The sequence below is a fragment of the Pan troglodytes genome, chromosome 2 (genome assembly GCF_028858775.2).
Source record: "Pan troglodytes isolate AG18354 chromosome 2, NHGRI_mPanTro3-v2.0_pri, whole genome shotgun sequence".
In the NCBI taxonomy this organism is placed as follows: Eukaryota; Metazoa; Chordata; class Mammalia; order Primates; family Hominidae; genus Pan; species Pan troglodytes.
This window is the reverse complement of record NC_086015.1, coordinates 34,121,831-34,193,919: the sequence shown is the minus strand read 5'-3', so window position 1 is coordinate 34,193,919 and position 72,089 is coordinate 34,121,831. Positions and strand designations below refer to the sequence as shown.

At 37.7% G+C, this 72,089-nt stretch overlaps 1 long non-coding RNA gene across 2 annotated transcripts; it reads right to left on the bottom strand.

Annotated features, from left to right (window-relative positions):
* Window positions 1–16,826: 16,826 nt before the first annotated feature.
* LOC107970465 (uncharacterized) lies at window positions 16,827–70,882 on the bottom strand. 2 transcript variants are annotated; one of them, XR_001713052.3, is made up of 5 exons: window positions 70,799–70,882; window positions 22,836–22,918; window positions 19,350–19,583; window positions 18,994–19,065; window positions 16,827–17,691 (listed from the first exon to the last, which is right to left on the bottom strand). It is a non-coding gene; the product is annotated as an uncharacterized LOC107970465 (long non-coding RNA). The 2 variants fall into 2 exon arrangements; XR_001713053.3 differs by lacking the exon at window positions 18,994–19,065.
* Between the last annotated feature and the right edge of the window lie 1,207 nt (window positions 70,883–72,089).

Sequence of the window (72,089 nt, the reverse complement as noted above, 5' to 3'; positions counted from 1 at the left end):
TCAAGCTAAAGTTATTCTAACTGGTAGAAAGATAATATTTTAAATTTACTCTCTTTTAAATACTTTGATATTCTGTTAAAATGCTCTGTAATGATTATGAATTACTATAGACTGAGTTGTGCCTCCCGTCCTCCAAAATTCACATACTGGAGCACTAATCTCCAATGTCTCTTAAAATAAGGCTTTTAAAGAAGTAATTAAGGTAAATGAGGTCATAAAAAAAGAGGCCTAACCCAATAAGACTGATGTCCTTATAAGAAGAGAAAAAGACACCAGGAGTGCACGCTAACAAAAGAAAGGCCATGTGAGGACACAGAGAGAAGATGACCCTCTGCAAACCAAGGAGAGAGGCCTCAGGAGAAATCAAACCTGCTGACATCTTTTTCTTGGACTTCCAGACTCCAGAACTGTGAGAAACTAAATTCCTCTTGGTTAAGCTACCTAGTCTATGGAACTTTGGTATGGCAGCCTGGGCAAGCTAATGCATTAATTATTTCTCTCTCTCTCTCTCTCTCTCTCTCTGCCTCTCTCTCTCCCCCCAACCCTCCCCACCCCACCACCCCCCGTCACCACCCTCCCATAGTTGACAGAATGCCAGATGGCCTTTTGAGAAAAGATGCTCTGTAAGTGTAAAGATATAATCATGATAAAGTCCCTAAAGAGTCTGAAAAAGACTTGACTTTATCCACATTTACCAAGACTGAAAAATTGGTCTCAAGGTTTCTTAAGAAGAGGCCCTCTCCTGAGAACATTCTCAACTGTCAATTTCCAATCACATCAGAAAACACTAGAAGAGCTCCTTTTACAATAGTTGGCACTTTAGCTTTTGATCCCCTCAAGACTCTGAAAGTGCAGTGATCTATTTCTTATTTCTTAAACTTAAAAATGTTTTGAGCTGTGTGAAGGTGATGGTTCAACTTGATATTTTTCCCCAGTACCTTGAGAAAACAAACCTAGGTTGTTTTCTCCCATTGGCTGGTCTATTACAGAATTTGTCTCTTCCATTGATCCTATATTTCCCAAATTTTCTTTCCACTGCATTCTTTACAAATATACTGTGTTAAAGTCAAATACATTTGAAAAAAAATTGTCCATCTTTTCAAAGAGATTCCTCAGAATCCTTAGACATAAGGATTATAGAGAACTCTAATTTTAGAGCTTGGAGAGTTCTCCATAAGAACTTTCTAACTTTATGTTTTTATTTAATAATTATCAAAAATTCACAAACATTTTCCAGATTATGTATATGACTTCTTATAATGAAACTTTTTCACAAAATATCAGTGTCAGTTTTCCCATTTGTGTTTATTAATTCAGGCCTATGCCAGGACCACATGATACTCTGGCATCAAAACAAACTAAATTTTGGCATCATTTCCAAAAGAGAAAACCAGAGAGCTGAGATATCGTAAGACATATAGCAGTAGATGATGCTGACCTCAGAAGAACCTGCCTTGTAGCAAAGTGTACAATGATCACTGTAAGAGAAGATTTGGTAGGACCTTTTCACTTTAGTGTACCACCTCTTACTAGTTCTTTAGCAGTAGAAACACTGCTATGCTAATATTAAATATTCCATGTATTTGTGAATCTTTGATAAGTATTAAATATACCATGAAGAATGTTCTGTTCCTGATTCCAGGAGTAATTTTACTGTATACCCAGAGAAGAAGTAAGTAACTAACAACTTGCATTTTGAGTATATTGTCAACTTTTGCTCATAATATCATTTATCTTTTAAGACATCTATTATTTCTACAGCTCACACGTGCCCTGATTTACCCTTACAATCTTCTTTTATTTATCTACTTCTTTTCTGAACACTATAAACACCTAAAAAGAACTGGGAACATCGAAATAGTCTTGAAGCTATCCTTGAAACCTAAGGTCTTTGTGCTGCAGAAGAGAGAAGGTGACTTTTTAGATGGGAATTTATCTGACAATTGTTCCATGCTGCTGTTTCTAGCAGTTGCCCAGTTATTTGAATGCTATAAAACTCAAAAGCCGATATAATGAAATTATAGGCACATAGACCATTTATACCTATCCAGGGCTGGCTTGGTTCCTCTTCAATGTCTCTTTCCATTAATAATTTCTTCTTAATCAGCAGCAAGGGGGAGTACAATGAATATCTTCTGCCAGGCTAGATGGTCTTTTACATTACCCGAAATTTCAGGATCCATGCATAGACCAACCCAAGGTGTTTTACTTACACAGTTATTCTAAAGTGTTCTAAGATATTCTCTCTCTAAACATTTACTTATCTTTGTGAAAGTCTTGTTTTCTATAACTACAAATATGGACCATTCTTTCATTTATTTATTCCTCTCTGTCTGTCTTTTTAGGCTAGAGCTTGATGAACTTTTTCTGTACACAGCAGTATAGTCAATAACTATATTTTCAGCTTTATTGACCTTATGTCCTCAGTCATAACTACTTAATACTGACACTGTAATTCAAAAGCAGGCATTGATATAACTGAATTGGCATGATTGTATTCCAATGAAACTTTATTTACAAAAATGGGAAGAAGTACAGATTTGGTCAAAGGATCATAGTTTTGAACCTCTGTTCAGACTTAAGAAAATGTTAATAATACAGACTAAACTTAAAAGTATGTCATGTTTGTAGCTGTTAGATTGTTCATAACACAAAGACTGACTAAATATTCTTCCAGTGTTTGAAAACTGTTATGTAATTCAACAAAAAGTCTCTCACATTATTGATAAATAACTGAAGTTCCTATCATCCTTGTTGCTTCACTCCCGTCCCATTGGTTAACATAAATGAAGATGTCAACCAGCATTCAGGTCAGAACTGTAACTGTTTGTCAGTTACAAATGTAGGTTGGCTGTTAATATAAGAGTTTGGCAAAATATCAAATAAAGCATCCTATAAGAATAAATTAAACATGTAGAATGGACAACATTGTATAGTTATTATTTGAAAATTGTGCTCTATACTTCCTTTTATCAGGAAAAAAAGAATAATATGTTGTGTGTATGTAGATTTGATATAGAGATGCACATATTTGCTGAGGAGCCATTAGAGTCACATGAGATTTAACTGTTCCAGAAATCTATAGCAACCCTATGGTTGACTTCATGTGATTATTATGTTTAGGATTTTGGTCCATGGGCAGGAAAAAGCTTACTAAAAATCATCCCTTACAAAATGCTGTAACGGAATCATATAGAAGTGATTAACTTCATGAACATAATGAAGCAGCTCAATCTGAGTTCAAATCCTAGCTCCATCTCATAACTGTGCAATATATTATAATTAATTTTATTCATTTGGGCCTCTAATTTTCTCATCTATCAAAAACAGAATAATGATAATACCTAACTCACATATTTTCTGAAGGAATAACTGTGAAAAAAATACATGGAAGATTTGGTGGAATCCCTGATAAGTAAAGGCATTCAATACTATTAACTGTGGAACTGTAACAATTATAGGTGGGCAAAGCTACTTGTGAGGCTGAGACAGAATGATTGCTTGAGCCCAGGAGTTCATGCTGCAGTGAGCTATCATCACTCATGCCACTGCTCTGAAGCCTGAGCAACAGAGTGAGACTCTGTCTCTAAATATAAATAATACAATTATAATTGTCTAAGTGTGTCAAATAGCACTGGTTTTCTTCCAATATCCATTCCTTACTTCTTCATTAGTAATCAAGCCCCTTTCATTTAGCAGGATACATGACTTCTAGAAATCAACCCCTGATGGAAAGTATTACACCTCTGGGAAAAGAAAGATGTGTTATTGAAAAAGAGGTTTCCATACCCTGATAGCCAATAAAGGGCACACAGATATAGAAGTTTGCAATGTCCACCCAATCATTGTCCAAGAGAGAAGATTCCCTGGCACAGCACTCTGAGTCCCAGTGGCAAGCCTTAAACTATTAACAAATCAAGTCCTTAAATCTCAGAACCAATGTCCCTTCTGTTCTGATTACGTGCTAACCAGCCATTCTGATTGTTACTTCGCAGCTGGGGTGGGGCGGGGGGGGAGCAGGAAGAAGTATTGAAGTTAATTATACTGTCCCCTCCTCAGTTAAAATTAAAATTTAATTGAATCAATCAGGATTTTTGTTCTACATCCTAAATTTGGTTTTATATTTTCACCTTGGTTAATGTGAGTGGTCCCTTAATAAACTAATCTGCATGAAAAACAATTCAACTTTCTAAAACTGCAAGGTTTGGAGATGAACTATGAACAATGGGAATCATTAACAAGTCTTGGTTCTCTGAGATTTTCTAGAATAATTTTCAGACTTGACTTTCTTGAGAAAGCTACCTGTAACCAAGCAAAGAAACAAATAAGAAAATAAGGAACAGACATTTGGTTACCCACTTTTATTTGTCTTGGTAAGAACATTAAGAATGAAACAAAACCTTGCTTCTGTTAGAAAATAGCAAAAAGTAATTAGAATAATAATAAAAAGAATTTTGAAAGAATGAAGAATGAAATAAAACCAACAAAAACATCTATCATCTTGATCACCATTGCACATGTGCACACACACACACACACACACACATGCACACACCAAGCGTTTTAACATAAAAAGGTAGGATATAATCTTGGAATAACATAGAGTCTCTTTCAAAAAGAAATATTGTTGGTTACACCTTGGCATATAAAAGATACGTTAATAAAAAGTGAAGACAAAAATTTTAACATAAAAATTTATTGTCTGATATGGCATTATATAGAATCCTTTTTGAATACAAAGTTGTCAGTCCCTGTGTGCATATTTGACAGTACAAAATAGTTTGACTATCCAATTTATTCAGGTAATTTATTTTTACTACAATCACTACCCAAAAATCCAATTTCACAAATTATAATTTGACAAAATGGAAACGACACACCTCACATGATTTCACTCCATCTGGCAAATTCTGAGTGAAGTGAGAGAAGTTGAAAAACAGTAAACCCCAATCCTCTAGCCCTCTTCTGAGCCATTTTCTCAGCCTTGGGATAAGGACCACCCTAGAGGTAGGACTACATTTCACTGACAAAGTGATCTGTCCAGAAGGCACATGGATGGAGTCAAGGGAAAGACATAGTTTCCAGAAAATTGTGACTGGTAGGCAGGCAAAATGAATGTCCCATGAAGAAAATTTCTAAAGTTTGGAAGTAAAACAGAAAGCTTATTTTGATCTTTGATGTAATGTTGTTGCCTCAAGATTGCCTAAGGATGATGTGATTCTCCAGAGGAGTGTTGATTACTATTATTGTTAATTAGAACATACATATATATATGATATATGATATATATATGAGACATATATATGATATATATGAGACACATATATGATATATATGAGACACATATGATATATATGAGACACATATATGATATATATATGCGACACATATGATATATATATGCGACACGTATATGATATATATGAGACACGTATATGATCTATATGAGACACATATATGATCTATATGAGACACATATATGATCTATATATGAGACACATATATGATCTATATATGAGACACATATGATATATATGAGACACATATATCATATATATGAGACACATATATATCATATATATGAGACACATATATGATATATATATGAGACATATATATATGATGGTAAAGTTACAATTCTGTAATATATTAATTTAAGAAAATGGATGTAAATTATTTCTATCTCATAGGTATGCAAAAAGTTTTTTCCTCAGAGTAATTCAAATTACTTTGGTCTATTAAAGAAGATAACCACAGAGGCTATGTTTTATTATACTGTGGAACATTAATTGGTTTTGCTTTAACTTATAAATATTACTTGATCATTTTGTGTTTTGTGATTCAATGACATACATTTTTTTTTTTGAAGTAATATATGAGCTCACATTCATTTCATCTTATCTACCTTTGAACTAGTTTTCCCATCCTGCTGGTTCTCATTAATGAGCTAAAATAAAAGTTTAGCATATGCTTACTATTAGTATAATTGTGTGAGATTTTTAGCAACATTTTGAAAATTAAACTTTTGAGAGTCTACAACAGAGACTGCTCAACACAGACCTGTGAAAATTGGGTCCTTGATCACTCAACACAGGATACATGTCTTTGTCTGAGCAGAATGACATAAATTAAAGAAAATGTCATCTTGGCATGGAATTTGGGAAACATTTCCCTGGAAGATAGTCAGCAGGCTGCTCCTGTGGGGCACTATCTCTATTTTTAATTTTTGCACTAACTCAGACATTCAACTTGCAGTATCTTTCTCTCCTCCCCCTCCCTATTTTCCCACATTTTACAAGTCACTGCACTCTGTTCTTTTAGGTTTGTTTTTCTCCAATCTATGCCTTTTGCAATCTCCTAGCCATTGGCTTTCTGTTGGGACTCCATTCTACCTCTTTTCGCTTCAAATTATTTCAATAATTATTTCAATAACTGTTCCTAGATCCATCAAAACATAGCAGGAATTAGGACATTATTCTACTAAAAAAAAAGTCCTTGATGCATCACCAACTACCTATAAAACAAAGCCTGTGGCTCTCAGATAAATTCCATCTATCTTCACATGATCTTCTATTTATCATTGTTATGGTCTACCATTGTATCATATCAAATTCATGTTTCTCAAATATACCAGGAATTTCCATACCTCTGTGCACATGGGAGATAAACCTATGCTGGGGGAAATGTATAAACTTCCCACCAGGTTAGATTGTAATTGGCAGCAGTCTGACTGAAGTCAGAACACCAGTTCTCTGTCTCTAAGTGAACAGGTCTTGAGAAATTTGCTTAGTCTCTCTAGGTGTCATCTTTCTAATCTATAAACTGGTGATATATCACACGGGGTTGAGAATTAAAAGGTGTCACTGTGATTCATTTGTTTACTCATGCAGTTTTTTATTAGTTAATTTAACAAATAGGAAAAGGGCCCTCACTAGGTGCCACTGTACAAAGTCCTGGGGCTACGAAGTCCAATTAATCAAGGTCTCTGTAGCCAGGTTCAAGGTATGTGTAACTTTCTTTAAAATATTTTTAGCATAGCAAGAGTGATATTCTCTGAATGCTGGTTGGATAAGCTACAACCCAGATGCAAATAACATGCTACTCAAAGATGCTTACTCCTGGTTTGCTTAGCTAGCAGTGTAGCCTGTTCTCCAGAAGCACTATTACAAAGTACACCTGCTATTCTTATCTCAACCAACACCAAAGGTTTGTAAATCAGCATGGTGAATATCAGCAATTAGATTTTTCTTGTGCAACTAATATCTTGATGGCATGATGAATGTTAGAAACAGTTTTGCGTTGGTGAACTCTAAATATTGGCTAAGAATTTAGAGCTATTGTCCAGTCTTGCATGAACAGGCCTTAGAAATACAGTGAAGTGTGTGGTCTTTTCCTGGAGGGATGATGCCAAGAGATAATCTCTAAATGGTTTTGTAAAATTGGAGGATTCCATCTGCTAAATGCCTGCTGAAAGAATGGCATTCTGCCTTTGTTCATTAACAGGGTGCCCTCAATTGAATCTTTCCCATGTAAAGTGAAGGTTAGAACACCTGAAAGACAAACAGATGGGATTTGATTGAGTTTTTAGATCAGTTTATATGAACTGTTTTTGTGACTGCTTATTTATCAATAGATGTATAATTAATAAGTATCTGCTCATTACAATTTTGTGGGTTAAGATGGAGAAAGCTGGTATAGCTAAATCTCACCCATTTCAGAAGTTTAGGTATCCACTTTTATTTATCAAAAAGCACCTAAAATATGTGCACATGGGAAATCAACTAGATCATTTTGCTAAAGCAGGAGACTCACTGCCAAGCAGAAGAGACAGATGAGTTAACCTACAATTACAGTGAAGTGTTAGAAGTGTTTGTACAGGGAGATATGAGAGCACAGAGAAAGCATATTTGAATCAAAGAAAGGTTTTATTATAAACTGACCCAAATCTGTCAAGTTATTCACAATTATTAAGTTCTTTTTGGTAAGTTTTTATAGCCTTCAATAGTCAGAGTAGGTGAAGGCTATAGGTTTTCTTGCCTACAATCTTATTATCAAGTGATGTGTTTAAAAGACAGCAAGCCTGAGACCTTATTCTATTAAACATTCGAACACTTATTAGAAAGCTGGCACAAAAAAATAGGTCATCCAGATATTCCACAAGCTCTATGAAGTCTCAGTGCTCCACCCTTTCAGGTTCTCTGACAAGCACCTTTATGTGAAAGAATCACTCAACAACATTCTAATGATAGGACTCAGTTAATCTAGGTCTGCTTGAGCAAAGAATTGCTTGAAAATGATGACATATATGACCATTAAGCAAATTTATAATCCCAACCCTGATATTCATCTGAGATAAATAGCTGGTAGTAGCAGCCTCTGGAAAGTGCATTTCTGAATAGAGTTTTAAATGCTAACCTCCCACACTTTGAATGTGCTTTCCTGAATAGAGTACTTCAAATGATAAATAACCACATCTAGTTAGATTAAGATAACAGATAAATATGAACCTACTTATAATTTAGTATTTAAAATGCAGATAATATGGCAAAAGTGAAGGGCAAAAATGATAGGAGGGAGCATTTTGAGAGGGGCATCACTTAAACTGAGTTTTAAATCCCAAAAGTCACTATGAAGTACTAATATATAAATGAAGTGCCTGAAACTTTGGGGGCAGGTGCTTAATAAATGTTTTCCTTCCATTTCTTCTTTGCACATGTCTGTTTTTTCAGTCCAAGACATTCTTCCCATCACTATTGCTCTAAATCTATCCATCTCTGAAAGCCCAGCATAAAGGCCATTCCTTCAGCTGAACTTCCCCTAATCATCAGCACCGCTACCCAAATCCCCTACTTCCCTATCCCCCTCCCCACAGCTAGAATCAGTCTCTTGTCTAGTCTACCGTGGGCTCCCACAGTATACTGTTCACTGAATATTAGAAATCCTTTCTAGGCTCCTTTCAGGCAAGTACCTTATCTTATAATTTCCAGGTGCCTTCCATATAGTGGGTGCTCCATAAATGTTTGCAGAATAAATAAATGGAGAATTGTTGTAACACTGACATTATCTTCTCCTTCAGAATCCTTGTTTGTGTCCTTCAGACTTTTCAACTAAATCCTTTTAAAGGCAGTGGAGGGTGCAAAAGAAATGAAGGTGCATACCTGGAAAGATAAGCAAAGATATTTCTTTGTGGGTTCTTGTTTTATCTGAAAAAATGTCATCCTACTTATACCTTTTTTTCAGTACTTTAAAATAAAAAATCTTAATTGTGCCAAGCTAAATTACTTTTAAAGTGAAGAAAAAAAATGAGATGATGCTCCATGTTTATTCTGTGGTTGGGTGCACCTGGGGAAGCAAGAACTCAGGCTTGGGAAGCATGACTTCAGGTAAACTCTCTTTAGTGTGTCTCTCATGATACTGTCTTTTAGCATCAGCTGAAAAACTTGTTTAAAAGTAAAATTTCATGCAGGGCCCCAGCTTCAGAATTTTAATTCAGGATGTCTGGAGTGGGCCTGGGGGTGGGGGTGGGGTGGCGGTTAGGGAGGAGCTTATTAGCACTTCTAATATGCAATTTAAGGGATTCAGCTACAAGGTTAGGTTTTGATAGACACTCTGCAAAGGGGGAATTCTAGTTGATTAATGGTCAAATTTCTAGCTATAGAATGATACTTCCCTTAGTGCAGTGCTCTTTGAGCTCCAAGGTGTAACTTTACACTAAGCTTTAAGTAATTTTGTGTGACACAAGCCTTCTTAAAAATATGGAGATCTTAAAATTTTGATTAAATCAAATCTGTCCTCTGATCTCATGTAGATTACAAATCTTATAGCTCAGATGGCCTACAGATTCTAAATAATTGCCCATTTAAGTCACTTTCTTCTTGCTTTTTATGATTTAAAAAAAGACTCAAAATAGTTGAGACATTTGCACAGTGTTACACTGTGGGTCAAAGGGAGAGTAGGAATAGGTCAGAGAACTAATTATGCTCACCTTGGTGTTCCCTCACTACCTTCTCACCAAAGGGTTGTCGTATACACCATTTCAATGCCTCACTGACCTGGAAGCTGCCCCTCTGTGGCCAGCCAATCTCCTTTATCCTTACACTTTTTTCAGTCTTGGCTTTGATACACTAAATCCCTCAGGATCTTGCTGGGACTGTGGCAAGCTTTATTCTTAAAATCAGCCTGAGACCACCAGCTCATTTCACAACTGTCAGAAACTGAAGAGCTGTCATCCTTCTGTACAGGTTTGAAAGCACAAGTGAGCTGAAGTTGAGCCTTCTCCTGCTTATTACAAATCTCCTGAATCACTCGGCAGGCAAAGCCACTGCAATAAATCAAGAGTAGGCTTTTGTTCCATTTATAGAACAATGGAGGCTTTCTCTGGAACCAAAGTCACACTTGTGTATTCATTTAATGAAAATGGCTTATAATCAGAGTCCATTGTGCCAAAAAAAATGCATTGTAATTTCACATGTTTTCTCAATTATGCTACAAAGTAAGTAGAGAGAGACATAATTAGCCTTATAAAATGATTAACAAATCAAGACATAAAGAGATCAAGAGATCTTAAAGTTCACATTTTCCAAGGAAATAGAGTGTAGATATTCTACCCTTCCCTATCCAATATGCTTTGCATTATTTATGATCCTCCCTCTTCAAAATGTCTGCTTATTTTCAAAATACATTTGAGAAACTTGCAATAAAAGCACATACTGAATAAGGCAAATACAAGTATATAAAAACATCCAAAAAGAGCTTATGAATCTCTCAGAGCAAGAAGAAACATTCAAGGAACATGGAATATTATGGAATAATATGGATAATATTCATAACATGGAATAATATGGATAATATCCATAATAACATGGAATATTATTGTCTCAACTGAGCAGTGGAATTGGCTTTGAGCTTCCTGGTAACCAATGTGAAAAGAAATCAAAATGAATCATAGGCTTTTAATTGCCTGGTAAAAGCAACTATATTATTTTTCACAAAATGGAGTATCAATTTCTACTCTAAATTCTAAAGAACAAATCTTTAGTAGTAATAATGCAGAAAAAGTAAAAATGATTTTATACTATTTCTTGCCATCCTTAAAGAAACATAAGGATATACTATTAAATTGTAATTCAGTAAAGAGCCTTTGGTAAGACAAGGTTATTATTCCAATACTTCATTTTCACATTGCCACACAGGTCTTTCCTATTAGCGGTGGGCATTACTTTCTTACCTCTTGAATTTGGGCCAAGTCACATGATTTCCTTTTGCAAAAGGATTTTAGCAGATGTAATGCAAGCAAACACTTGAAATATTCTGTGGATAGGCTTATTCTGTTGTGCCTTTACCACCAGCATGAGAAGAACATGTCCCACGTATCCTGAAGGCCGAAGGAGGATGAGACTTGTAGATCAGACCCAAATCTTCAGGCTTGTAGAAAGAAACAGAACTGCCACATCTGTATCCCGCCAAGTCCAAAACCCAAATGCCAACTCACACATCCTAGACAAGTGTTATATTAAGGCACTACCTTTCGGAGTGGTTTATTGGGCAGAACTTTATAAGTGAGGTTTTCAAAGATATCATTTATAGGCAAGACGATCCTTTCTTTTGGTATACTGTATTATACATTCTGAAAAATGTAAACAGGCATCTAACCACCACTACAAACAAGACATGAAACATTTTTATCACCTCAAAGGTTCCTTCATTTATGTTTAGCAGCCAGTCCCCTCTACTACTGCCAGTGACTATCAATCCCTGATCTTCTCTCTGTCTCTATAGTTTTGCCTTTACCAGATTATCATCTAGATAGGATCATACAGTATGTAGAATTTTGTGTCTGCCTTTACTTAGAATAATCCATTTGGGATAAATTCATATTGTTGCACTTATCAGTAATTGATGCTTACAATTGCTAAATGGTATCCCATTGTGTGGCTGCACGACAGTTTGTTTATATATTCTGCAGCTTATGGATGATGAGTTGTTTCCAGTTTGGGGCAGTATGAATAAAGGTGCTGTAAAGCTCATGTGCAACTTTTGATATGAACATATTTTCACTTAGCTTGGAGTAAATACCTAAGAGTACAATCACTGGATCATACAAAAGTATGTAAGAGACTGCTATTCCCCAAAGTGGCTATACCATTTTGCATTATCTCCAGGATTGTATGAGAGTTCCAGTTGCTCTACATCCTCACTAACACTTGATATTGTCAGATTGTACAATTTTAGCCATTTATAGAAATGTGCAATGGTATCTGATTGTAATTGAGCAGCATTTTTGTGGCAATGATTAACTGATAAAAAGAGTTAAGTCAATGTGATCCAAATACAATGTTTGCTGGTGTTCCAAACTTCACATGTAACTACTGCTGTTTAAATAAAAGATGGCAAAAGTTAACCTATATTTTAATTGTTCCAGATGCAGTCTTTCAGAAAAATTTGGAAATCTATTAAGACTTCCAGGGTGTCTAGTGGTAATTCCTATAGCCTCCAATATTACAGTGACAATGTATTAACTGCAATAACTGCTCTAGGCAATTGTTCTTTCCCTTTTTCTCTCATTTTATTTTAAAAGTTGTAACAGGCCTGTCTTTTCTATCGGCTGCAATATTCTTTTAAAGACCAGTCAGAGTTATTTTATTACTTCTGCTTTATAAACAGGAGTAAAATTCTAACTAGAATCTGGCCTCCAGGACTGAAACTTGAGATGGAGAGAGAAGTTTCCTATGTTTTAGTATTTAATTTCTCCTCTCAGTCCGGGAAATTAGATTTCAATAATGTGTTCTTTTCATTTAGAACTGTTTCAAAGGTAAAAGAGGTAGCATTTCAATAGATTCCCTGCAAAATAAAATCTAAATAAAAACTCAATTTTTCCAAATACAGAATGCCATTTAGCATAATGTCTGTCTCAATTAGTGTCAATTCAAAAGGAAATTGACCTAGAAAAAAGGAAATTGGATTCATGTCTTAGAAGTTAGTTCCTGGTTTCGTGGTCTGTGGTCATCAGTACCTGGAAGGGCAACTGTGCAATGCTCTGTTCTTTTTGCTGAATGGCTATTCCAGGCCTAAGATCTTTTGGGGTTTTTTCCAGGTAATAGGCTCCAATGAGCCTTGCCACATTTTAGTGTAATACTTCAGATTTCAAGCAAATGTTATTTTTACTAACCCTGTTAACTCTCAAGTGTCCTAAAGTTTATAACTCATTAATATTCAACAAAATGTTCTGGTAGGGATGTTTGTCCCAAGGAAGAAAAAATTGATGAGAAAATAAAAACTATGTTTAAATATTTTAATCCTGTCATATGAATGAGAAAAGAAACTTAATGTTTTCCATAGGGATGTGCCAGGAATCATAAGGAGATACTTTGTGAAGTCAGATTTGCTTCAATGTGAGGAATAAGTGTTTTCACCAATAGAGCTTCTGACAAGGTCAGAAGTGGTTTCCCTGTGCTCAGTTAACACCCAGAGAGTTTGAAATGCAATCACATAATCTGAATAAAACCTGTGAGGTAATTCCTAGCTCTGGGATTTTCTGATTCTGTTATTCTCATGCTTGGGCTATAGAAATACAAAGGATTTCTTATCTGTTAGACATACTTCTTAAAATGACCCTTCACCCTTCCCCTACCTCATGGTGCATATGGTGCTGGTGGTTCTCTCTCTCTCTCTCTCTCTCTCTCTCTGTTTTCTTCCTCTTCCTCCTTCTCCTGCTCCTCTCCCCATCTCTATATCTCTCGTACATGTGTTGTGGGGAGAGGGGAATGGCACAGGGAACTGGGAACTGTATTTTCCAGTAAATTTTTTTGTTTTGTTTCTGTTTCAGTACATTTTGGTCTTTTGTTGTGAGTGACAGAAACCTAATTTGAACCAATTATGTCCTTCCTCCTGTCCCAGAAAGGGGAATACTTTGATTCATGGAATCAAGCTGCAACAAGAACATGGATATAATTCCCTTAGAAACCAATGAAACCAGCCTCTGGAACACTGCTTAGGGCTCTCTTTCTTATCTCTTGTCTCTGCCTTCCTCTGTGTTGGATTCATCTCTTCTATTGCTAATCAGCTTTTTCCAGGTCACATGGTGCAAGGTGCATGGTTTCTGGAGGTGTCTAAATTTTTAACTAAATTTTAATAGAGGACGGAGCATCTTTCTCCTGTACCCATTTTTAAAATCCTAAGAAAGTACTTAGTTTGAATGAGGTATCCACTCCTGTGGCCTGAGGGGCAATAGATTCCTATAATTGTCAGCCCCATTGAAGCACATAAGAAAACAAAGCAATTAAAATCCACTGCTGGGTTGAATTCCTTTATGTAACAAACGCTATAGCACCTACTATATGGTAGGCACTATTGTCTGTGCTTTGCAAATATTAATTTATTTAATCCTTATACTATCATTCCTATTATTATTATTTTCCTTTAGAGATGAAGAAACTGAGGCACAGAGCACTTAAGGAATGGCCCAGGGCAGGACTGGACTGAATCAGAGTCTATTCACATGGCACAGCCTGCTTCACATTCACAAAGTCTGAGAGTATTACCCTCAGAGCTACTTTCTAGATCCTTAACCCATCTCTCTTTTCTTCACAGAGTTTTATCTTTTTACTGTGTACTTATGCTTAGCATAGCAGTCTTTTTGACTGGCCCCCAGTCTTCTCCCCCAACTGACAGAGGAATAATCTTTATCTGGTTGAGATGTCAAGTGGTGAGAAATATTGGCATTCCTTGAAAAAGCATTCTTTTTTTCTCAAATGTATCACGTGCAGTTAAGTGGCACTGACTTGTGCCCCCACTGACCAAATTTCACAGAGATGGCCTGTCAGGGGCTAGAGAATCTTTTGAGGAATGGATGTCTTCTCTATGGAAATATCCCAATTACTATTTCTTGTGGGAAATGCAGCATCACCCCAGAGATCTGTAGCCATCAGGAAGAGTAGCCAAGTTGAAGGGACATCCATCTTCATTCCCAGTAGGGACACCACCATCTTCTCTAACTTGTCATCTTGAGGAATAGAAAACTGTAACTAAATAAATGAAAAAGGATGGCAGAAAATAATCCACAGTGACTTATGTATCATTCTCCATCCATAAATAACTTTATATTTCACTTCTGGCAGCAGAGCCGAGCCAGGAGGTAATGAGCCATTGTGGAAAACCCATCTGTTGCTCATAAGGGGAAAGGCCAGATTTATGGAGTAAGAATCTGGAGTGTAAGTCCTGTTATTGTTAATGGAAGTAGCACATCTAATTGGTCATGATGAAAATATGCCCTATTATATTCTTTTCCTGGCCAGATGGATGTGCTGAGCTGCAATGCTGAGAAGAAAAATGTACCTAAAGAATTCAAGAGTAGGAGTGGGCATCCCAGCGGGTAGGGAACTGACAATTCTAATGAGGACAGATAGTACTTGTCCATGGGCCTGATTTAAAGATGTTTTCCAAAGAACCCAAAGGGCCCAATACAGGTATTTCTAAATGGAGTCCCATAGTCCAGTCCCCTGGAGTGGATAGTGCTGAATCATTTCAGCTAGCTCTCACCAGCCCCATCATTAGAAACACTTCTGCCTCTCATTCTTTTGTAACTGGCCCATTGGTACTTAATAATTGCTTTGAGACTTTCTCAGAATGGTGCTGGATATTGGCAATTGAAAGCCTTTTCTTCCAGCTTTCTCTTTACCACTGTCTTTTCTCCCAGCATCCTCTTTACCACCGTGGTAGGAAGAAAAACAGTAATCAAAGGCAAACTCATATACTAAAATTTTTCCAATCATCTTTGAATTAGAGTTGACAGAAGTGAGGGATTATAGCTTAAGACAATTCCTGGTACATTGTAGTTGCTTAATAAACATTGAATGAAGGAGAATAAAATCAAGTAACACTGATTCACAGAATCTTAGAGATTCAACTCTCTGAGCAGTCTTACATATTTTTATTAGTTAGGGTGTGTTAACTGCTATAACAATCCCTAATTCAAAGTAACTTAACAAAGGTTTAGTGCTCTCATGCCGCGGCCCAAAATAGTGGATGTGAAGGAGGGGCATGTGGTGGCAGGTGACACAATGGTCCACAGTCATTCCCCATCTTGCAGTACTTCCAACTTCCTACCTGCTCTCCAAGGTCACACGGAAGGAAAGAAGAGTGAGGAGGCCCTGGCAGGGTGCATTACTCTCAAGTCCTGGAGTGAGATATGCCACCTCCACCATTACACTGGTCAAAACTCAATTATCTGGCCCCAAATAATAAAGCAAAAGCTGGAAAATGTAGTTTTCCCACATGCCCAGAAGGAAAAGAGCTGCGTTTTGTGAACACATGGAATTGTCACTGTTACTGAGACTCTTTAGTCAGCGCCTTCATTTTACAGATGATCAAACAAGTGCTGAGACTGGATGACTTTCAGCAAGTCACATGATTGTTCCTTGGCCGACTCAGAACAAGAACTCTGATTTCCTATTTCCTAATACCACTGTGTACGTGGGGGAGAGAGAGCAAGAGCAAGAGCAAGAGAGAGAGAGAGATGGAGAGAAAGAGAGAATGGGAGAGAAAGAGAAAGTAGAGAAATCAGGTAAGGGGAAGGGGCGAGGAACGGGGAAGAGGAGGGGGAAGAAGGGGAGGGAAGGAAGGAAGGCAGATACTGGAGCACCCTATTAGGAGACCTGGAGAGGAGTCAGAACATCCAAACTCACATTCCTGACTCTTTCATCAGCCTGACTAATCAGTTACACTCCTCATTTTTCCCTTCTATAAAGTAAGAAGTGCGAGTGATTATTGAGATCCTTTCAAACTCTAACAATCTTCTATTAAGAGACATTGGGAAGCAAAAACCAAAATACAGTCATGCATCATTTAATGATGAGGATACATTCTGAGAAATGCATCATCAGGCAATTTTGTAATTGTGTGAACATCATAGAGTGTACTTACACAGGTCTAGATGGTAAAGCCCCTACACACCTGGGCTGTATGGTACAGCATATTGCTCCCGGGCTACAAACCTGTAGAGCATGTTATTGTACTGAGTACCATAGGCAATGACAACACAGTGATAAGTATTTATGTATCTAAACATACAAAAGTTCCAGTAAAAATATGTGTACAAGATACAGTATAAAAGCTTAAAAATGTTGCACCTGTATAGGGTATTTACCATGAATGGAGCTTGCAGGAACTGTGAGTTGCTCTGGGTGGGTCCGTGAGTGAGTGAGTGGTGAGTGAATGTGAAGGTGTGGGACATTACTGTGCACTACTGTAGACTTTATAAACATTGTACACTTAGGCCACGCTAAATGTATTTACATTTATTTTTTTCAATAGGAAATTAACCTTAGCTTACCATAACTTTTTCACAAACTTTTAAATTTTTAAAACTTTTTTGACTCACAATAAAGCTTAGCTTAAACACAAACATATTGTATGGCTGTATAAAAATATTCTTTCCTTATATCCTTATTCTATAAGCTTTTTTCAATTTCTAAATTCTTAAATTTATTTTTATTTTTTCAACTTCTTTGTTAAAAATGAAGACACAAAGACACACATTAGTCTAGGCTTCCACAGGGTGAGGGTCATCAATATCACTGTCTCCCACTTCCACATCTTCTTCCACTGGAAGGTCTTCAAGGGCAGTAACATCCATGGAAATGTCATCTCCTATGATAACAATGCCTTCTTCTGGAATACTTCTGGAGGACCCACCTGGATTTTAAAAAATATACAAGTTAGAAAGAGTACATTCTAAAATAATGATAAAAAGTACAGTATAGTAAATACATAAACCAGTAACATCATTATCAAGTATTATGTGCTATATGTAATTGTATGTGCTATACTTTTATATAACTGGCAATGCATTAGGTTTGTTTATACCAGCTTCACCACAAACACATGAGTAATGCATTGCACTGCAATGTTAAGATGGCTGTGGCATCAGTGATTTTTTAGCTCCACAATAAAATTACGGAACCACCACCATCTATGTGGCCTGCTATTGATCAAAAGGTCACTATGCAGTAAATGACTGTAATAAGAGAAGCTGTCAAAGTCAAGCAAGTGGATATGAGATGAGGGATGTGATAATGTTAAAGAAAGACAGGTAGGTTCAGCCTTCTGGGCGTCATGCCTTGTGAGGATGGCACAGAGGCTTCTCACCCAGTAGTGACTCAGAGACCATGGGCATCTTCCTGGAGTCCATTTTGTCCTCGTATAGACTCTCTCTCCTCCTATTCCCCCAATCCAGGCCCATTGCCTTCTCATCAGAGACCCATGGTATGAGCCCCACTGCCAGGCTGTCACAAGACTTGGGAGCAGCCTGGCCAATGGCAGGGCTGAGGGGGCCTGGCAGCATGTAGCTGGCCAACTGCCCCTTTTCCTACCTTCTCGGGAGCTTCACTCTCTCACTCAGCTTCAAGTGTGCAAGTTGCAGCAGCAAAGGGATTAAGGTGACCCTATAGGTGGCTTCCTTAACTGCTCCGAGGCCAGTCAACCCCGAGAGACTGTCCTCATGCAGGGGTGATAACAGGCCACAACAAGGCCGCTGGCAGCAGACTCAAATCCCTTTTCAATTCTGCCCACTTTAGCTTGTTCAAAGGGGAGAGAGATCAATTTCTGAAATCAGCCTTTCCCTTAAACACGGCCAAGTGGCAGCCAAAGCATAAAAAGAGGTAATCCTTCAAGGAGTGACACTTCAGGCTCATCAAACACTTTCATCTCAGGATTCTAAAATCTTTTTCAATCATTAATCGTTTTCTCTAAGCCTCCTGTTCTCAGAATCATGCAGAAGCAATGTGGAAGCTCTGCAAGGAAGGGTGGAAAGCAAGAATCTAAAAGGCACTAGCGGAGCACAGCTATATTTCCATCTTCCACCAGGTTTCTGTAAATAACATGAATAGAAATAAAAAATTGCTTGAAATAATGGCTATCATATTGAGACAGCATTGCTCAAACCTGGAGAGGGAGCAATTATGAGCTAGGAAATCTAGAGTTATGGTTTTCACTCACCTGGTCTCCACTGATGGTGAGGCTGGATCAATCCCTTAATACCTCTCAGTGTCTCTCTGTCTTCACCTTTGACTGGGTTAACATGGAAACATTTTCTAATCATTATGAGAGACCCAGAGACGATAATCTTAGACTGCAAACTCTCAAATGGGTTTATATTTGTGGAAGGCATGATTTTATAGCTACAAAATTAGGTAATATAGAAATAATTACACTTCCTTATTTTTTTAACCAGCAGCATAAACCAGACACCAGATTTTATCTCACCAGGCTGATGGAAAATTTGATCTCAGCCATATAGAGGCTGCCCCATCACAGTTTAGGGATTCTCAGGGACTTGGGTCACTGGTCCTCACCAATTCATGATGAGCGGTCCATTGGCAGAACTTGCTCAGCTCCTCGAGGACTGCTGACTGCTGCTTCTGTTAATGGAAATGCCAACTGATTTTGGAAATCTCAGTTCCACAGGTTCTCTACTTCATGTCTTCCAGGCATCTTCCCTCTGAGGTCTCATTGTTTCCCCAGTGCTGTCTCACAGAGGAGGTGGTGTGTCCTCCCTGTCCACAGGATGGATGCCTTCTAACCCCTTCCTGGAAGAAGGCAGGAAGGAATTGACTGGAAGAAATCTTTCTTATTTCCTTTACTACTGACAAAGGCTCTCTTCTTTGATCAAACTTAAGTCTGGCTCCTCTGAGCTCCCTTTGTGACAAGCCCAGCTTTGGGCTCTGCCCTTTTCCAGTTTAGTCCAGTTTTAGCAGGACTCCTGCTGTGTCACTTTAGCAAAAATCCCCCATATTTGATATCCGATTAAATTCCCTATCCCCCATCCTCAATGTGTCATCACCTCGGCCTGCCTTCAGCAAGGATCCTGTCTGTCCACCTGGTTTCGCCAGAATCCCCTTTACCCCTGATGTTTCCTCTTAGTAATTTTCCATCCACTGCTTCCAACCCTGCAACTTGGCTATAAATCTTTGTTGTATTTGAAGTTATACTCGACTCCTCTGTGCTGCTAAAGAACATGTCGTAATTTTTTTTTCTTAACACTACCTTCAAATTCATTCCACCATTTCCCTTCTCACTTTACACTCTGCACAGTGAAAGTTTTTTTTTTTTTTTTTAAAGGAAAATGCGGCCAGGTACAGTGGCTCACGCCTGTAATCCCAGCACTTTGGGAGGCAAAAGCGGGCATATCACGAGGTCAGGAGTTCGAGACCAGCCTGGCCAATATGGTGAAACCCTGTCTCTACTAAAAATACACATATTAGCTGGGCGTGGTGGTGGGCGCCTGTAGTTCCAGCTACTCGGGAGGCTGAGGCAGAAGAATCGCTTGAACCCAGGAGGCAGAGGTTACAGTGAGCCGAGATCTCGCCACTGTACTCCAGCCTGGTTGACAGAGTGAGGCTCCATCTCAAAAAAAAAAAAAAAAAAGGAAAATGTAAAGGCCATGGCTCTTGGTTTGAAAAAGAGAAAAAAAAATTATAAAATGAACAAAATGGCTTCAAAAATTTTAATAAGCCATCTTCCTAAATTCTGTCACTAAGAAAACCAACATAGACTACCACCACCTCAAATTACAGAAGAAACAATGTTCAGCCAAAGAGATAGGCAGAAGCCAAAAATAGGATCTGCGTGTCTGTGGTGCATTTTCCGGTTACTAGCGTTTGCTATAGACAAGGTTAATGGATAGTGGCATTTACTAAAAACTGCTTGTGGCTTGAGTGATTCCAAAGGAACTTTCTATAAGCCTGCATGAATACTTTCATCACTCCATGTTAGGTAAAGGACAAGGGGTCAAATAGTTCACTCAGTTTGTTTTCTATCTGAAATACTGCACTTAGTCAACTTCCACAATGAGCCAGCAATTTCTCTTGAGGAAACCCATTACAGATAACAGTTTTTGGACCAAATCTAAACTTTCCCTGGCTGATCACCATTCCATCCTCTAGTCTAGAATCATAAAGCCTGTTGGGAAGAAAATTAACTTCTGCCAGATTTCCATTATGTGCCAGACATTTTCAGATCACTTTTTATGTTTGCTTCATACAAATTCTGAAAGGTACCGATTATTCTCTCCATCAAGGAGATGCAGAAAGAGATGAAGGAGGTATCAAGGAGGTTAAGTGATTTGCCAAAAGTCAGTTATAAGACAAAACAGTGGCACCTCAGTTCTAAAGCAACGTCCTTCCCACTGTACCAGGCTATGTGCCAACTTGCGCATAATCATCTGTAGAAATGTTATTTCTAATGAGATCACTGCCATGATCCCACTAACTTTTCCAGGTTAACCGTTCGCTCGCCATTATTCTGACAACAGTAGCCAACATTTATTGAGGACTTTATTATGGTCAAGATTTCTGGTCATGCCTTTACATGGACCACCTCATTTCAGTATCTCCAGAACCCTATGGGGCAGATACAATTGTACTCTCATCTTACAGTCATAGAGTTACCCAGCTTGTTAACAAATTAAAGTCTTGCCTATGCCTCTTTAGCAAATGATTGCCCACTTTCTCCTGAGACAAATTCCTAGAGAGATTGCTTTTTCAATTGTCTACCCATTTTAAAATATCTTATTTCCCCTATTGAATCAGACTCAACTCAGTATGTCCCTACTTTCTGAGCAAGGAAGATGAAGATCTTGCAGTTTCATTACAGTGTGGTAGAACTTACTAATAAAATTGCTAAATTAAGGTTACCTTTCTGCCCCATTTTTTCAAAGAGTTATTGAAATGTTTCATACCAAGAAAGACCTTCTCCCTCATCCTTGGCCCCAAATTTCCAGTCCTAATAGAGATGATAAACTCAAACTATGATAATGCAAGCAAATAAACCTCTCTGGTGGTACTCTGAATTTAAACTCAAGCTTTTACATTTCTAACATGGTCTCATACACAAAAATAATATAACAGCATTAATTCTATCTTACAATGGGAATTGTTCAGCTACAAAATTCAGGCATCTGAGGACAAAGTCCTATGAATGGCTAATACACTCCCCTTCCTACACCCTTGCCAAATTTCCGGAGGAAACACTAACTGCAATGCATTGCCATTTCGGAAAAGTCTTATTTTCCCCCCTAATAAAAGGTCTCCTCAGTTGGAAGCAGAATGTCAGGATGTCAGATAATAATCATGAACCTCCTGATTTTTCCAGTGAAAGAAAAATTTAATTCATGGCCATTAAAGTCAAACAACCAAAGTCTAATGAACAACAATACAGAAGATAGATGAATCTCACTGACATAATGTTGAGTGGCAGGAATGAGACCCAAATAAGCACACATGGTATGGTTCTATCTGTATAGTTCTCAAAGCACATAAGTTAAACCTATGGCCCCAAGAACCTATGGCCCCACATCAGGATAGGAATTACCTTTGAGGAGGGAGTGCCTAGAAATGACAGCAAAATAAATTTCTGGGATGGTCATTCTGTTTCTCGATCTGGCTGTTGGTTACATGAATGTGTATAATTTGTGAAAAATCATTGAGCTGCAATGCTTGTGTACTTCTCTGTATGTCATACTTCAATAAAAATTTATGAGAAATCAAAAAGTCAAACCACTAAAAAATTTATTCACATGAAAATTTACACAGAACACACACAAAAGTTTGTTCAGCATTGCAGATATTGCCAGAAAAATTGATATATAGGGCATCAGAATTTTAGTTAAAGAAAGTACTGTTTATTAAATCTATTATATTCAGATGGAGAGCCAGAGAATGATGTTTTTCTATTTCCCCTTCTTTATATTCAATTTTTTTTGAAGAAAATAATGCCCTTCAAATTAAGAAGGAATTTATAGAATATCAGTAGGAGAGAGCAAATTACCTTCATTTACTCACCAAAAAATCAAAAGTATCCATCCCCTTATTTTAAGGATAGTCAGGTCATTAAATCAATTCTGTGCAGGCCAAGACATTGTTCTCTGAGAAAAGGAAGACAGTTATCATCATATGCTTAATTATAACCTACCAAGGTTTTATTTATAGGCCACCATAATGCTATCTTAAAAACAGATGTTTCATAAAATACTGTTCTACAGATGCGTTTGGCATATTGGAGAAGTTACCAATTTCTCCTCCCTATATCCTGATGCAGTGGGAGCTGAAGCACTCACTTAGTTTGTTCTTCTGGGAAACCGTCCTCATGCCTTGAGGTCTGGGGTAGTGAGGCTCTCCTTTGAGCTGCCAAAGAGCCATATGCTAACTCCATCATTGGATTTAGCATATTCCAGCTCATCAGTTTACATATTCATCTTCCACTCTATAATGTATGCAATTTGACCACAGGTGAGATACACATGAGGTTGCTCTGTCCCTGTGTCCTCAGTCTACCTCAGCAATCACCTGCAGCTGCAGGGAGCAGGAACTATATACCCTGACATCTTCCCACTTCAAGTGCTTAAATCTCTGTAATACTCTACCTGCAGGAATTTGCTCAGCCATGCAAGACAGCCTAAATGTCCTAGAGACTTAATGCTTTACAAGAAATGAGGGTTAGATATTGGTGGATTAGTGCCCCAGTGTCTGTTTACTGTTGCATAATAAAACACCCCAAACACAGAGCCATTCAACAACATTGATTTTACCAGGGAGCTCACAAATTCTCAGAGTCAGGAATTTGGAAAGAGTAAGCGAGGACAGCTTGTCTCTGCACCATGATGGTTAGGTCTCATTTGAGAAAATGCAGTCATGGAGTGACTTAGTAACTGGGGGTAGGAATCATCAGAAAGCTTACTTAAAAATTTTCTCCCATTCTGTAGGTTGCCTGTTCACTCTGATGATAGTATCTTTTGCTGTGCAGAAGCTCTTTAGTTTAATTAGATCCCATTTGTCAATTTTGGCTTTTGTTGCCCTTGCTTTTGGTGTTTTAGTCATGAAGTCCTTGCCCATGCCTATGTCCTGAATGGTATTGCCTAGGTTTTCTTCTAGGGTATTTATGGTTTTAGGTCTAACATTTAAGTCTTTGATCCATCTTGAATTAATTTTTGTATAAGGTGTAAGGAAGGGATCCAGTTTCAGCTTTCTACATATGGCTAGCCAGTTTTCCCAGCACCATTTATTAAATAGGGGGAATCCTTTCCCCATTTCTTGTTTTTGTCAGGTTTGTCAAAGATCAGAGGGCTAATATCCAGAATCTACAAAGAACTTAAACAAATTTACAGAAAAAATCAAACAACCCCATCAAAAAGTGGGCAAAGCATATGAACAGACACTTCTTAAGACATTTATGCAGCCAACAGACACATGAAAAAATGCTCATCATCACTGGCCATCAGAGAAATGCAAATCAAAACCACAATGAGATACCATCTCACACCTGTTAGGATGGCAATCATTAAAAAGTCAGGAAACAACAGGTGCTGGAGAGGATGTGGAGAAATAGGAACACTTTTACACTGTTGGTGGGACTGTAAACTAGTTCAACCATTGTGGAAGACAGTGCGGTGATTCCTCAAGGATCTAGAACTAGAAATACCATTTGACTCAGTCATCCCATTACTGGGTATATACCCAAAGGATTGTAAATCATGCTGCTATAAAGACACATGCACACATATGTTTATTGCAGCACTATTCACAATAGCAAAGACTTGGAACCAACCCAAATGTCCATGAATGATAGACTGGATTAAGAAAATGTGGCACATATATACCATGGAATACTATGCAGCCATAAAAAAGGATGAGCTCATGTCCTTTGTAGGAACATGGATGAAACTGGAAACCATCATTCTCGGCAAACTATCGCAAGGACAGAAAACTAAACACCGCATGTTCTCACTCATAGGTGGGAATTGAACAGTGAGAACACTTGGATACAGGAAGGGGAACATCACACGCCGGGGCCTGTCATAGGGTGGGAGGCTGGGGGAGGGATAGCATTAGGAGAAATACCTAATGTAAATGATGAGTTAATGGGTGCAGCACACCAACATGGCACATGTATACATATGTAACAAACCTGCACGTTGTGCACATGTACCCTAGAACTTAAACTATAATAAAAAGAAAGAAAGAAAGCTTACTTAATCAATTTCTGGCAATCAGTGCTGGCTGTAGCTGGTTCCTCATGTGGATCTAATGGCTGGAACATCTGCATGTGTCATACACATGTAGTTTGGGCTCCTCACAACATGGAGGCAGAGTTCTAAAAGTGAGCATCCTAAGAGAAACTAAAAGAAGCTGTATTTCCCTTTATGTTCCAGTCTCTGAAGTCACGTAACACCATTTCCACTAAGGTCACAAGTTTATCCATATTTAAGGGGAGGGGATTAGACCCAAGCTCTTGAGTAGATGAATCTCAAGGTCACATGATAAGAGGAGCATATCAGATGAGAGATATTGTTGTGGTCATGTCTGGAAAGGAATACACACCAGAACTCATCTCTTTTGTTCCTCATTGGGACAATTCTGAGATATATGTTCTACATGATTCTTCCAAGTGTCTCAGTAGGACAGAGTCCTAACTGCCCACAGCAATAATCCATTCATATAGATACAACAGCTGACTTTTCTGACTTACTTGTGTCACTTTCCACACTCCTCTATTTGTACTTCCTAGGATCACCTTCCAAATATTGTCTGCACCCAAGTCCTTGCCCTACAGAATGCTTCTGGGAAAACCCTGATAAGAGGAGTTGACTCTTTATGTTCTATAGCTGGAGTCTAACACCATGGCTATGTCATAATTAGTGCTTAATAAAAGTTAACCAGTTAAATAGACATCTCATTTCATGGATTAGGATAGTGATACAAGGAAAACATTGGCTGAGCAGCAGCTTTTAGAGCTAAATATCAAATTCATATTGAAATTATTTTAGTATTTTATTTTATTCACAAGCTCAGAGCTCTTTAAGACTTGTTGAACCTTTCCTAAAATGTTCTAGAAAGTAGGATCAAAATGATTCCATGTAATTTGACTCCTACTCTGTTGTCATCTTATTCTAACGCAACTATTACCATTACCAATGGGGTAATTGTTGTGTGCCACTTACAGTTAGTATTTCTATGTATGATAAATAAGCTAGTGAATTCCGCAGTGCTCTATAGGGGATACATGCCAATCTGATCAATTAACAAAACTGAATGTATTTATATCCTTACAGTTGTTTTGCAAGATTATTCTGTCACTTTCTGTATTCTTAAGCCAGCTTCTTAACTGGAATAGTTTTAATAATGAGGTAATTTTTTTCCAAATTCACAACTTCCACAGCTATTGCTCTATATCTGCAAAATATCATAGAGTCAACATTTTATAGCAGAAAAATAAACCATTATAAATCTAAGCTAACCTTCTTTATATACTGAAGAACGCTGAGTGAAGTGCAGCTCAGAGATAGTTCAAAATAACTTGTTTAAAAATATAGCTACTTAGTGGGGGAAAGTGGAATTAGATTTCAGTTCGTTCAAAACCAATTCTTTGAATATATAGAATTAATATATATCAATTGATATATATATATCTTTCAATATATTGGGCTTCTTTTAATATATTGTGTTATCTATGAACTGCATTTATCAGACCTTCAGTCTTAACTGAGAGCATGAGATAGAATTGAGATGAATAAACTTCTTAATGCATGGTCAGATAATATAAATTCTAGCTGTAATATCAGATGTAATAAATCATAAGCAGAACTTATTTTAGAGACAATCTATTGTAACTAGTGTTATAAATTGCTGACATTCAGAAAGGCTAAGTGAATTTATTCATTGTCTCACTAATTCAATAAGTATTTATTGAGTGCCCATATTTCATGTCAACCACTATTGTTTGCCTTGATGATTGAAAGATAAAGCTTCCATGGAGCTTATATTATGATCAAAATAGGATCTTACTCAACCTTTGAGATTGTTGTCACTTTGCTTTACCCTTCAGATATTTAGATTTTGGATAAATAGCAAACACCATAATGTGCACATGGCTATATAACACAGACGTTTCACATGCAGTTTACTGGTAAAATGTATTGAGTAATTTTGAATTTGCAAGTGTGAGAGGCACTTCTGAATATATAGAGAGCCATGAAGCATAGTGTCAAGAAGGTAAATACCCTAGGCTCTTGTTGTCCGGCTTAGGAGAGGGAGAGTAATAGGATGAGTTACCGCAAGAGGGGAAGACAGATAAATATCAAGAAGTTCCAAATGATAATCTTGTCTCCAAAGGAAAAGTGACTAAATAATGGGGATCACCACTGGGAATCATCTTGCAGAATCTGGTTCTCTCTTTTGAAGTACCAGACATTAGTCTTTTGTTTTGCTTTTAAACAACTCGAACTACAGAAAATTTGCAGAGACATTACCCAAAATGTTTTGTTCTGGACCATTTGAGGCAAGTTGCCAACATGATGCCCTATCTCCTCCCACCTCATCACCAGTAAGTTCATGTGTATGTCCTACAAACAGAGATATTCTTCTATATAAATCTAATGCAATCATCAAAACCAGTGAAATTATCACTGATCCATTAATATCTCCTAATCTACAGACTACATTCAAGTTTGCCAGTTGTCCCAATAAAGACTATGGCAGAAAGGATTTAGTTCAGAATGAAGCATTACATTTAGTTGCCATGTCTTTTTATTCTCCTTCAATAGCTCTTTAGTCTTTGCTTGATGATTTTGATGATTACAGACCAGTTATTACATAAAATTTTCCTCAGTATGGCTTTATCTGATGTTTCCTCATGATTAGATTCAGATTACACCTCCTCGGCAGGAACCCATCACAAATGAGTTTCTGTGTTCTTTTCATTGCATTCTGTCAGTTGTCGTACGATTTTGCTTCGTCCTTTTATTGATGAGTTTAAGTGTGCTCATCTGATTAAGGTGGTATCTAACAGGTTTCTCATTAGAAGCTTATTCATTTTCTCTTTGGAATTAATAAGGATTTCATGAGAAAAAACATTGAGACTATGTGAATATCCTGTTCCTCATCAAACTTTTAACTGGTTTATTGACATTATTATGAACTCATGGTTTTCTTTTTTTCAGAGGAAAATAGTTTTCTCAGATTTGGCTAGGGGAAATTCTTGCTGTCTAGTTGCTGTGTCTTGTTGACATATCCCATCATTCTTTGGAGACTTCCTTCCTGTCACAAGGTGGCCTGGGTTCTTGGATTTTCCATGTCCTATCTCTGGAATCAGACATTTATGCAAGGAGCTCTGCTTGCTTTCTTTCATGGAGATTGATATCAGAAACCAAGATCTGGGTGTGGAGTGTCCTCATTACTATTGAGATATTGTTTCTCTTAGTGAACAGAACTAAAAAATGTGTGTGTGTGTGTGTGCGCGCATGTGCATGTGTGTATCTGGTGTACAGATGTGTGTTTGTGTATTGTCCTAGTCTGCTTCATGCTGCTGTAACAGAATACCACAAGCTGATAATTTATAAAGAAGAGAAATTACCAAAATCTCACAAATCATCCCGAAAGAACTTACTCATATAACCAAATACCACTGTACCCCAATAACTTATGGAAAAATCAAATAAATAATAATAATAAAAGAATGGAAATTTACTTTTCACAGTTTTCTGGAGGCCCAGGCATCTGGTCTGGTAAAGGCTTTCTTGTTTTGTCCTCACATGGTGGAAGGCAGAAGGGCAAACTTGCCAAATGTTGTGTGAAGCCTCTTTTTTTTTTTAAGACCTTAATTTCATCTGTGACAGAAGATTCTTCTGGCCTAACCACCTCTTAAAGGCCCCGCCTCTTAATACTATCACATTTGGCAAGACCTGAAATTTTGGGGAGACACATTCAAACCATAGAATGCATATACACATTCTTCTGTCTATCCATCTATTTTTATCTAACCATACTGTAAATTATAATGTATTCTAATGCCTCCAATTTCAAGTCAATATCACAAGAATCATTACGGCTTTTCTCCTTTCCATATTTGTAACTTTCTTCCCTGACAGTGATCCACCCCACTCCTATTCTTCGAGTATATTTTCTTATTTGATTAGACCCGTATATGGAACCAACCTCTCTTTGTCACCATCCTCCCACTTCCATCACAGATGCCCTCCTCACCCTGCTCAGGCTATAAGATTGCTTGCTAAGGTCCATCACCATGAACAACTTCCTTATTCCACTTGGGCTGTGATACTATGCAGCAAGCCACCCATCCGTGGGGATGCTCTCCTGCCCACCTGGGCCCTAACAGTTCATGCTTAGTCTGGAAACCCTCTCCTGTTCACATGGATGTCCTCCTCATTCTGCTTGGGTTGTGACACCATTACTAGGCCACCACCCACTCCTCACCCTGTGGCTATATCAATGGATCTCAAATCTGACTGCCTTGGGTCTATTTTATAAAATACCAATGTCTAATCCCAACCCTGAGCAGTCAGCTCAAAACTTCTTGGGGATGGAGCCCAGAATAAATATTTTATTAAAAAAAAAAAAAAGAAAACTTCCCAGGGGATGATAATGAGTAGCCAAAGCTGAGAACTATTGAGTTAGATGGTTCAAATGTTGAAATGTTAATTGGCATCAGTTTAGGATATCTTAAAGCACCCAGCTCATTGTGAGGAACAGAAATAACTGGGTTTGGTTAAGGCCTCTCCTTTTCCCTTCAACAGAGCTAGAAAATTCACTCCCATTGGTTTTTGTTTTGTTTTGTTTTGTTTTTTTCCTTTACCCTCAATCTTCTATGTTTGCAGAGCTGATGAATATCCTTCTACTTGACATTGCTTTTTTTTTTTTTTTCGGATACTGCTGATTGATTCAGTCAGGTTATAGTGATCCAGGCTTATTCAGAAAGACTTTACATTATCTGAATCAAAGCCAATATGTTGATTTTAATAATGATATCAATAGTTACCACAGAGATCATACCATAGGTATGTTCAGAACATGCCATCCCAAAATATGCCACTTTGGCATACTGATTATTTTGAGTTAAAGCATTTGATAACAACAGATGCAAAAAGGGCACTCTGATCTTCCTTTTCTTCCTGAAAACAAGAGATAAAATTTCTATGAGAAAGGTACCCTCCCTGTACCAGGAGGAAGAAAGACATTTTTATCGTCCATATTGGCAAATCAAGGCTAAGAGAAAACTATACAAATCTTGGAAAAGTAATCTTATCTACCTAGTATTTTTTCACAATTAACTGCCCTAGCTCAAACCCCTTTTTCTTGACAAATTTTCACAATGCACTACTCTTTGTCCATCTAGTACATAAACTTTCAGCTCTCACTGCTTTTTGGGTCTTCATTTTTTTCTTTGGAAGGCTCCCACATAGATATAAAAATTACAGAATAAAATGTGTAGATTTTTCTCCTGTTAATTTTTCTTATGTTGGTTTAATGCTTACACCCAGAGATCCTAAGAAGACAGAAGAGAAATTTTACTCTAAGAAGAACTTTTTATATCAGTCACACTTAAGAATCATTACTGCTCTGTAAAGTAAATAAATGTGTCCCCATTTTACAGATGGGACTGAACGAGATTAAGTAACTTGTCCAAGGTTACTGAATAAGCAATTTTTACTTTAAATCCTATGTTCTTCCTGTGCGTTGCTCTGCCTCTCACATTTTAACTTTCAAAGGCCAAACTTTTTTGCTCATTTTCATATTTTTTGAAGAAATTTTCCATAATTGTAGCATTCAAGTGCTAACAAAAGTCACTGTAGCATAATTGACTAAAAACTGGATTTCAATATGAGTTAGGGCAATCTTGGATGCCTGCCAGAGTTATTTGCTAACAGTGATTGAGAAGCCCAAAGGAAGGATGCGTAAGAAAGATTCATGTGCAGACCCAAATGGACTCCTGTGAGAGTGAAGCTCAGTATTGTAAATTGGACAGGAAAACAGAGGCAATCATCTAAATGTGGTTTCTTTGTGCTATAAGCCTGCATTCCTGAGCAGCTTAAGTACAAAGGCTGAAAAGAAAATTGTTTGGCCTGGGACTTGTCATTTGAATTTTCCCCAAAGGTCACATTCAGATATATAAAAGTAACAAATTTAAGTATTACTTTAAAATTTCTACTTATCTAATCCTCAGGTAGTTCTCAAGTTAAATGTTATTATTCAGATCTTTCCAAGAGCCATTGACTGATTTTTCTTTATGTTGTTTTTATTAACGTGAGTCACCTTTAACCTGAATTAAGTAATGAAAAGGACAAAGAAGGGAGAGAGAAAGGGAGAAAGAGATAAACAATAAAGAAAGCAAGAAACTGACCTTTGACTGAGGTGGTCAAGTCAAAGCATCTCTTATTACATAGGAGGATATATCTCACAAATGGGATTTACCTTAGCATGAATTTCCCTGTTTCTAGAGGATGGAACATTTAGCAGGTTATTGATGACCCATGATACTTGCATTTCATTGTTTAACCAGAAAAAAAAAATAGTGTCATATGAGGAATTTTAGATGACTAGCTATGACTCCATTTATTGGTCAAAGAAAGGATTATGGAAAAATCTGAATTTGCTTTGTTCTTTATCACTTGATAGTTCCCTAAGCATTGAGCTGTGAATCCAACTTGCTTGTATGTTCCAAGTTCAAGTATTAAAGGACAATTATAAATCATTTGTGAGCAATTTAGTTAAAGAAGTTCCCTGGGAGCCGGGTGCAGTGGCTCACACCTGTAGTCCCAGCACTTTGGGAGGCCGAGGTGGGTGGATCACAAGGTCAGGAGATCGAGACCATCCTGGCCAACATGGTGAAACCTTGTCTCTACTAAAAAAAAAAATACAAAAATTAGCTGGGCGTGGTGGTGGGTGCCTGTAGTCCCAGCTACTCAGGAGGCTGAGACAGGAGAATTGCTTGAACCCGGGAGGCGGAGGTTGCAGTGAGCCGAGATTGCGCTACTGCACTCCAGCCTGGTAACAGAGCAAGACTCTGTCTCAAAAAAAAAAAAAAAAAAAAGTTTCCTGGATAGCTCTTTGAGGATTTTAATAAATTATGGATACATTAATTAGTCATCATGATTTTTGGATAATAGAGTAACCTTGAAGCTTACTCTAGAAGATTAGAATATTCTAGACTTTGTTCTTTCCTCTTTTATTCCTCTGTCCAAGGACTGGCAGGGTGGAGTTGCAACCTTCTAAGCAATGGTTTCCAAAAATTTTTGGTTATGTATTTCTGTTGATGAAAAAAAAACACAAAGTTTGTGAATATATTCCCCAAAATAATAGATATGCACTACTATAATAATATAATATAGAATCAATTTATATGTAATATATAAATGGTAAGAGTAGGAGATAAAAATGTAACCATCCAACAGGTTCACCTTGCCCACTGCCTAGACAGAGCCAATTTATAAAGACAGGGTAATTGCAATAGAGAAAGAATAATTCATGCAGAGCCAGCTGTGTGGGAGACCAGAGTCTTACTATTACTCATATCAGTCTCCCCAAGCATTTAGGGATGAGAGTTTTTAAAGATAATTTGGCAGGTGAGGAGGCCAGGGAGTCAGGAGTGGTAATTGGTTGGGTCAGAAATGAAATCATAGCAAGGCAAAGCTGTCCTCTTGCACTGATTCAGTTCTTGGGTGGGTGCCACAAGACCAGATGAGCCAGTTTATGGATCTGGATGGTGCCAGCTGACCTATCAAGTGCATGATTGGCAAAATATCTCTAGCACTGATCTTAGGTTTTATAATAATGATGTTGTCCCCAGGAGCAATTTAGGGAAAGGGTCAGAATCTTGTAGCCTCCAACTGCCTGACTCCTAAACTATGATTTCTACTCCTGTGACTTATTTGTTAGTCCTACAAAGGCAATGTATTCCCCAGGCAGGAAAAGGGTTTGTTTTGGGAAAGGGCTGTTATTACCTTTGTTTCAAAGTTAAACTATAAACTAAGTTCCTCCCAAAGTTAGTTCAGCCTATGCCCAGGAATGAACAAGGACATCTTGGGGCTTAGACACAAGATGGAGTTGGTTAGTCAGATTTCTTTCACTGTCTCAGTTATAATTTTGTGATGGCAGTTTCAAAAACAATAATAAAAATTTTATTATTTTAATGTTATAGTCCATTTTAGGGGTCATTTTTCATATTTTAATGTATATAAAAATTGCTTGGGAATATTGTTAAAAATGCAGATATTGATTCAGTAAGTAAGAGATGTGGTCTGAGAATTCACATTTTTAACAAGCAAGCAAGGGATACTGATATTGCTGGACTATGGACCACATTTTTTAACAGCAAGACTCAGAATCAAATGTCACATTTTATAAATTATTTCCTCCTCTTCACATTTCAAAAAATTTAATAGCACTTCCTTGGTCCAGGGAAACAACCAAAGCACTCACGTACTTACTGCGATGGTTAGGCTAGCTTCGTTTGAAAGATGATGTCACAAAATAGGTTTATGCTTTTTCCAACCCTCTGGAAGTGAGCCTGGCTTCCCCTGAAATCTGAGCGTCCACACTGATGACCTTATGGATAGATTCTTTTGGCTCTTAATCTTTCTACTCATAGTTTTCCTCCTGAATACAATGCCCTGAGCTTAACAAACTCCTTTTAGCTTAGTAGCAACAAAACTGGGACTAGGGTGAAACACTATCCTTAGATAAAAAAGTTTAAGAGGATGCCAAAAAATAACCAAGTAATCAAGGTAGGTAGTGTTATGATTCAATATTTTAAACAATTAAATTGACAAATTGTGGCTGGCTGCCTGTTTTGTAAATAAAGTTTTATTTGTCCCAATGTTCTTCTTTGTCTTGACTATTGGGCACTGCCCACTGCAGCACCGAGAGCTTTATCAGACAAATCCTAAATGTCCTCTTCCAAGTAATTGTTAAATATAGCCTTCAATAAACTAACTTAAAAAAATCTATAGGTTATAGCATACAATATTTGAAGAAAAATCAAATATTTTTATATTAATTCTCTGGATTATTAAAAAATTAGAAGGAATATTTAAATTTATGATGTCTTTTAATGAAATTAGCCTGAAAGATAGAATGGCCCCAGTGGTAAAAATATTACATTAATTCCAATCTTGAATGTTGTATAAAATCTGACCCATAATTTTTCTGCTGTGAAGGAAATGCAAGAGGTATCAGATTTGATAGCATTTCTACCTAAGGGGCAGAAAAAGTAAATTATCTACAAAGGAAGAATGTATTCAAACTCAGTCTTGAGATACCTCAATATATCAGTAAATGATCTTAAAATCCATTCAATCATCAAGCTAGAAACTTTGATGCTGTTGTTAATTTTTCCTTTTTGGTTTCATTTGGCCATAATCGATTGGTTGCTGAATTATTTTAGTTATATTCCTCAGAGACCTTTGGATTTGCCTTTTATCCTTTCTAAACCTTTATTATTATTATTATTATTTTGAGACAGAATCTCACTCTGTCATCCAGGCTGGAGTGCATAGGCGTGATCTCAGCTCACTGCAGCCTCCGCCTCCCGGGTTCAAGCGATTCTCCTGCCTCAGCCTCACGAGTAGCTGGGATTACAGGCACATGCCACCACGCCCGGGTAACTTTTGTATTTTTACTAGAGATGGGGTTTCACCATGTTGGCCAGGCTGGTCTCGAACTCCTGACCTCAGGTGATCTGCCCACCTCAGCCTCCCAAAGTGCTGGGATTACAGGCATGAGCCACCGTGCCTGGCCCATATCCTTTCTACTCCCAACACTCACCTGCACTGCTCCTCAAGAATCTAGGTTCTTCCAATTCCAATTCAATCTCCATATTGCTATCAGAGTAATCCCTCTAAAATAAAGCTCCAGTCACTTCATTTCACAACTTTAAAACTTTATAAAACTTTCTGTGATGGGGTAAATGCACAGCATTTAGCTTAGTGCTAATCAGACTGCATAGCCTTATCTTCCACTGTTTCCTGTATACTTGCTATAGCCATGTTGCACTGTTTGCTGAAGTCATTGAGAAATACGTACTCTCTGAAGTCATGGATCTCAAATAATATATAAGCCTGCTCTAACTTGGGGTTTTGTTCATTTTATAAAAAGAGTCTGAGTCTAAAGCCAAACGCAAAAATAAAACTCAAGAAATAGATAGAAGGAGATAAAGATGGAAATGGAAATAGAGGTAGAGAGGTGGGGAAAAGAGGGCAGTAGGAGAGCTAACAGGATTGAGACTAGGATGCAGCTGTATCTGAGCTAGTTCACCTCTAGATATAAATATCTAGATCTTTATGTAAATTTAGTTTTTACAATAAATTCATTCTCTTTGTATAGACTAACTTGAGTTGAGTTTTTGAGGTTTGCAACTAAGGCTCTTAAACAATACAATAAACCTAATAAAAATTGAATTCTGGTGCTGCTGTTCATTATTATACAATTGGTATCTGTGGTTTTCTAGTTTCTAGTTAAGATTAGCCAAAATGAAAAGCAGACAATGAGCATTAGTAGGGGCAGGAGATGGAGGCAAGAAAATACCCGTAATTAAAGACAGGCAAATTGGTCTTTTTTTTCTATGAAGATTTTTCATTTTCTGATTGGCTCACATTTTAGAATTGTCCAAACAAAGTAGGCCTCTACACTTACAGGTATATAAAGTTCAAAATACATGCATTATATGTGCATAACACAATGAAAACAAAACAAAAGAATATGCATTTTTCAGAGCTGGTGACTTTTATTGCCGTACTGGAACTAATATTGTCAGGTGTAGGCTGAAGGTAAAGGACAAGAAAGGATTTATCTTGATTATTGTTCTTCCAGTTATGTTTTTGCTGAGTGTCACAGTGACCTTCCCAACGCAGACGCTCACAAGCTGCCAGCTTCTCAACATCTGTTACTATTGCTACTTTGAAAATTTAGAAAATCAATGTACAGCTGGACTCTGCATTTATTATGGTCACAAATGGAATCTCCAAAGCCAATGGGGTTGATTTTGTCTAATGATTCAACCCAAAGAAATATATGCCTTAGGCCATTTGCTCGAGCCTGAGCTATTAGGAAGCATGAGATGACCTTGGACTTTTGATCCCGTCTAATTTGCTGGCCACAGCAAAAGCACTCAGGGCAATCAACAGGAGTTATTTAAATCATATATTTGTCCTTATTTTAATAACTTTCATGAGTCATAATTAACTGCTTTAAAATCACATGTTGTTATCTGAAAAAGGCAAGTCTTGTCAAAAAAATAACCTGCAAATTGACCACAGCTAATTTACTAACAAAAATCAAAGACTGGTGGCATACTTTTTAAATCAAAAACTAGGCCTAGTGAGGATGTTTGGCCAAATGTTCTTGTATAAAACTTTTGTTATGTTTGTAGACTTTCCATCACTGTTAACATTTCATTAGGAAAGGAAATTAGGTGCCTTCGTTTTGGACATCCACAACTCAAAGCAGCAATCTCCAAAAAGCAGAACACAATTTCATTCATGAGTAGAACATTCTTTTCTCATCAACAAATTGGTAATGCAGGCAGGATGCTGGCTGTCCTAATGCTACTGGGGCATGGATTTTGGCAGCAGCTGTCTGCAAGTGAGCCTGTGGACATGCTGAGGGTCACCCTTACTTGTCTTTTTCTGTTAATTTCTCTCCCATACTTCTCATTAAGATAAGAAGTCTCACCACTCCTACACGTGGCTTTCTCAGCAGCTTTCTGGCCTGTGCACTAGTTGGGTTGATTTATGATTTAATTTTATGGATGATATCACACAATTATCTCCAGATGGAATAATCAGGATGAAGAGCTGCCAACCAACATTAGAAATGAAGCAGGTTCATCCAGCACCAGCCATTTCTTCACTGTAATTATTTTTTGTTTTGACTTCATAAATTTGTCCAGAGACACTGGGTGTTCTTTTTCAGCAGGGCCTCATTTGTCTAATTCAAATGAGATTATCTCACCCTGTTCCCCACATTTCCCCATATTTTTCTTATCATTTTGCATCCAACAGAGAGACTCATAAATTATGATTTGTGGAGCTAAAAATATACAAAATCTAATCTGCCCAATTTATGATGCACTAACAGAGTCATCTTGATGAATTGTGAATCTTAAAGTTTTGATTCACAAAAGGGAATTCACTTTTGATTCACAAGAGGGAAGAAGCAAAGGAGAAGCAGAGTTGGTGATCTGCAGGTCCCCTCATCGATGAAATCACCTAAATAAAACTTGCCAAGTTAAAGCCAGAAATGTACAACCAGTTGTAATGACTGGATATGTTCCGTTCACTGAGCCCTCAGTTGCTATGTGATCTGCGGTACTGAAGGACATTTGTTCTTTTTGTTTTTTAATGGTACACTGAAGAATTATGATGGGTCAACCTGACCAAGTGTTCTCCATCTTTCTTCTTTCCTCCTAGGCATAAGAAAATTGCATGCTTTATTCCAGCCAAAATTCATCATAGAAGCCTATGAGAGCATCTTAACCACAAAGATCTCTTTGTTGAATGCTGGTATTTACAAAAATGATAATACAGAACTACAACAGCAAAACATACTTCAGAAGCTTTGGACACTTGCTTATTTAGTTATTCAACAAATATTCATTGTTATGCCAGACTATTTTTATGCTTGTAGGCCAAATTAAGTTTCCTTAGCCAAAGAACAATGAAACTCTATTATAGTATCTAAAGCAGGGAAGAGGAAGCAGTGAAGAAGGACATAATTAGATCTTACACGTGGGTTATGGAGAAATAACTGGAGTAGAGAGAGGTTCTCTAAGGGTGGTTCTTGAACCAAGCCCATCAGCATTGCCTGTGAGCTTGTTAGAAATGTATATTCTGAGCCCCATCCCAGACCTGTTGAATCAGAAACTCTGGGTGGGAATGACTACTTTGTACTTTAACAAGCCCTCCAGGTGATGTACACTCACTGGAGCGTGGCAAAAGTAGCTGTGGAGGATTTCAGATGAACATCCTTATTAACTAAGATATAGCTGACCCTTAAACACAAGTTTGAACTGTGAGTCCACTTGTACATGAACTTTCCTTTGCCTCTTCCACCTCTGAGATGGCAAGACCAACCCCTTGTCCTTCCCCTTCTCCTCAGCATAGTCAAGTGAAAGTGATGAGAATGAAGACCTTTATAAGGATCTACTTTTACTGAATACATAGTAAATATATTTTTTCTTCCTTACAATTTTTTTCTTTTCTTTCTTTTTTTTTTTTTTTTAAAGAGACAGGGTCTCCTTATGTTACCCAGGTTGGATTTAAACTCCTGAACCCCTGAGCTCAAACAATTCCCTCTCTTTTGCCTCTTGAGTAGTTAGGATTACAGGTGCAGCCATTGCACCCAGCTCTATGATTTTCTTAATAACATTTTTTCTCCAGATTACTTTGTTGTAAGAGTACAATATATAATGCACATAATGTACAAAATGTATGTTAACTGTTTATATTATTGATAAGGCATTCTGGTCAATAATAGGCTATTACTAGTTAAGATTTGGGGTAGTTAAAAATTATAGATTTGACTGCCTAGGAAGTCAGCACCACCAACCCCTGAGTTGTTCAAGCACAAACTGTACAGTCATATCTTGCTTAAATATGGGGATACACTCTGAGAAATGCATCACTAAGCAGTTCTGTTCTTCTGTAAACATCATAGAATGCACTTACACAAACTGAGACTGCATAGCCTACTACACCCCTAGAGTCTATGGTATAGCTTATTGTTTGTAGTCTACAAATTTGTACATCATGTTACTGTACTGAATACTGTAGACAGCTGTAACACAAAGGTAGGTGTGTATCTAAACATAGAAAGGGTATAGTAAAAACAAGGTGTACAGGCATTGTGACTTTAGTACTAATATCCCCCTGGTATACTATGAATAATATCACAGGGTGTACATCTCTGTGACATTAGGAGTAATATCCACCTAGAATAGGATGAATAATATAACAGGGGGCACACACCATGTGACTTTAGGAGTATCACAACCCTGGATTATGAGGAATACTGTCCCAGGGTATTAACCCCCTGTGACCTGAGGAGTAACATCCCGCTGGAATATTACGAATAATATCACAGTGTGTACACCAACTGTGATATTAGGAGTCTTATTAATTTTTAGGATATTAGGTATAGTATCACAGTAGGTATACCTACTGTGATACGAAAAGTTATATCTCCCTAGGGTATTGCGAATAACATCACAGTGGGTGTACACCCAATGTGATATTTGAAGTAATATCTTCCTAAGGTATGACAAAAAATATCAAAGCGTGGACCCCGTCTGTGACATTAAAGGTAACATCTCTGTGGATATTCCGAATAATATCACAGGGTGTACACAGCCTGTGACATTAGGAGTAGCATCCCCATAAGATATTCCGAGTAATATCACAGGGTGCACACCCCATGTGACATTAAGGGTAACATCTTCTTAGGATGTTACGAACAACATCACACGGTGTACGCCCCCTGTGACTTTTCAAGTAACATCCCCCTAGAATATTACGAATAATATCACGGGTGTACACCCCGTGTGACATTAGGAGTAACATCTCCCTAGGATATTACGAAGAATATCACTGGGTGTACACCCTCTGCCATATTAGGAGTAACATCCTTCTAGGACATTATGAATAATATCACAAGGTGTACACACACTGTGATATTTGGAGAGATATCTCCCTAGGATATAAGGTGTACACCCACTGTGATATTAGAGGCAAATATCTAACTATGACAGTATGAGACATATCAAAGGGAGTACTCTCACTGTGATAATAGATTTAATGTTTACCATCGATATTACAAATAATATCACAGGTTGTACACACATGAGGTATACCCACTGTGGTATTATTTATACTGTCTTAGAGAGATATAACTCTCTAATATAACACAGAGAGCGATAACTCTGTAATATCTCTGAGATATTACAAATAATATCACAGTGAGTTTACACATAGTGTACATAGTGTACACCCACTGTGAGATTTACAGTAATATCTCCCTATAAGACTACAAATAGTATCGAAGGGTGTACACCCCCTGTGACCTTAGGAGTAACATCCCTCTGGATATCGGGAATAATATCATAAGGCGTACCCACCCTGTGACATTTTGTACACCCTTTGTGACATTAAAAGTCACATCCCCCTAGTGTATTATGAATAATATCAAAGGCGGTTGACGCACACGGTGTGCACACCCTGTTACATTAGGCGTAATCTTTTTCTGTGATTTACGAATAATATCACAGAAGGTGTACACACATGGTGGACACTCCAGGTGACATTAGGAGCAACATCACCCCAAGATTTTAGAAATAATATTACCAGGGTTGCATACACATGGTGTACTCTCCCTGTGACATTAGCAGCAACATTCCCCTAGAATATTATGAATAACATCAGAGAGGGAGTACACATATAATGTATGCACCTTGTAAAATTAGGAGTAGCATCTCCCTACGATGTTATGAATAATATCACAGAAAGTGTACACACATGGCGTATACCCCGTGTGATGTTAAGAGTTACATCCTTCTAGTATGTTAGGAATAATACCACAAAGGTGTTCGCACATGGTTAACACCATATGGAATATTAGGATTCACATCCCTCCAGAATATTACAAACAACATCACAGGGGCTGTGCACACATGGTGCACATGCCCTGTGGCGTTAGGAGAACATTTCCCTGACACATTACGAGTAATATCACAGAGTGTACACCTTCTGTGACATTTGGAGTAACGTCCCCTAGGATAGTACAAAGAATATCACAGGGTGTACATCCCCTGTGACCCGAGGAGTAACATCTTTCTAGGATATTGTGAATAATATCACAAGATGCACAGCCCCTGTGACACGAGGAGTAACATCCACCTAGGATATTATGAATAATATCACAGGGAGTACACCCCGTGTGACAGTAGGAGTAACCTCACCCGAGGATATAAGGAACAAATACAGAGGATGCACACGTGTTGTGATGTTAGCAGTAACATCCATTTAGGATATCACGAATATTATCACAGTGTGAATACCCCCTGTGATATTAGGAGTAACATCCCCCTACCATATTGGGAACCATATCATACTGTGTACACCCCCTGTGACTTTAGAGGTAACATTTCATTAGGATATTATGAATAATATTACAAGGTGTACAGCCCCTGCGATCCTGGTCATGGTTCACGTTCTCCTGTTTATTCCCATGTCTAGTAATTTTCTATTGGATGTAAGACACTAAATGCTGTATTGTTAAATGTCCATTTTTTTGTGTGTTGATTTAAAGCATGTTGAGTTTTGTTTGGTATGCAGTTACATTTCTTGCAGTTCCGTTTAGTCATTTCAAGTTAGCTTTTTTTTTTTAGCTTCATTAGCATATGTCTCAGTAGACTTTACTTCAGGGCTACTTTAGCTCATCTACTAATGTATAACCTTTCTGGGGTTTCTACTGAATGCCTCAGGCATTCATTGAAGTCTCTCTACTCTGACTTGTCAGAGCTCAAATGTATTTTAGCCCTAATGAGCTTTGAAGATTGCTCAGCTTTCATATTCCTTTTTCTTTGTCCAGCCTTATAGATTCTTGCCTCATGCAAGTACAGCTATGTATTCAGATAAAGAAAAGCCCTATGCCAATCTCTGGAACTCTCTTTCTGTATAACCCACTCTCTTTTGCACTCTGTCTCACAAATTTCAATTCCCTCAATTTTCCCTAATTGATTTCTTCCTCTTCAATTCCATGAGATTTTTACGTTAAATTTTGTGTACCTTTCCCTCCACCATTGTCCAGAAATTGTCTCACAGAGTCAAGGTAACTACAGGTCTCACATCATTTCTTTCCCTTATCACAGTCTGTATTGTCAGTTTCCCAATACCTGAAAATAGTTGTCTTCCCCTTTGCACCCCAGTTCTCTAGTTATTTATGGTGAGAAAACCAGTTCAGTATCAGTTGTCTCATCATGGCTGTTGGCAGAAACCTCTCTGGGTACCTTTTGAAGTCCTGTCAAGGAGAACCTTACTAAGTTGTTATAGGTCATGGTACCTTCTTTCCAATATATGGTAAGAGAATGGTTACCTCCTGGTGGGGTAGAATACTAAAATGAAAAATCCTAAGACAAATTAATAATAAGCAAGAATCAAAGTTTATGTCTAATTTGCTTCAAAGGAGTAGATTCTAAGAAGATAAACTCAAAATTTTCTCCTTTTTATAAAAAATAAAGGAGGTAGTAAAGAAATGTCTAGTTAAAAAAAATTTAACTTCTGTTTGTAGTATGAATGGGTAATTAACTCCCCAGGAGAAATTGTAATCTTATTAAATCTATCAGAAAATTGCTTATTTTCTCTGAAATGCTAATTACTTTCCAGAAGAAGATAATAAATGATATTAGTTAACATACTTCTATCTACTTTACATTTTGAACAGCTTTTTTTTGTTTTTGTAATTATAATCCTCACTTCCTTAAAACGAGTGTCATAGCTGTAGGAAGGAAAATGAAGCCTGGGGCAAGCAACGGTGATACCCTTCATTTCACTACTAAATCAACTCTGTGGTCATCGCCAACCTCAAAAATTCCAACATTTATACTATGTTCTGCTGGATTTCAGAGAGAGGATAGCAAAATGACTGGTTTGTCTTCAGTTACAACCCAATTTGGTATATTGGAAGCAGATGAGACATGACAGTTCCAATACTTGGTGGTTCTAGGCTGTCCTCTAGCTACAATTAGAGAAAGAGCTTATTTGTATCTGCTGATGCCTTAACAGCCCCTGGTGCAGAGATCCAACTTCACCTAGTGGGGATAGATCACACTTACATTAATTCAGCTTCTCAGGTTTTAATATCCTTACCTTTTTTGCTTTAATATCCTTACCTTTCTTGCAAAGAAGAATTTGGTGACTAGATGTAGATAACACGGAAGGAGGAAGAGAAAAGGAAAATAACACAAGATAATATGTATGATGAAAATTGAACTTCAAGTGACTGCACACTCATTATCTCAAAATTCTGTCCTGGCTCACTTTTAAAATTCCTATTCACTAAATAAAGCTTATTCAAATTTGCTTCAGGTTTTTTTTTTTTTTTTTTTTTTTTTTTTGAGACTGAGTCTCACTCTGTCACTCAGGCTGGAGTGCAGTGGCATGATCTCGGCTAACTGCAACCTCCACCTCCCAGGTTCAAGTGATTCTCATGCCTCAGCTTCCCAAGTAGCTGGGATTACAAGCATGCACCACCACACCCAGCTAATTTTTGTATTTTTTGCAGAGATCGGGTTTTGCTATGTTGGCCAGCCTGGTCTCAAACTCTTGGCCTCAAGTGATTCACCTGCGTTGGCCTCCCAAAGTGCAGTGATTACAGGTGTGAACCACCATGCCGGGCTGCTTCAGTGATTAATTGTTATAATAAATTTGTATACAGTGCATTGTAGCCAAAAAGAATGAGTCTATTTGTCCTATATATTGAAAGGGAGATACATTCCAAGATTTCTTCCTTCTGTGTTTTGTGAAAAGAGACGTAGCAGAAATGTTTCCATTCTGCTAATTGTAAAGTGAAAAGTTCCCATTCCAGTAAGTTCATCACAGGTAGGAACAAGTAGCCTGATGGAAATCATTAGTGAAAGCATCCACTAGCTAACTGTTGAAAGTATCTAGCACAAGATAATTAACTGGTGCAGAAACGACTGTGTAGGTTCAACAAACAAGAAAAAAGTAAAGGTCCTCACACCCAAATCAGGAAGACTGTCAGGAAAAATTCATGCCATAATAGCAGGATTTTTCAACCTCAGCACTACTGAGATTTTGGACTAAATGATTCCTTATGACTAGGGGTGAGGCAGTTTGAGGGAGATGGAATTTTTAGGAGGAGACTGTCCTGTGCATCCTAAGATGTTTAGCAGCATTCTGGGCCTCTATGCATTAGATGCCAGCAGAACCTCACCCCTACCAAATGTGGCAATCAAAACATCTCTAGACATTGCCCAACGTCCCCTAGAGGAAGCAAAATTACCTGTTTTTGAGAACCACTTTTCTATAAAAAGAGGAGTATCAAACATGGGATGCCAAGGCAGGTGGATCACCTGAGGTCAGGAGTTCAAGACCAACCTAGCCAACATGGTGAAACCCCATCTCTACTAAAAATACAAAAATTCGCCAGACCTGGTGGTGCATGCCTGTAATCCCAGCTACTTGGGAAGCTGAGGCAGGAGAATTGCTTGAACCTGGGATGCGAAGGTTGCAGTGAGCAGAAATCACACCACTGCACTTCAGTCTGATCAATGGAGACAGACTCTGTCTCAAAAATAAATAAATAAATAAATAAATAAATAACAAATTTAACTTTTTTCTCCCTTTATTAGTCTGCTAGGGCTGCCATAACAAAATACCATGGACTGAGTGGCTTAAACAACAGAAACCTATTTTCTCACAGTTCCGGAGGCTGGAAATCCAAAATCATGGTGTCAGCATGTTTGGTTTCTTCTAAGGCTTCTCTTCTTGGCTTGCAGATGGCCACTGCTGTGGAATGAATATTTGTGTTTCCCCAAAATTCATATGTTGAAGCCTAAATTCTCAATGTGGTCACATTTGGAGGTGTGGATTTGGAAGGTAATTAGGTCATGATGGTGGAGCCCTCGTGAATGGGATTAGTACCCTTATACAAAAAGACATGAGCGATATTGATCTCTCTCTCTCAGCCACATGAGGATAAAATGAGAAAGCAGCTATCTGCAAGCCAGGAAGAATACTCTTACCAGACACCAGATCTAACAGCACCTTGATCTTGGACTTCCTGGCTTCTAGAACTGTGAGAAATAAATTTCTATTTTTTGGAACACCAAGTTTACGGTATTCTGTTAGCAACCTCAACTTACTGAGACAACTGCTTTCTTGCTATGTCCTCACATGGCCTTTTCTCTGTTTACACACATACATGGTGACTCTCCCTGTGGGTGCCACAGATCAGCACATTAAACAAAGGCATATGCTAAAGCACAGAAGGGATCACATAAATACAGTAAGTCTAATCTCTTTTTAACTTACATCAGTCAGATTGGGTTAGAGCTCACTCTAAAGACCTCATTTTAACTTAATTATCTCTTTAAAGCCCTCTCTTCAAATACAGTCACATTCTGAGGTACTGGAGGTAAGGACTTCATCATGTAAATCTTGGGTGATAGAATTCAGTTCATAATACTCCCCTACCTTGGACAGTCAAGTATTATTTGGGGATGGTAGTAGCAAGTAATTCAATTTCTGGAAAAGAACAGAAAGTTAGTTTGAGAAAGTTAGAATTAGTTAGAGTCTTTTTTCCTCAACCTACCTTCCCCTACCCAATCCTTCACCTCTGTGGCGTAGCCAACTAATAAATACTTCATTGTCTAAACCTGTCTTAATTATAGATCCAATTTTTCACATTGATTGTGACAGAATCAGTGTGAGACTTGGTTATCCAGAGATATTAACTCATTCTAGGCCCTTCTAATATATTCTTTTTCTTGCAGTTTATATTGACAAAATGGGAACATTGTTTTTACAAATCTTTGCAGCAATTTGGGAATGTCAATCTAAAGATTAGGAAATTGGATTTGGTTATGATGAGTGTTTTGAACTTGACTTTTTATAATTTTGTTTTTAAAAATCCCAAACCATCTCTCCTTTAGGCAACAAACTTTCTTGTATTAATTTTTCAATGTACATATATATGTGTATAACATGTATTTTAATATATATAATTGATATCGATTCATTATATATATGTATTAAAATATATACTGCTACTTAGATCTTTTATTAGTTTTCTGTACTTGGTAGCACTTTGCAAAGTATCACTTTGCCAAGAAAAGTTAAAGAAAATAAAATTTTAGGTTATGGACTTAATTCAGTGTAGAAAAAAATGATGGCTATTTGGTTGTTGTTGCTCTGAATTACATCTGGTAACTCTGGTAAACAGAAAACTGAAATATGCTCTAAGTGAAATTTTGAATACAATGTAGATTAAATGGAAAGGGGTAGCCAAATTGTTTTGGCTAATAGAGATTCCAAGATTGCAAAGGACTTTACAAATAACAACTAAATATAAGATCCCTTAATGTCGCAGTTTGTTTTAAAGTTTGACCTAAAAAAATGGGTATATCAAAGTGTTCTCAGTATACTTAGAGATTTAATTTTTTTCTTTATATTTTTCTCAGTTAACCATTTTCAGTAATAAGTCCATATTAATTTCACAATGAGAAAACAGTTAAACATCCTACATAAATGTTTGTAATGGCTATGCCAGATTGGCTTCCAACAGGAATCTCATATCCCTTCTCATATGCTTCAGTGTTCTACAGAGCCTGACTAGCCATAAGTTGCATTTCTCTGACTCTTTTGTAGCTCCAAATCATCTTTAGGCTCAACTAAATTAGCAGGAAGTGACTTAATATAGAGAATTAAGTTAAATAAAAAATTGACAGAAGGGCTCGGGCCTTTGGCTGTGCCATGAATACCTCTTAGAACAACATTGTGGGATTAGCCCACACAGAAGCTATAACTCTACATAGAATGCAATTAGACTCATTTCCATGAGATTTGGAATACAAAAGTAAGGCAGCAACATGGTTGGAATGATATTGGGTTTTTCTGCAACAGCGTCAACATCATTGTCTTTATGGGTGTCAAGAGGCAAGGCATAGAACATTTGTTTCTTTCCTCAGTAGACATCTAGAAGGCTTGGCATGTCTCCAAAGACATGGCAGTGGCTTCCTGACCCCTGGAACCTGGCCAAATGAGTTTGCATTTTGAGCTTACACTCCCAATTGGTAGCTTTCTGATGAGAGTTATAGCTTCTATATGGGCTAATCCCACAATGTTCTTCTAAGAGGTATTCATGGCACAGCCAAAGGCCCGAGCCCTTCTGCCAATTTTTTATTTAACTTAATTCTCTATATTAAGTCACTTCCTGCTTAACATAGCTAGAGAGTCTTATGTTTTGTGTAAATGAAGGCCAATGTACTAAAAACTGTACTACACCATTTTAAATAGTCAATTTATAACTCTTTGTTAGGTTGTTGTAAGTAAATGATACTGAAGAGAAACAAAAGAGATCTTAGTCCTTATTTCTTTTTTATTTCACTCATGAGTGATCTGGTTGTCTTATAAGCAGTTAAAATGCAAAGAACAATGCATGTTTGCAATTAAAATAAACCAAATTCTGATCATAGTTATTAAGAAGTCTGCACAGGCACAAATGGTATATAAGATCAACATTTAGGGGTTTTCACAACTGGAAGTGAGGATAGGGGGATTAAAAGTTAGAAAGAAAACTGACAGAATGACTGTAAGAAGTAGAGGAAAGGGAGCAGTCAAAGATGAATCAGGTTTCGCACTTGAGAGTCTGTGAGAATACTGATGCCTTGAAAGGAATGAAAAATAGCCATGCAGTTGGGTTTGTGATGAAGATAATAAGCCCAGATTTAAACACATTAATTAAAGCACAGCTTTTGTTAAAGGGGATAGATGTTTCCAGTAGGGTAGTGGAAAAAGTTGAGCTTATTGGGAATATTACCCAGGAGATTAATCATAGAATTATCCAACAAAACCAAAGAGATAAGATGAATAACCAGGATTTTTTAAAAAGAGAGAAGGGGAGGAAGCCACAGGTCAGCACATCAAACAAAGGCATATCCTAAAGCACAGAAAAGATCAAATAAACACAGTAAGTCCAAGCAAGTAAAAGTGGGCAGGGGTGACTGAAAATCTACGTGTGGGAATACTAGGCTCAAGCAAGGACATTTCTTTCACGAGAACCTTGGTGCATTTGTCCAGGCCAGGAGCCTTCAGGAGCTGGGCCAAAAATGGACAAGGTGCAAGTAAAGGTATCTGGAAGAAAATGCCAGCAAGCAATTGACAATGGCTGGGTCTTTAGAGGTGGTTTAGGCTACAGATTTGGATGTTGGGGCCATTCCTATTGAGGTAATAGTTGACATCACTGAAGGTGACACACAGGGAGAAAAAAGTGTGCCTTCACAATAATGGGATGGTAGTGGAAAATTCAGCTAAAATGAAACTTAAAGGGAAGATGGTAGAAGATAAAAAAAGACCAACAGAGCAGTACTATTTACTGCATAAAGAGAGGCAGAACTACAAGTGGCTAAGTGTGGTTGACAGCATCAAGTGCTATTGAAAGGTGGAAGACAGCATTGTTAAGTGACCATTGAACATTGTTAACCAAAAGGTCGTTTGTCACTGATGACCTTCACAAAGAGAATTTGATTAGCATAACCTGAGTAAAGAAAGAAGCTAAGAGATTAAGGAGGTTACAGATGGTATTATTAGAGGCTATTTTGGGCTTCCAGCTTAATCAGGAGGGAGAGATAAAAGTCCAAGCTATTCTTGTTCATATTTCTTTGTGACTGATGGCTTAGACTCCTGCATTTTTCTTCAATACCTTTTTGCCTTAGAATAATTGACTCCACCTTTCTCTTTGTAGAAAGGTAAAACTAATGCATTTAAAAATAACATCCATTCTATTGAATGTGGGCAGGAGGTAGAAGACACAAAGAATACCATTTCTGCCAAATGATAAAATAACTTGGATCTTTCAGTGCTTATAGAGTACACATCCCAAGATGCCAAAAGCTGAAGAGGTGGTAATGAAAGGGTAGCTTCAAGGGCTAAAAGAATTAAGAGCAACCTTAGAGTGTCAGACTGATTTTTCCCTTTAAAGGTCTTCCATTTTCCTATCCAACAATATAAATTTTTGTATTAGTGGAGAGTGGAGGAGAATGAAGTTGGCTAAAGACTATCAACTTTGGAGTCACGGAGTACTTTATATTTCCTGTACAACCATGTCTAGAACATCCATTTGAGGCTGGCCAGGGACACGAATTACCCTAGCTGTCATAAGTTCCCCTCAGGCAACATAAAATCAGACAAATTATTAGACAATGTAAACCAGACTAGTCTTTAAGTGACCTAAGTTACCATGGAAACATAGTACTATGGAAATGGGTACTGAATAGGAAGTCCTTTAAGAGGTAATATTAGGAACTCAGGATCAATGTGAAAATATGTATCTCTATGTATGTGTACATATAATGTGTCTGTAGGGATATGTGTATATAGATATGTTCTGCCTTGAGCACTCTTCCTCCGGACCTCCACAAAATTGACTTCTCTTCACTCAGGTGCTATCTTAAATGTCACCTCAGTGGGGTTTTCCCTAAGAATCCCATGTAAAATAGCTCCACTACTCCTGCCTGTCATTCCTCATGACATTACCCTATTTTCTTCAAAACATTTATCACTTTCTTAAATTATCTTATTCATTTTTTAAAATGTATAGTCTTTTTCCTTCTTCATTTCCAGTATTTATAACAGTGTCTGGAATATAGCAATTGATCAAAAAATAATTATTAAGTGAATATGCCTAAATAGTAACAAAAATTACCTCTTCAGAAAGATAAGAGGACACTGAGGAGAGTTAAGGAAATAGTCTGTCTAGAATAGAAGGAAATGGAATATCCTATAGGTAAAAACAAGATATTGAAGATGAAAGAAAGAAAAAAATAGGTGTCTGATAGAGTAATAACTAGAGCATTGATTTAACCTTAGAAAGAAGGACCAACTCTTTTAGTTAGAGGAACCAGTGAGAAGGAGGGTTAAATAAGAAGAGACTAGATAAAGCTTTAGGGGGAAATAAGTAAATTACTAAAGAAGCATTAAGAAAGAGGGAGGCTGAATGTTAGAGAAATTTTATTTTCTTCTTTTTAAAATTTTTTTATTATACTTTAAGTTCTGGGATACATGGGCAGAACATGCAGGTTTGCTACATAGCTATACATATGCAATGGTGGTTTGCTGCACCCATCAACCTGCCATCTAGGTTTTAAGCCCTGCATGCATTAGGCATTTGTCCTAATGCTTTCCCTTCCCTTGCCCCTCACCCCGCGATAGGCCCCAGTGTGTGATGTTCCCCTCCCCATGTCTATGTATTCTCATTGTTCAGCTCCCACTTATGAGTGAGAACTTGCGGTGTTTGGTTTTCTGTTCCTGTGTTAGTTTGCTGAGAATCATAGTTTCCAGCTTCATCCATGTCCCGGCAAAGGACATGAACTCTTTCTTTTTTATGGCTGTATAGTATTCCATGGCATATATGTGCCACATTTGTGTTATCCAGTCTATTATTGATGGGCATTTGGTCAGTTCCAAGTCTTTCCTATTATGAATAGTGCTGCCAGAAACATATGTGTGCATGTGTATTTATAGTAGAATGATTTATAACCCTTTGGGTATATAGCCAGTAATGGAATCACTGGGTCAAATGGTATTTCTGGTTCTAAATCCTTGAGAAATAACCACACTGTCTTCCACAATGGCTGAACTAATTTATACTCCCACCAGCAGTGTAAAAGCATTCCTATTTCTCTACATCTTCTCCAGCATCGGTTGTTTCCTGATTTTAAATGGTTGGCATTCTAACTGGCATGAGATGGTATCTCATTGTGGTTTTGATTTTCATTTCTCTGATGAACAGTGATGATGAGCTTTTTTTCATATGTTTGTTGGCCACACGAATGTCTTCTTTTGAGTAGTGTCTGTTCATATCCTTCACCCACTTTTTGATGGGGTTGTTTTTTTCTTGTAAATTTGTTTATGTTCTTTATAGATTCTGGATATTAGCCCTTTGTCAGATGGATAGATTGAAAAAATTTTCTTCCATCCTGTAGGTTGCCTGTTCACTCTGATGATAATTTCTTTTGCTGTGCAGAAGCTCTTTAGTTTAATTAGATCCCATTTGTCGGTTTTGGCCTTTCTTGCAATTGCTTTTGGTGTTTTAGTCATGAAGACTTTGCCCATGCCTATATCCTGAATTGTATTGCTTAGGTTTTCTTCTAGGGTTTTTATGGTTTTAGGTTTTATATTCAAGTCTTTAATTCATCTTGAGTTAATTTTTGTATAAGGTGTAAGGAAGGGATCCAGTTTCAGTTTTCTGCATATGGCTAGCCAGTTTTCCCAGCACCATTTATTAAATAGGGAATTTTTTCTCGTTGCTTGTTTTTTTCCAGTTTGTCAAAGATCAGATGATTGTAGATGTGTGGTGTTATTTCTGAGGCCTCCGTTCTGTTCCATTGGTCTATATATCTGTTTTGGTACCAGTACCATGCTCTTTTGGTTACTGTAGCCTTGTAGTATATAGTTTGAAGCCATGTAGTATGATAACTCCAGCTTTGTTCTTTTTGCTTAAGATTGTCTTGGCTATACAGTCTCTTTTTAAGAAACTCACTCAAAACCGCACAACTACATGGAAACTGAACAACCTGCTCCTGAATGACTACTGGGTAAATAAGGAAATTAAGGTAGAAATAAGTACGTTTTTTGAAACCAATGAGAACAGACACAACAGACCAGAATCTCTAGGACACAGCTAAAGCAGTGTTAAGAGGGAAATTTATAGCACTAAATGCCCACATCAGAAAGCGTGAATGATCTAAAATCAACACCCTAACATCGCAATTAAAAGAACTAGTGAAGCAAGAGCAAACAAATTCAAAAGCTAGCAGAAGACAAGAAATAACTAAGATTAGAGCAGAAAGGTTTTTTGAAAAAACGCTTCAAAAAAATCAATGAATCCAGGGCTGATTTTTTGAAAAGATTAACAAAATAGATAGACTGCTAGCCGGACTAATAAAGAAGAAAAGAGAGAAGAATCAAATAGACACCATAAAAAATGATAAAGGGGATATCATCACTGATCCCACAGAAATGCAATCTACCATCAGAGAATATTATAAACACCTCTATGCAAATGAACTAGAAAATCTAGAAGAAATGGATTAATTCCTGGACATACACACCCTCCCAAGACTGAATGAGGAAGAAGTCGAATCCCAGAATAGACCAATAACAATTTCTGAAATTGAAGCAGTAATTAATAGCCTACCAACCAAAAAAAGTCCAGGACCAGACAGATTCACAGCAGAATTCTACCAGAGGTACAAAGAGGAGCTGGTACCTTTCCTTCCAAAACTATTCCAACAGTAGAAAAAAGAGGGGATCCTTTCTAACTCATTTTATGAGGCTGGCATCATCCTGATACCAAAACCTGGCAAAGACACAACAAAAAAAGAAAATTTCAGGACAATATCCCTGAATGAACATCAATGCAAAAATCCTCAATAAAATACTGGCAAACCGAATCCAGCAGCACATCAAAAAGCTTATCTACCATGATCAAGTCAGCTTCATCCCTGAGATGCAAGGCTGGTTCAACATACACAAATCAATAAATGTAATCCATCACATAAACAGAAGCAATGACAAAGACCACATGATTATCTCAATAGATGCAGAAAAGGCCTTCAATAAAATTCAACACCCCTTCATGCTAAAAGCACTCAATAAACTAAGTATTGATGGAGCATATCTCAAAATAATAAGAGCTATTTATGACAAACCCATAGCCAATATCATACTGAATAGGCAAAAGCTGGAACATTCCTTTTGAAACAGACCCAAGAAAAGGATGCCCTCTCTCACCACTCCTATTCAACATAGTATTGGAAATTCCAGCCATGGCAATCAGGCAAAAGAAAAAAATAAAGGGTACTCAAACAGGAAGACTCAGATTGTCTCTGTTTGCAGATGACATGATTGTACATTTAGAAAACCCCATTGTCTCAGCCCAAAATCTCCTTAAGCTGATTAGCAACTTCAGCAAATTCTCAGAATAAAAAACTAATGTGCAAAAATCACAAGTGTTGCTGTACATCAATAATAGAGAGCCAAATCATGAGTGAACTCCTATCCACAATTGCTATAAAGAAAATAAAATACTTTGGAATACAACTTACAAGGGACGGGAAAGACTTCTTCAAGAGAGAGAGAGCAAGAATGGAACTGCACCTGGAAAAGCTGAAGGCACTCAACACTAGCCTGGGAAAGCAGCCAAGGAGGTGGTACAGTGCAGAGCCACAGAGGCTGAGCTGCCTAAGGCCTTGGGAACCCACCCATTACATCAGCATGCCCTGGATGTGAGACATGAAGTTAAAGGAGATTATATTGGAGCTTTAAGTTTTAATGAGTACCCTGCTGGGTTTCAGACTTGCATGGGGCCTGTGGCCCCTTTGTTATGGCAAATTTCTCCCATTTGGAATGGGAACATTTACCCAATGCCTGTATTCCCATTGTATCTAGGAAGTAACTAAATTGCTTTTGATCTTACAGGGTCATAGGCAGAAGGGACTTGCCTTATCTCAGATGAGACTTTGGACTTGGACTTTTGAGTTAATGCTGGAATGAGTTAAGACTTTGGGTCACTGTTGGGAAGGCAGGATTGCATTTAGAAATGTGAGGAGGACATGAGATTTTGGAGGGACCAGGGACAGAATGATATGGTTTGGCTCTATGTCCCCACCTAAATCTCATCTCAAATTTTAATCTCCACATGTCAAGGGAGGGACCTAATGGTAGATAATTGGATCATGGGGGCAGTTTCCCCCATGCTGTTCTTGTGATAGTGAGTTCTCATGAGATCTGATAGTTTAAAAGTGTTTGGCAGTCTCCCCCTCGCTCTGTCTCTCTCTCCTGCTGTCATGTAAGATATGCCTTGCTTCCCCTTCATCCTCTACCACTATTGTATTCCCTCAGGCCTCCCCAGCCATGTGGTACAGTAAATCAATTAAATCTCTTTCCTTTATAAATTACCCAGTCTCAGGTAGTTCTAAAGCAGTGTGAAAACTAATACAGAAGGTCCCTTTAAACACCACCAAGAGCACCAGGATGGGATTCTGAATAGCAGCCAACGTGTATCCATGGTCCTGATTGGTAACTTAGACTTGATCCACACTCAGCATTTTCCCTGTCCTTCCCAGGTGCAGCAGCCTCCATCCTTCTACTTTCATTCCTTACATCAGTGGTCCCCAAAAGGTTGGGGACCAGGGACGAGTTTCATGGAAAATAACTTTTCTATAGACCCCAGGCGGGGATGGTTTTGGGAAAACTGTTCCAGCTCAGATCATCAGGCATGAGTTATATTCTCATATGGAGTGCACAACCTAGATCCCTCACACTCACAGTTCATAATAGGGTTTGTGCTCCTATGAGAATCTAATACTACTGCTGATCTGACAGGAGGTAGAGCTCAGGTGGTAATGTTTGCTCACCTGCCACTCATCTCCTGTGGCTTAGTTCCTAACAGGCCATTGACTGACACAAGTTCATAGCCCAGGGGTTGGGAACACCTGCCTTACATTATTCCATACATGCATTATTCCATACATGTAGATTTGTCTTTCACATTTTAAGGCCCTAGAGAAGCATATTTATAATTTTAAAAATTCTGACAGCCCTCTACATTCCCAACACCCCTAGGTCTAGATAGTGTTTTACACCTATTTTGTTTTAATGGAATATATCCATCTAATAAACGGTAAATGCATCAAGGGCTTTTGCTCTCCCTAGCTGGGATGCCAAACTGCAACGGAGTATTTCCACACTGACTGAGGGTGAGATTCTTCCTTCATACTATCATCACCTTTAAAGATGCCTAAGTTCCTAATTCTATTAGTCAAATGTATACACAGGGTTAAGAGAAATGAGCAGGGAATCTTGCAGTTCCCTCAGGGCTGGTAACAGTGCAGAGCTATTATCTAAGGTGCAAGGGAAAGAAGTTTTCAGATTACAAAGAGAGTATTGACTCTCTACCAGAAGCTATGACCTTCACTAGGAAGCTACAGCCGCTCCACTGCAGCAGAGCAGAGAGGGAGCCAGACTTGACACACACCCTGACACTCTCTAATCTGCTGCTAGTGTTTGAACACCTGCGTTAGCCCATTTTGTGTCACTATAAAGAAATACCTGACACTGAGTAATTTATAAAGGAAAGAGATTCATATGGCTCATAGTTCTGCAGGCTGTACAAGCATGGCACCGGCATCTGTTTAGCTTCTGGTGAGGCCTCAGGAAGCTTTTACTCAGGGCAGAAGGTGAAGAGGAAGCAGGCATGTCACATGGCAAGAGACAAAGCAAAAGAGAAGGGATCAAGAAAGAAAAGGAATATGCCAGACTCTTTAAACAACCAAATCTCATGTGAACTAATGGAGTGAGAACTCACTTATCACCAAGGGGATGGCACCAAGCCATTCATTAAGGATTTGCCCCCATGACCCAAACACCTCCCACTAGGTTCCACCTCTAATATTGGGGATATTTCAACATGACATCCAGAGGGGACAAATATCTCAGCTATACAACACCCAACTAGGAGACAGAAGTCAATGGAGCTGTAGATGCATGCACCATTCAGGTCAGCTTCCTTGGGCAAATGACAAGATGGAGAAGAGTGAAGAGAGGACCTGGGGAGGGTAAATTGAAAATTTTCTAGCATGCCCTTCCTCCATTAAGGGACACTTACATGTGTCCTGGACTGGAAAGAAAGGTATTTCCATGGAATGAAAAAGAGACTGGCAGAATCATTCTAAATGGGATGACTGACAGGTGGGGCCTACTGTTGCTGAGTGTGGTTTTCACGGGAGGGGAGGGGGAGGCAAAGGGCAACTCAGCTTCCTCAGTATCAGGTCAGTGCTTATTCTGGGTTTCTCAGTCTCAAGTTCTCCTCTCCAAATGGTCCTTCCCTTCTTCCTCTTTTTTAGCACCATTGTTTTCACTCATCTTTAGGAGAAGGAAAGTTTTCTAAACAAGCCTACAGCCAAATTTGTATGTCTTTCACTGTAGCCAGTAGTTTGTGGCTCAATCATTGAGTATTTCTTAGTCTTCATTCAAATTTCACAGTAGGTAACCTAGGTCTACTACAACAGGGTCTTAGGGTACATAAAAAGGAATTTGTAGGCGGTGTTGGGGTGAGGAAAAATAAACTAAAACTTCAGTGTGCAACCGTCCACATAAATTTTTATAGTTAGGGTAACAAAAATATGTTCGTGCTATTGAATGTAGAGGACAGAGGGAAGCATGCAAGGTGAATATGTGTTTTATGACCCACGTGAGGCTCCTGAAATGTGATTTTTTTAAAAATAGTGCTTGCCCCTCATGTCTATTAGCATCTATGCATGAAGGTGAGAAGACAGGAACATTTTGTTTTACCTTTAAAATTCCCTGTATGATAACTTGTATTTAGAATTAAAGCTGAAAATAAAACTAAAAATAAAATAAAATCTTGATCTTTTAATACTGGAAATTTACTTTGTATTTGTAAATGTGAAACATGGCCATGAAAATCATTCCCTGATTCGTGCAGCCTTAGTGTGGAGAGTAAGCAGTCCCATGCTTTGTTGACTATAAGTATGCCCTATTTTGTCAACTCAGAGCCCAGGGGTATATTAAAGTCAACATCTGGTTTAAGCCAGGCCTATCTGTCTGATTTTCCCCTTCAGCAAATCTGAACTACCCTTTACTTCACCACCACTCTTTGCTCATACACTCTTCCCTTCTTTGGATTTCTACTCCTCCTTCAAGATTTCGTACACATTTATTTCATGTATTTTCACAATGCCAATGCTATAAATTGTGTTTGTGATCCACACTGGAAGAAAAATGTTCTACATCTTTATATTGAAGGAAGTGTTTGATGTGGCTCTCCTTGACAGCTAAGACTCCAAGCACACAGTCTAGAATAGGGATACTCAAGTTGCGGTCCAATGACCATAACATTTGCATCACCTGCAAGCTGATTAGAGAAGCAAATTCATAGGTCCTACTTGCAGTGACTGTAGAAGAGGTTTGAGGAAAATTTATACGATCCATTTTACATGCCACTTAACTCCAGAGGACATTCTCAACTGAGACACCTACTTAAAAGATTTTTTTTTTAACTTTTTTTTTTTTAAGACAGAATCTCACTCTGTCACCCAGGCTGGAGTGCAGTGGCATGACCTTGGCTCACTTCAACCTCTGCGTCCCAGGTTTAAGCAATTCTCCTGCCTCAGCCTCCTGAGTAGCTGGGATTACAGGCTCCCGCCACCACCACGCTTGGCTAATTTTTCTATTTTTAGTAGAGACGGGGTTTCACCATGTTGGCCAGGCTGGTCTCGAACCCCTGACCTCAGGTGATCCACCTGCCTCGGCCTCCCAAAGTGTTGGGATTACAGGTGTGACCCACCAAGCCTGGCCTTTTTTTTTTTTACTACTTAATACCTACTCTCAAATAAAATTTGCTGCCCAGCATATAGTTCAGTAATTTCAATGTGGCTTGCCCTGGCCCCCAATAAAATCAGTCTGGCTTGTTGTTTTTGTTGTCTCCCAATTTGATCAGCAATAAATGATACAGAAGATACACATAGATCATAGAACTTTCAAGTTAAAAAGTCTATTAGAACTTCCGTTTGAGGATTCTGAAATACAAAAGTCATGCAAAATGATTTTGCTAACATTACTTAGTGTGAACACAAGGAAGTATTATTGTAATCAAGATAGTCCTCATAACAGCTATACTGTATGAATACTATTATTCTATCTATTTCACAGATAAACACAGGGAGGGTAAGTAACTTATTGAAGATACATCATGAGTAAATAGTTTAAATGGCACTCAAGCCTTGGCAGTCTGGCTCTAAAGTTTCCAGTCTTAATCATTATACTATATCAGACAGGCAGGTTTCAGGTTTCTTCCTACTATTGCTGCTGTATTTTCTAAACACTGAAGTCAAAATGACAAAAAATCTATATTCACATAGTGGAGTCACCACTTTAGCTTAAGTTGTGCCCAATGTTGTAATACAGACATATTTAGCCATATGGAGCTGATTTATGTGGCAAATCTGACTAAAGCTATACTATGCATGGTAGTTTTCCAGGGTGGAAGAATAGAGATGGGCAGTTTGCTAAAGAGAAAGGGTTGAGAGTACAGTGTGATCTTTCTTCAGAAACATGTTGAACCTGAAAGAGCAGACAACATTTAAAGGTGACATTATAATGAGTGACCTTGTGACACACTTGGATGTAGACAGTGCTGTTTGATGTTTAAGTTAAAAAAAAAGTTAATTCCCAGCCAAGGCCACTGTCCGCATGGATTTTCTCTGGGTAATTCTTTTTTCTCTCACATTTAAGTTTGACACTAAATGCGGGAACAATGACATTCTCCTGATTCTGCATGGGTTACTATTTAGCCTGGGCACCTCTCAGGTTTTCACAGTGTTTTTCTCAACAATTAGCAGCTCTTTGGAGATGGCAAGCTTTGCATGGTTATTATTGGAGCCCATGGACATCCTAGTAGGCACTGGTGATCTTGGGAGTGATGAGGTATCCTCGAAGGAAGAACAACACAGCAGGTGCTAAGTGGCAGAAAAGACTTTTATTGGCTCACTTGGATACTTGATGAGGACTCTTGGAAAGATTTGGGATCTTATTTTGAAGGTATTAAAGATCTTTGTATCAGTTAGGATTCAGTCAAGACAACAAAATCACTCTGTATTCTAACTACAGCAGGTCCTTAAATAATGGTTCATTCAACATCGTTTCACTATAATGTTCACTGGAAAAAAAAGTTAATTCACAGCCAAGGCCACTGTCTGCATCCTGTCCAGGGCTGGTTCCCGCCTTGTAATCTGAGCTGCTGGAATAAGATCCAGCCACCTGTGACCCTGAACTGGAATAAGTAGACTGGGAAATAAACAAATAAATATAAATTATTATCAAATATTAATTTGTAAAGTCTATGATAATCATAAAAATTTACAATAAACAATGCAGTACAAAAGCATTCAGTGAGCTCTCCTTATTTGTAATTGTTTATTTTTGAACTGTGTGGTGGTAGGAGGTGCTCTTTATGATTTTTGCCTTGCAAATATTTATTCCTTGATTTAATGCACTGCCACTATGACCACCATCACTCACTGATTCACCAAAAATTAAATAATTATCTTTCTTGTTTTATTAGTCTTTCTTAAATGTATGTATATCTCACATTTATTTCAATGTTTACTATTAGAAATGTTTTGAGTCTTAATTTAGGAGTTCAGTGATTTTTGGTGATCAGAAATCTGCCATAGGAATTTAACCCTTTTTGATATCAATTAGCCTATGGTAAAACTGGTTTCATTATATGTTATTTCACTTAAAGTCACCGTTTGCAAGGATCTGTTATGCACATTAGGTGAGAGCTCCCTGTATCACAGATTTAGTACAGGATTGGGGACCTATGTGATAGTTAGAAAAGTGGCAGTGTCAGGGAAACTACTGTGGAAGGCCAGGGGAGCTGCCCCCAAAGGCAGAGAAATTGATGCTGAAGACTTCAGATTGAAGTACCCAATTTGATTCTTCAAAATTTGCCTGGAGGCTGCTACAACTCTTGATAATCATTAAGAAGCTCCCACCATCTGCTTTTTCTGAAAAGTGGGTCGTATTTTGGAGTTACCAGAAAGCTGCTGTGAAACTCTTGTCTTCCTACACATCTGGCTCTACTTGCCTCCAGAAAATAATGATTACTGCTTTGCATTCACTTTTCAAATCAGACACCAGCTCCTTTCATTGTCAAACACCAGTCTGGAACCATACGTGGAGGAAGATTCTGAGAAATATAATTCCCAGCTTTAGAGTACGGTGGCAATAGTGCCAAATTGACAGCAAATAATGTAGTTTGCGACTGTGACTGCAGTAGGAGCAAAACCCAAAAAAGTAGTTAATTACTATTAACATGATGCCAATCCTAAAATGTCTGGAAGAAACCAAACCAAAGCAGCACACATACAGAACAACAACAACAAAAAAATAAAGCAAAATAGTCTTGCTCTTAACTAGTAATGATAACAGTATAGATCAGGAGTAGAATAAAAGATTTATATGTAGAGGTAAATGTACAGATAATTTTGAAATTGATCAACATTTTAGATTAAAAAAAAAGTACTATACAAGTTCGAAAATGACCACTAAGGATTAGACATTAGGTTGAGTATAAAAAATATAAATAGGAATCTAACCTTAACTTTCAGAATGTGCATGAAAACAAGGCATACATATTGACTGGACAGATGCCAAAGAAAGTGTAAAATAAAACCCCTATCCATTGACTGAACAGTCATTTGAAAGTGGCCATGTGATAAGAATAAATTATATTTTCTCATAGTTTTTGATGAATACTGAAAAGAATAAGGTTACTTCAGGAAGCAAATCCCTAGTTTAAAAACAAAATTTCTCAGAACCAAGAAGATAATGTTTAATTTTAATGGCTAAATGTTTTCCATTTTAAGCTTTAGAAATCAATTCCAGTATGGTTGGGAAATAACCTATATTTTAAAGTACTATTAGTGTTTGTATTTATTGTCCTCATCTTTGTGTGTAATTACATGATCTTTTACTGACTTCATATCTCCACCCTCATGTTTGTTTCAAATCAGCTCTACTCTTTGTACCAAGCTGAGGTCTCAGATGGGTGTCTGTCACCTTCTTCTAATAGCCAAATATGCTATTTCATGGGCAAAATGAAATTGGAAATTGTTACTCTTGAAAAAAAAAATGCGAAACACAAAACACATGCAGCTCTCTTACATAGCCTGCTTGGGTATGCAAGTGATCAAAATGCAGAATTCTTATTGCTTCAGATCAATAGGTCTTTAGCAGATGGGCTTGGGAAACATGCTCCTCATGAATAATGTAAGAAAATATTCAAAATTAAACATTAAAAAACAGCTAACACTTATAAAGTTCATACAATAGATTGGGTACAGTCTATAGGCTCCCATGTGATGAACTTCCCTTTGAGAAAAGGGCTGTTGTCATTATTCTCATTTCACAGATTAGGAAACTTCAGATAGATGATTGGTGGAACATACTCAAAATTACAGAGCTGGGGAGTTGAAAAGTCGTGATGCATGGATGCAAATGAAAGCCTTGGATGTAAACTCATGCATTTGAACTCCACAGCCTGCGCTATTTGCCATAATTCTATCCTGCTTCTCAAAAGAAATCAAATCAAATTAAAATGCTTGTAAGAGACAAGGCCAGGGACAGCACAAAATACAGAAATAACTTCGATTTTCTCTATTACTTATAGCTTTACATTTTGCCTTTAAGACAATGATCTTTTTGTTTGTTTATGGATTTTTAATTGCTCCTATACTTTCTATCAAAAAGACTATATTTCCTTCAACTAATCTCTGCACTTTTGTTCAAAAATCAGTTGACCATTTTTGTTTGTGTCTGTTTGTAAGTTTTCTTTCCTGTCCAATTGATCTGTGGCACCTATCCTTACACTACTATCATAGACTTGATAACTGTCACCCTCCTACTTTTTTTTTGTTGTCAAGATTGTATTAGCTATTCTAAAATAGCTGTGCCCTTCCATATATATCTTACAATGATCTTGTCTGTCTAGGAAAAAAAGTCTTGCTGGGATTTTGAGAGGAATTGCACTAAACCTAATTTGCACTAAATTTGGGAAGAATTGACATCTTTACTATTTTGAGTGTTCTGATCCATGAACACGATGCATTCTCTTCTTTGTTTTCTTTTAACAACATTTTGTAATTTTCAGCATATAGAACCTTAACATTTTAAAGCATGTGCCTGAGCATTTCACTTTCTTTGAAACAATTACAAATAGTATTATGTTTTTAATTTCAGTTTCTACATGTTCATTCTTGGTATATAAAATGTGATTAAATTGTGCGTGTTGATGCTGTATTTGCAAACCTTGCTGACCTTACCGGTTCTAGAGTTTTGAGGGTTGTATATTTCTCGGTATTTTCTATGTAGATAACCATATTATCTGCAAATAGGGACAGTTTTATTTTCTTCCAATCAGTATGCTTTTATTTCCTTATTGCAGGGGCTAGAAGTATGAGTACTATATTGAATAAATGGCGACAGCAGAAATCATTGTCTTCTTCCTACTCTTGAGTGAAAACAGCCAGTCTGTCACTACTAAATATGATGCTAGCTGAAGGGATTTTGTAGATGCCCTCTATCAAGTTAAGGTAATTCTCTTCTATCCCTAACTTGCTGAGAGTTTTTATCAGGAATGAAATTCAAATTCTGCCTAACTTTTTTTTCTGTGTCAATTGATATGATTACACAATTGATACGATGAATTACACTGATTGATTTCAAATATTGACACACTTTGCATGTTTGAAATAAATTCTACTTGGAAATGATGTATAATACTTTATATTCATTATTGGATTCAGTTTGCTGAAGTTGAAGGTTTTAGTCGAAGATTTTTAATCCAAGTTCTGAAGAGATATTGGTCTGTATTATTCACTTTTTGTACTCTCTTTGTGTGGTTTTGGTCTTAAGACAATAATGACCTCCTAAAGGGCATTGGGAAGTGTTATTCTCTCTTCTGTTTTCTGGAGGAGACTGTATAAAATTGTTTTTAACTCTATTTTAAATATTTTGTGGAATTCTCCTGTTAAACTGCCTGGGCCTGGAGATTTATTTTATGGGAGTTGTATATTGATTTTTAGTTTGAGGATTTGATATAAATGTGGTAATAAATATGGAGTGTAACACATAAGTAGCAATTTTTCTCAATAGGGTGGTGTAGCAGGTGTGTTAGCAAATCACCTCATTTCTTTTGGACCTTTATACCATTTCTCTGCACAGCTGCCTGTCTTCGAATGGCCAGAACCTGCATCTTTGCTAGCAGACTGCATTGAAACCCACATAGCTCACATGTAAGGTTGACAGGAAAGACTGAGAATTAAATCTCCCGTTGCCCCCAAGCCTTTAACCAAAAACTGACAAGTACAGGAATATAAATACCCCAGTTTCCCTGCCCTTCACTAGATAACGCTGAGGAGTATATTTTGCATCACTTCTAGAGTTTTTCTGCAGGATTAGGCTCCAGTTATCCATTACAGAAACCAGCTTTATAATACCCCCTTTATTGTTTGCCTTTCCTCTCCCTAGCTCTCTACCCCTCACCTACTTGTGTTTCTTATGCTTGCCAATAAACTGCCAGCACTCAAATGTTTGCTTCAGAGTCTGCTTTGGGAGAAGTCCAACATAAAACATTTAATATCATATATGAGTATCTTATGCATATGGAACATGGTGATTGAAAACTGATACTATAAATTGCAAATCAGAAAATGCTATAAGGGAAAAATATGGAATTTATACTTAGAGTCTATATTTAGGTCCTACGTGTGTGTGTGTGTGTGTGTGTGTGTGTGTGTGTGTCTGCATGAATTATGCACAAATGATAATTCCATGAGGTGCATTAAAAGTAAATTTAGTGGAAATAAGTGTGCTATTTCAAACCACATTTAAATGGAACAGCATTCCAGGGTTCCAGTCATGCTTTTGGCTGCCTATAGGAACTTTTGTTCATGTCCTAGTGTGGAAATTTACTGAACATAAGCTAAAATTTCTCCAGAGCCCTTTCTTTCCTTAAATAACACAGGAAAACCAAAACAACAACAAAAGTACTAATGAACAGCACCAGTGGAAAGCCAAACATGACTACTATTTTTAAAGTACGAGATGATAATTTTGTGCAATAAAATTACATCAATTATAAACTGAACATTTGGTAAGCAACTTGGGTATTTTCCTTAACAAAAAGAAAATTTTGTGCTTGTTAAGTGAAAGTATGGATAAATATTAAAAATCTTTGAGTGTTCCCTTCTCGGCACTCTCAAATACAAAGGGATCATGGGTACTTTCTGGAATAATATGGAATTTTGAAGTTTGGATCAGGAATAAAGGTGGTAGCTGTAATTTTTAGGGCTGATAAGACAATTCCAGGGGAGATGCTAACATATAGAATGGGTTAACTTTCCAAATAGTTGTTCATCTGAAGGGCTGATGCTGAGAAGATAAATATAGTATGAAAACAAATGAAAAAAGACTTTGGAAACCAGATGACAGGGAGAAATAAGGAGTATAATATGGAGCTTGGATCAGTGCCTGAGTGTATGATTCAGGGAGAGGCAACATCTTTATCTAAATGCCTATAGACTCAGTATTGGGTGGGGATAGAGTGGTGAATGTGGATAACCTTCAGGAGCATTTCGTTTGTTTGAAATGCATGCAAATATTCATAAATACAGATCCGTTTCAACTATGTCTTTTCATATTACCTCAGCCCCTTGTAACCTAGTTTCTTTTGCAAGAATCTTTTGGGCTTCTTATGTTGTTTCATTAAGGGCAAAACTTTGAGAGAAAATATCAGGAAAGGATTCTTACACTCTTAATATCTGGTATGTGAAATAACTAGATACAATATTTTAATACATAGCAAACTCACTTTGGAAAAAACTATTGAGATAAAAGTTGCAAATTTGGCCAGCTAGAAGTCCACCTGTCTGTGTGATTTCAGGAGACCCTTGCATGGAAATGTCATGCTAATTCTATGATAGAGGTTTCTTTCATTCTAACTGAAGAGCTTTGGGATCTTCAATATAAATTGAATTTTTCATTAATATGAACTTCAACATTACAATGAGATTGTACACATATTAACTAAATGATCCTCAAAATAGCTCGATGAAGTAGGTCCAATGAATTCTCATTAATCTTTTATTACAGATTAAAGAAAGGTAACTTATCAAGGAATTTTATTTTAAAATTCAAATGTCCCTGGGAATCAGTGCTATAGAATAACTTAGAAAGAAAAGAATACTGGCCTGGTGCCTGCTTGAAATGAAGGTGAGAAGAGAATAGGACATGGAGAATGAGAAGGTGGTAGGAAGCAAACTTTGAATTGTATGATTTGGCTAGGACCTTCCCTGAGTGAAATCTAGTGCTTCAAAGCATGACCACACTTACAACACAAACACTTTAATTGTGAACTACTCAAAGCATCTCTGCAGTTTGCCTGTTCATGCCATCCAAAGTTTTGAAAAAGAGGAAGAAGAAAAATTGTTTTTCTCTCCCTTAAATGTCTGTGGTATTTGGCCTTGTTTAATTCAATTACTGTAGAAGGCTTGCTTTCTCCACCTAGTGGCCAGAAAAAAGAAGATTTTTATCTATGGAGATGAAAAGAAGCAAGAAAGGGCAACAGAATATGTAGAGTAATAGCAACTATAATTTGTTGAGTATTTGTGCAGGTGCTGTGATAAACGCTTTACATATGTTACCAATCCCCACACCCTGGGAGACAGGAATTATCATCCCACTTTACTAAAGCGAAGAAAAATCAAGTGATGCCCAGGTTCACATAGTTTGAATATGGCCAGAAATATACATTTGAATATAGCCAGGAATTTAACCTAAGTGTATAACTTCAAAGCCAGTTTTCATCTGCATTAATAAATTTGCTTTCTGGAACACATGGATGCTAGAAATTCTGTCATTTTTTTTGGAAATAAAGTCATATGATACATATGATCACCAAGCTTTAAGACAAGCCCAAATAGAGTAAGAAGAGGACCTAGGACTGAGCACTAAGGAACTCCAGCGTAGGGGGGTGTGTGTGTGAGTCTAAGGGGAAGTCTAGTTCCTTATTTCAAAGTAATATTTTATCACTTTTCATTATTAAGCAGTTGTACTATTGGTTCCACTTTCTCTTATTTGCCTTCCAAACAGAATACCTCAAAGGAAAAAGTACTTAAAACCAGGAAACTACACAATACAGACCTAACAGATTCCACAGAAATCTCACCAAAGCAATTATAAGATATGGAGCATATGGATTGCAGAGAATAAGAGAGGACAGGAGAGGAGAGAGGAGAAAGAAAGGAAGAAAGAGAAAGAAAGAAAGAGAAAAAGAAAGAGAAAGAAAGAGGAAGGAAGGAAGGAAGGAAAAAAAAAGGAAAGAGCTTACAGTCAGATAGGATGGCCAGTGTTCCCTACCTCCAAAACAGTTAAGTTCCAAAAAGCAAATTTTTTTAAATTTTACCTGTACTATGCAAGACTTTTCCAGTACTTGCTCTGATATTAAGCAAAATGAGATGGCACATTTGGAAGTGGTTGCTTCAGATTCAGGAACAGGTGATGACATGAGTTTCATTTGTTCTAATCATTGACCGAAACTTTTATTTTTGCTTAATGGAACACAGGACATATGATCCATTCTGTGAGTAAGTAGAGAGAGAAATAAAAAGAAAACCAAAGGTTTTCTCTCTATCCTGGTCATGTTTTACTGATTTGTTTAGCTTCTAAAACTAACTAGCTAGCTGATAAAAAATAAAATAAAATTATGACCTAAGGTACATTTAAGCTGAAAACCTGAAATGCACTTCTCCCTCTGCTGCACAGATCCTTCTGGAATTACGTTTCTTATTTGGTTAGTGTTTCATACAAAACAATGGGGTTTCTCGTGGCGAAGACTTTCCTTGCACTAGATTAGCTCTCAGTAAAATATACCGAATCCAAGTATCTCATCTTAAGGCCAGTGTTCCTTAAAGTGTGGTCCGGGACCACCAGCATCAGCAACTTCTGGAAACTTATTAGAAAGGCAAATTCTCAGGCCCTGCCCCAGGCCAAGTGAAATGGAAACTCTTGGGTTGAGGCTCAGCAGTCTGTGTTTTAACAAGCCCTCTAGGTGATTCTGTACCTGTTAAGGTTTAGGAATTACTGTATTAGGCAGTAATGTTATCTTCTACAAGGGAAGGGCAAGGTCTAGTAACAACAAATGGCGTAAAAGAATACATCACTTTCTCAACATTTTAAGATTACATTAGTACTCCAGAAATCAGATGCAATCCTGGAGAGGAGAAAACACAAATCGATTGTGATTAACTTTCCACCAAAATGTGCCAGGTAAAATTGGTGCTTAAAATAAAATTTAAATTGAATTTGAGAAAAAGAAAACATTGTTTCTTGCATGTCTGGTTTTGTGGATTGAGATTGTGCCTGCCACACTATAGTGCCTCTACTATTTACTGGTTATTAAGACTGCTGAGCCCTGTAAATTGTTGTTAAATCACTGCAAATCCCTTCCTGCTACTGCAAAAACATATTCATTAAATTAATTTACAAAATGGGGTATAAATCTGATGATAAGCGACATGATCATTAGGAATGCATATCATGGTAACATAAGAACTGCCATTTCATAAAAAAACACATCTAATCTTGAACCACAAATCTTTACAGGACTCACATTATCACTGTAACCACATTTCCCTTATATTCCACCCTAGATATAATTGACATTTTCTTAAGTATGGAGAAAATAGAATAATTTCCCATTATGATTTTACATGCCAATGCAATTATACAAATTTTTCAATACAATAAAATATAAAGATGTTAAGTTGATTAAACAGAATTAACCTTCCTTCCCCCAAAGCTCTAACCACAGAGCAGAGAAGCCTTAGACAACTATTTGAAAACTCCTCAGTAATCTTGTTCATTGAAGGTACTTCGCATCATAAAAATTTCAATAACTCACAATTTTATGTAGTGTTTTATAGTACCTAGAGTTTTTTCATATGTTTTCTCATTTAATCCATTCAAAAGTCCTGCTCACAGCATATCATCATCCACATTTTCAAATGAGAAATCTGTTATTTGGAGAATTTGTCAGTTTCTTCTCTAAGACTGCAAAGTTAATGGAGGCAGAGCCAAGCACTCCTTAGAGAGAATGGGTTTCCATTGGAATATTCTGTTCTTCACAAGTTGAGTACATGGGTCCACATTCCAAGTGTTCCAGTTGCCTCCAACTACACAACAAACCACCACAAATTTCGTGATATAAAAACAGCAGCAATTACTTGTCAGTGTCATTTCTCATGATTCTGGAGTTTGATTGAGCTCAGACAAGGGGTTCTTACTGAGGGTCTTTTGTGTTAGGATCCATCACAATGACTGACACTGGAGTTATCTTGAAGGCTTCTTCACTTACATATCTGGTAACTGATCTGGAAAGTCTTAAACAGATGGAGACCAGAATAGAATAGCTTGGTCTTCTCTGGCATCTCTCTCTCTATCTCTATGAGATCTCTACTCTTGAGCATGGTGGCTTCACGGTTGCCAGACTTCTTACAGGATGCCTCCGTGCTCCAAATGTGTATGTCTCAGACAGAAAGTTAGACAGGCAGAACTTTAGGCACCTTTTATAACCTAGCCTCTGAAGTCACTGAGTGCCATTTTCTCCATTTTATATTTATTAGACAAATGACAATAATATCAGCTCATATTAAACAGGATAAAAATTAGACTGCTATGTCTTGATGGGAGGAGTGTCAAAGAATTTACAGACACCTGTGGAAGCAAGCTGGTTGGATGCATAAATCCAAAATGGACCAAATCATTGATTAAGACTTTATATTAATCATTTTTACACCTTCTTGACGCCAGTTAGTCAGGTTATTACCCTTCTCCTCCCACAAAGGAGACTTCAAGTTTATCCTCCAGAGAAGTTAGGCTAGAGATGCTATGGATTTGGGAACACGGAAGAGCAGAGGATGGATGTGAAACATAGGATGAAAAACATGAATATTAAGAGGCCTGAGCCCATATTGAGACAGGATAGTTCCCTTGACCCCTTAGTGGGAATTATGAAGGGGTAGCTCGCTTACTCAGCCAGCAGCACTCAAACCCCTTGCAGGAGCAGAGCATGCAAGTGAGTGGATGCAGGAGCCGGGGTGAATGGCTTTGGACTCCAGCAGGAATGAACCCCATACCAGCCCACGGCAGTGTCTAGGGGTTGCCTACAACTTCTGGAGCCTCAGAAGGTGTGTGTTACAGCATGCTCTTTTAGCTTTGCCATTTGCAGATGGCTTAACTCTTAAACTGTTCAGTGGAGAGTCAGTGTGATAGCCTCTTGCACCTGCACCTGGGTCCTTGTCCGGTGCCCAAGAGGAATGATGTTATACAGACTTGAAGGATGGTGAATATGGAGATTTTACTGAGCAGTGGAAGTGGCTCTCAGTGGGATGGGGAACTGCAAAGGGGATGGATTGAGAAGGCAGTCTTCTCCTGGAGTTTGGCCCTCCCCCAGCCAAACTCCTCTCCAACCGTCCCTGGCCGAACTCCTCTCTGACCATAGTCTTTGATGTCCAGCTGCTTCTCCTCTTGACATGCAGTCATTTCTCTCTTCTGTCCTTCTCCGCCATGCCACTCTGCTCCTCTGCCAGTGGAGCTTGGGTTTTTATGGTTACAGGGTGGGGCAGGCCAGGCTGGTTTCTGAAAAGGCAACATTCAGTCGGAAAAACAGGGATGTGAAGTTCTCAAGTTAGGGACACAGGTCCAGGTTTGATGGTGGAGCCCTCGCCAGGGACCCTGCCCTCTTCTACCCAGTATTTCCCTGCCTCCTGTCTGTATCAATATTACTAGCTGATAAGTACACACTACATCCCATCTCCACCAAGGCAAGAGCTGGATGTATTTTCTCCAGAAAAACAGAAAGCCCCCTGAGCAAAGATCTTCAGACACTGACCTTTGAATGTCTTTCAGCCAAGAGCTGATCCATGAGCAATCACCTTGTCTTGCAGCCCATCTCTGCACACAGTGCTTTTTAGTGCCTGGAACTTAGGTATTAATGACAATTAGCCATTTGAAGAAAGTCTCTGACAGAGAGGAAATCCAAAGTAAACAGAAATGGAGAGCTATAAACTAACCAGAGCTCAGATCTACTACATGCTAGGCAGTTTTCAAGGAGCACCAAAAGCTGCCTATCTCTTATTCTTGCAATAACCTTGTAAATAGCCATTATACTATCTCCATTTAATAATGGGCCTGAGGCACAGGTTTTTAAATGATTTGCCCACAGTCACTCAACGCAAAGAAGTCAAAGCCATCTCCAGTACTTATAGTTCCCTCCTCTGGATGCTCTGTGAATTCTAGTTTTACAACCCTGTCCCATGCCCACCTTTCCTGAAGTGATTATATTTTTGAAATAATTAGTACATTATGTAGTGTTTCTTGTTTCCTAATTGCCTGTGCATGTCTGTATACAACGTTGAGTGCAAGTAGTGTTTTTCCACTTTAATTTGCTATTCTTTTGCAATAATCTATCACTTTTCTTTAATAGAACCAGGTTGTAAAAGATACTATTTTCTCAGCTTCCCAGTAAAATCTGGCCCTGAGGTTTTATTTAATTAACCTTAGCCATTGTATGCAGATAACAACCTCCATTTTAATAAGAGAATAACAAGAAGAAGTCCTTTGGGAAGTGAAGATATGTAAGTGGCAAAACATTTGCCATTTTTCCCCCTAGGAAAAAATAGATCTTATTCTTCATTGGTTGGAGGAAAAAAAATTAAAAGAGAGAAAAAAAAATCTTTGTGGCTGGAAGTCGCATTTCCATTCAGCAGATGTCTCTCTTCTGAATAATTTCAGGAACCAGAGAGGGATCCCCTACAGGAAGTAATTAAAACTTGGCAGTAGGGACATACGTCGACTTTTAAAACTCCAAACCAGAATTATCAGTCATTTATCTTGGAAATATTATGAGATAGTTTAAGATTCACTATCAGCACACACCTACAGTGAACTTATTTTCAATAAATGTGCCAAGAACATACACTGGGGTAAAGACAGTCTCTTAAATAAGTGGTTCTGGGAAAAAAGAATATCCATATGCAGAAGAATAAAACTAAACCTCTGTCTCTTACCATATATAAAAATCAAATTAGAATGAGTTAAAAACTTAAATCTAAGACCTCAATCTATGAAACAACTACAAGAAAACATTGGGGAAACTCTCCAGGACATTGATCTGGGCAAAAATTTCTTGAGTAATACTCCACAAACACAGGCAACCAAGGCAAAATGAACAAATGAGATCACATCAAGTTATAAAGCTTCTGCACCACAAAGGAAATAATTAAAAGTGAAGAGAGATCCACAGAATGGGAGAAAATACTTGGGTACTACCCATCTGACAAGGGATTAATAACCACGATTTATAATAAGCTCAAACAACTCTATAAGAAAAGCAATCCAATAATCTGATTGTAAAATGGTCAAGAGATGTGAATAGGCATTTCCTGAAGGAAAACATACAAATGCAAACAGGCATGTGAAAAGATGCTCAACATGTGTATTAGTTCGTTTTCACAGTGCTGATAAAGACATACCCAAGACTGAGCAATTTACAAAAGAAGGAGGTTTAATTGGACTTACAGTTCTGTGTGGCTATGGAAGCTTCACAATCATGATGGAAGGTGAGGAGGAGCAAGTCACATTTTACATGGCTAGTGGCAGGCAAAAAAATGAGAGCTTGTGCAGGGTAACTCCTCTTTTTAAAACCATCAGAACTCGTGAGACTTATTCACCATCACAAGAATAGCACAAGAAACACCTGTCCCCATGATTCAATTACCTTCCACTGGATCCCTCCCATGACACATGGAAATTGTGGGAGTTACAGTTCAAGATGAGACTTGGGTGGGGACAGAGCCAAACCATATCGACATCATTGATCATCAGAGAAATGCAATCAAAAATGCAATTAGATATCATCACACCCAGTTAAAATGGCTTATATCTAAAAAACAGGCAATATCAAATGCTAGAGAGAAAGTGGAGAAAAGGGAACCCTCGTACACTGCTGGTGGGAATGTAAATTAGTACAATCACTATGGAGGACAGTTTGGAGGTTCCTCAAAAAACTAAAAATAGAGCTACCATATGATCCAGCAATGCTACTGCTGAGTACATACCCCAAAGAAAGGAAATCAGTATATGGAAGAGATATCTGTACCCCTGTGTTTGTTACAGCACTGTTCACAATAGCCAAAATTTGGAAGCAACATAAGTGTCCATCAATAGATGAATGGATAAAGGAAATGTGATACTTCTACATAATGGAGTACTATTCAGCCATAAAAAAGAATGAGATTCTGTCATTTGCAACAACATGGAAGAAACTGGAGGTCATTATGTTTAGTGAAATAAACCAGGCACAGAAAGACAAACATCTCATGTTCTCACTTATTTGCGGGATCTAAAAATCAAAACAATTGAACACATGGAGATAGTAAAAGGGTAGTTACCAAAGGCTGGGAAGGGTAGTGGCAGTTGACAGGAAATGGGGATAGTGAATGGGCAGAAAAAAAATAGAAAGAATGAACAAGACCTGCTATTTTATAGCACAACAGAGTGACTATAGTCAATAATAATTTAATTGCACATTTTGAAATAACAGAAACAATATAATTGAATTGTTTGTAACACAAAGGATAAATGCTTGAGGGAATGGATACCTCATTTTTCATGATATAATTATTATACATTGCATGCCTGTATCAAAATATCTCATGTACCTCATAAATTTATACACCTACTATGTAACCACAAAATTTAAAATTAAAAATTAAAAAAAGAAAGATTCACTATCCGTTGTAGACAATCAACAATGAACTTGGCTCTCCCTGGGATCCCGGAAAAAAAAAGTGTATTTTTTTGAGAAATA